The sequence below is a fragment of the Vulpes vulpes genome, chromosome 6 (genome assembly GCF_048418805.1).
Source record: "Vulpes vulpes isolate BD-2025 chromosome 6, VulVul3, whole genome shotgun sequence".
Classification (NCBI taxonomy): domain Eukaryota; kingdom Metazoa; phylum Chordata; class Mammalia; order Carnivora; family Canidae; genus Vulpes; species Vulpes vulpes.
Genome location: NC_132785.1, coordinates 126,991,922 through 127,061,888, shown reverse-complemented (window position 1 = coordinate 127,061,888; position 69,967 = coordinate 126,991,922). Strand labels below are relative to the sequence as shown.

General features: G+C 54.5%; 1 protein-coding gene across 4 annotated transcripts; it reads right to left on the bottom strand.

The window, feature by feature from the left end:
- Positions 1-45,905: 45,905 nt before the first annotated feature.
- DLK1 (delta like non-canonical Notch ligand 1) lies at positions 45,906-54,122 on the bottom strand. 4 transcript variants are annotated; one of them, XM_072762326.1, is made up of 6 exons: positions 53,882-54,119; positions 52,495-52,558; positions 51,889-52,019; positions 48,713-48,854; positions 46,621-46,900; positions 45,906-46,401 (listed from the first exon to the last, which is right to left on the bottom strand). In XM_072762326.1, the coding sequence occupies exons 1-6, from the start codon at positions 53,946-53,948 to the stop codon at positions 46,153-46,155; spliced, it is 933 nt and encodes a 310-aa protein (XP_072618427.1). In that variant the 5' UTR covers positions 53,949-54,119; the 3' UTR covers positions 45,906-46,152. The 4 variants fall into 4 exon arrangements, with proteins under 4 accessions (XP_072618427.1, XP_072618429.1, XP_072618431.1 ...); XM_072762328.1 differs by having other exon boundaries at positions 45,906-46,395; XM_072762330.1 differs by having other exon boundaries at positions 45,906-46,900; positions 53,882-54,122.
- Between the last annotated feature and the right edge of the window lie 15,845 nt (positions 54,123-69,967).

Below are 69,967 nucleotides of genomic sequence, written 5' to 3'. Positions count from 1 at the left end.
GCCTGAGATCTCCAGCAAGAATAGAGAAATCAAGTCGGTCTTAATTAAGTCGCACACAGGGACTGGGGGTCCAGAGGGGCCGTGCCACCTGCCCGCAGCCCTCATTGTGCGCAGCTAATCCCGTCCAGGTGTCTGCTGGCAGCCCCTGATCAATTAGTCACTGCGATTGAAGCTGAGTGTAATTAATTATTCAATTTTGAGCTGTTCCAGCTTAATGCGTCTGAAATGACATCATGCAGCCTGGGCGTTCTGCAGGCGGGGACAAAAGGCAAACAGGTCTGAACAAAGCCCCCATGCACCTGACCCACTCTGAATCAGCACTAATCCTCCGCCGCCCAGAGTGAGCCCGCTCACCTCCACGCTGCTGTCACAGCCCACTCTGAGCAGGTGCACAGCCCCACACACGGGGGCTGCTGACCCGGCCCCCTCTGGGATCCTCCATCTCCAGGTCACTTACTCCAGGCTTAATAAGTGTTGTGTCCTCACCCTGGCCGCCCAGCCCACCGAGGGCCCTGCTCGGCAGCTCCCTCTCCTCGGGCTGGAATCACGGCTCCTGCAGGACTTGGAGCGTCCGCAATGGTCTTTCTCCTGTCCCTGCTGCTCTGTCCTGGGCTCCCTGGGAGAAGGACAAGCCCTGTGGGGAGGCCGGAGCCAGCTTTCAATCAGAATTCTCTTCTGCAAGGGCCCAGGCCTCGGAGATTGCCGTTAGGGGCTGCAAGCAGCGGGAGGGGGCCCGTCCTGGTTGAATCTTTCAAGGGGAGGTGGTGGGACCCACCCTGATTTGCACCGCTGAGCCCAGAGGGTTTCTAGGATGTTCTCCTGCATGCTTCCCTCTGCTGTCCTGTCCCATGACAGGGGCCCAGGCCCTCAGCGGCCCACTCACAAAGCCTCCCTAACTGCACTCAGTGCAGGCATCTGCCCAAAGTGACAACGTTCATGCTGGAACAGCCCGTGGCTCCCTATCCGTTCGGTCAGGTGCAAGCCCTCCGCCGGGCTGCAAGATCCCAGGATCTCTAACCTGTGTCCCTCCTTCCTCTCCATCTCTCTTTCTCCACACGCATGCTCTGTTGCCGCCGTGCTCGTCCCTGGCCTTTCGGACTTCGAGTGGCCTTCCCAGGCCTCGGTGCTCCCACTTCTCCTTCCGCAGGAAACCCCATAACTCCTACACTCCCCCTTCCTCTTTTTTTTTTTTGGAAGCGTGTGTGTCCCCCGCTCCTGGAGGCACGCAGGCTGTCCTCGACGGGGCCTCTTATCTCAATGCATCCTAAGCGTCTGTTTACACGGCTGCTCCAGCTGGGGTGGGGAGAGGGGGGCAGCAATCTTTCTCCCTCGGCTGTGTTTGCCGGCGTCCAGCACAGCGCTTAGCACATAATGGACCCTCCAGAAATGTTTGTTGAATTCATGAAGGAAGAAATTATTAAATCGGCCAAATTGAACTCATTATCTCCCCCCTTCCTCCCTGCCCACCAGGGAGGCCTCGCACCCTGCATCTGGGATAATGGTGTCATTATCAGCCACTCAGCCCGCCCAGCTGCAATTGGGCCATTTCCCTCACGCTGCCCACAGCCAGTGTATTATCCAGGAGGCTCAGGAAAAAGACCCTCGATCCTGATCCCCACCCCCTTCCCCTGGCTCAGGCTTCATTGTCTCTTCCCCTTGCCTCTGCCCAGCCTCCACTCCGGGGGTCAAGGCCTCCAATCACCCATCCTCTGAGATGGGCCCAAAGGGGGTTTTCGGAAATGCCACACGGGGCATGAGCTTCTGTGCTGTTAAATGCAAGTCCACAGGATGCCTGGGTGGCTCGGCAGTTGAGCTTCTGCCTTTGGCTCAGGGCGAGATCCCGGGGTTCGGGATGGAGTCTCGCATCGGGCTCCCCACACGGAGCCTACTTCTCCCTCTGCCTGTGTCTCTGCCTCTCTCTGTGTGTCTCTCATGAATAAATAAATTTTAAAAATCTTAAAAAAAAAATACAAGTCCACGTTCTGGGTATGCACCCAAAGGGGCTGACTGCAGGGAGGCAAATGTGTTTGCACACCCATGTACCTGGCAGCACCATTCACAACGGCCAAAAGGTGGACGCTGCCCGGGTGTCCATCGGTAGCCGAGTGGACGCACAAAATGTGACACGTGCATACAACGCGATACTATCATCTGAAAAAGAAACGAGGGCAGCCCCCGTGGCTCAACAGTTTAGGGCCGCCTTCAGCCCAGGGCGTGATCCTGGGGTCACAGGATCAAGTCCCACGTCAGGCTCTTGCATGGAGCCTGCTTCTACCTCTGCCTGTGTCTCTGTGCCTCTCTCTCTGTGTGTGTGTGTCTCTCATGAATGAATAAATAAAATCTTTAAAAAAAAAAAGAAAGAAAAAGAAACGAAAGTGACACATGCTGGAACATGAATGAACTTTGAGGACGCCATGCTAAGTGGAAGAAGCCAGTCATGAAAGGTCAAGTCCTGCATGATCCCACTTACCCAGGGTCGCTGGAGGACTCGACCTCCTAGACACCAAAAGTAGATGGAGGTTGGGGGGCAGGAGGAGGGGGGAGGGTACAGGGGGATGTTTCAATGGGTACAGAGTTTTGGTCTGTGGAGATGAAAGTTTCTGGAGATGGATGGTGTGGTGGTGGCCACGCGACCATGTGGATGTGCCTGATGCCCCGTGTGCTTAAACACGGTTAAGATGGTACAGTTTAGGGGCACCCGGGTAGCTCAGTGATTGAGCATCTGCCCTCTGCTCAGGTCGTGATCCTGAAGTCCCAGGATTGAGTCCCACGTCGGGCTCCCTGCATGGAGCCTGCTTCTCCCTCTGCCTGTGTCTCTGCGTCTCTGTGTGTGTGTCTCTCATGAATAAATAAATAAAGTCTTAAAAAAAGAAAAAAAAAAGAAGGGAGAATGGATGGTCAGGAGAAAGGTGGGGAGGAGAGAGAAACCCATTCGAACAACCTGGCCCATCTCGGGGTCTGGCTGAGGCTGAGGCCAGAGGAGGCCTTTCCTGGGAGGGGACACTGAAACTTCTGAATCCCGAGGAAGAGCAGAGAGAAGGGGGCGAGCAGCCAGGGAGGGCCCAGCTCCCAGCAAGATGCTCCTGTGGCCTTCTACAAATTGGTCCTCTTGCTGGGAGCACCTCTGGTTAGGTAGAAACTTGCTGTGGCCCCGAGTCTCTGACTCCCTAAAAGAGGCTGGCCCAGAGGGGCCCCGGGTGGGAGGGATATAGGACTGAACCTCCACTCCCTCCGGGGGTGGGATTGAGGGGTGGACCGCTGAGGAGACGGGGGTCGTGGCTCAGAGCAAGCCTTGAGGCCCAGAGCAGGGCTCGGGCATGGGCCAGCAAGGTGGAAATTCGGAGAGAAAGGAGGCCAGGGCGCCAGCCTGAAACGGCCTCTTGGCGTCCACATCGCCGGTTCCGATCGCCTGCCCGAGGCTCCGGGCTCCTGGGGAAGAAGCACTTTGGCCATGGGGAGCCTCACCCCCCCCGCCCACGGCACAGTGGGGACGGGGCTCCGTGCCTGGGACCCCTGCGCCGGGAAGCGAGGGGGACGGTCTGTCCTCCAGGCACAGGTCCCGCCGCTCGGCGCGCCCTGTGCCCGGTGAGCCTGCTCGGGCGGCGCCCGGTGACACTGGGCTGGCACGGCTCCCCGCGCGGTCATGTCTAATTGCCGCTGCGGCCTAGCTGATTAGCACAGTAACCACCAGCCTCGGAAAGGAGGTGGACTTCAGAGCGCCAGGAATTAAGCCGAGACTTTGCAAGTTCGTGCCTTTGCCTGCCCCGGCTAGCAGCGTGGATCCCGTGGGCAGAGGCAGGCCTTAGCCAAACTTGGCTCCGAGGCTCTCATCCGTTGAATAAAGTGGGGTCATTTAAAGGCAAGTGATCCCCTCGGGCTCGGTTCCTGCTGCAGCCGTCCCGGCGGGGACCCCGGAACCCCACGTCCCGCCCGGAAGCGGCTGGCCCGTGCCGCCACCGCGCTGGGCGGGGCCGCGCCCTCGCATCAGGGGAACAGCAAGCCCGTGGCTTTCTAAGAAAGGATTTTGGCCAACGCCTGTGGCAACAGCATGACCACATGGCTTGGCCACAACCGAGTCTGTCTGTGTGGGATTCTCCAGGAATCGTTTGTCTCAGAGGATGTGGTCAGAGATGGAGGGAAGAGGCCGGAGGCCCGACTCCCGGTGTTGCAAGGCCCCGGGCTGCGGTCGGCCTGCCCGAGGGCAGGACGCGGGGACATCCACGCAAGTAGACAGAAGACAGGGCCGAGGTTTTGGTTTTGTTTTCCTTCCCTTTTTTTTTTTTTTTTAACGATGACCAGTGTCCAACAGACAGAGGTAGACAGGAGGAGCGAGCCCCCACACAGCTTACACCCAGATCGATGGCACAGCAGGGTGCCCCGCGGCAGGCCGCGTTGAAACCTGCCGCAAGGGCCAAGAGTGTCCCCCTCCCCTCACGCTGGGACCGACGCAACAAAAGTGGATGCCACCGTGGTCGGCTGTCTTCTGGATGTTTTCTCTGCACCCCGAGCCCATGCCCTTGGAAAGCCCTCTGCTCCGACAAGACCCCCCCCCCCCCACTATGTACACGCACATGCGCACAGGGCTTTCTGGAAAGTCCCTCCAAGTCTTCCGAGGTGGCCCCAGAACAGGTGGCACGAAAGACAGCAAGAGCTACTTTGGGCACCGAGAGATGGCCACATGCCACCTGACTCTGTCAGAGCCCCGGCACCCGTAATAAATGTGCTTAACTCTGAAATAGGCTTCAAAGCAAGTGCCACAGGCGGTTCCAAGGCCAGGCTCTGGGGGCTATTGGGTTTCATGATCCTCCTGCAGCCGTGGTTAGCATGGACCTTCTCACCCCTTAATTATAGTTCTGGCATCCCAAAAACACACCAACACCTCTCCCTCCCTTGGAGCCCTGGCCTCATTCCTCCCCGCTCCCAAACGCTCCGAGAGCCAGAGATAATCCCCGGGCCGTTTATGACTGTCCCCGTCCCCGTCCCCGTCCCCGTCCTCCATGATCTGACCGCACACTCATTGGCCCGAGCCTCTCGGCTGCCTTACAAGGTAATACTGCCCGCAGAGATGCTACTTTGGGAAGAGTCAAGAGCTCAGAGAATGTCAGGATCTTTTTTTATGCGCTGAGCCAAGCCATTCCAGGGGCCTCCGAGAACAGGCGGTGTTCTGTATCCGCCTGGAGCACACGCGCTCCTCCAGGGGGGCGGGAGGTGGAAAAAGTAAGCCCGTGGCCTCTTTGGCTCGAGGCGGACGGAGCAAATTAAAACATTGAAGAATTTTCCCCTTCCAACTGCAGATCTGTTTTAGGTCTGATGTCTGTCAACCAAATTAAAATAGATGAAAGCCAGCCTCAACTATGTCTCTGGGTGGAGAAGGGAGGCACAGTCTTCGCGATGGGGACTGGTGACCTCGTTCTGGGCTGCTTCCCTAAGTGATTGCATCTCCAGGGTGGAAAATAGGCACGGCGGCCAGCCCTCCCGGTCCCCCGCACACCCCTGCGCGCACCGGGGACACGGTAGGCAAGCCAGAGGGAAAATTTCGGGGTGACCCAAAGTCCTCTGGAGGCAAAGGAAAAGATTGTGTGCGTGGCAGGGGGGGACTCGAGCCCACAAGACTGGGGTGGGGTCGCACAGAGTCCTGGCACTTAACGGGATAGTGAATTTAGTGCGGGGCTGAGCGGGCTGTGGCTACCGCACGTCGCTCCCACTCAGGGCTGGGTGAATAGGGCCACCTGTCCTCCACGCAGCGGGGACAGACCCGCACTGCCTCACCCGGGCCCCACCCCCTGCTGGACCCCACTGCTGGGAGAGGAAAATGAGCGATCTGGCCCTCTCACGTCGAGAGTGGGAAGGCCCCGGAGCAAGACAGAAGGGCCCAGGCCGCCCACACCACTGGGCTGGGAGACACGTTGCTCGGCAGCCGTAAGCCGGGCAAGGGCAGGGGCCTCCCAAAACGTTATTCCCGGTCATCGATGGAGCCCCACAGGCCCCCGTGCAAAGTGGCACCACGTTTCTAATGCTGCTTCACCCTCCAGCCTTCCCTGCAGAGTCTGCAGGAAAACTGGTTTCAGGCTGGGAGAGAAGGTAGGCAGGTGCGGGGAGAAAGACCCTCCATAGGGGCACACACCATAGCCAGAACCCCGGGAAGTGCACTCAGGGGTCCCACACAAACGTTCTCGTGAAATCTTCTCACAGAGCCCACCAGAGGGTTGAGGTGTCCCTGCTTGGGCCACCAAGCTGCAGAGAGGCAGGTGCTGAGGCCTGCCTAGGGACCAGCCTGTCCTTCCCTTGGAACACCCAGGGGAGAGGTCCTATACTCCTCTTTCCCCCCAAGCCTAAGCCCCCAGGGGCTGTGGTGGGCATGGGGGGTACACTAAGCTCAAGGGGAAACCCTTGAAGAGCACTAAGGGGTCCCAGTGTTCCCCTACCTGTTGCCACCTCGCTCCCTCCCTCCATCCCTGTCCTGGGCCTGCAGAGAGGGCTTTGCGCAGAGGTCATGCCCTCTGCAACTCTTCCCGTGAGATCACTGGACAGAAATGTGGCATTTGCTGTTCCTGCACATGGCTGTAACCAGATCGGCCAAGAGCCCCTTGCCCTCCTCCTTCTGGGCCCCTCTGGCACCCTAAAATAGCCTTGACATATGTACGGCATCTTCTGGAACAGGATGGACCCGATCATTTAAACATTCCTGGCGTCTTGCGTATGCTTGGTACTTATCAATAAGGCAGGTGTGGCTCAGGGGCTCATTCCTGCGGGGGGCCCCTGGATCAGCAGACCACATGGCTGCCATGGCTGTGAGCTGATGTCAATGCCCATGTTGGCCTGAGCTTGATGAATTGCCTCCACTCATGCTGACATCGATAATTATAGGCTGGACATCAGGACTGGCCGGGGCCCAGCACCAAGGCCTTGACCCCAGCCACCTATTTTTATACATGGGGAAACTGAGCCCAGAGAGGTTGTAGGTGCTACACAGGAACGGGGGACCCAGGGGCTGCACCCCTCATCCATTGGCCCCGGGCTCAGTGGACCAGGCAGGGAAGGGGGGTCTTCTCAAGAACTCCTGCTGGGAAGGAGGCTCTGTGTCCCATTCGGCCGCATGGGGACATGCCTTCGGTTCTTGAGAATGGGTCCTGCAAAGGGGCTCAGAGCCCAGGAGTGGACCTTGCACTGAGGTCCGTCAGCATGTCCTAGAAGACCCTGGACACCCCACTCTGAGCCCCACTTTCTAGACCCAGACCTCGTCACTGCTGACATTTGGGGCTGGGTCCCTCTTTGCCGCCGAGGCTGCCCTGTGCGCTGTGAGATATTTGGCGGCAGCCTTGGCCTCTGCCCACCACACACCAGTAGCACTAGATTGTGACAATCAAAAATGCCCTGATGTCCCCTGGGGCAAAATCATCCCAGGTCAAGAACCCTGCTGCGGAGGGACCAGACTGTGCCCAGTGACCCCCCCCCCCCACCGCCGGAGCCCCTTCCTGGTGTGGGAAGGGAGTGTGCAGAGGCCCCGGACCTCCCTCCTTGCTGCCGTCACGGCACCAGCAGGCTCTGGGGGTCAAGTCATGGTCATCCTGTGCTGGGGGGCCGTCCCGGCTAAGGCTGCAGGAGGTTCTGGCCTTGCTGCAGGGCCCACTGGGTGTGGACATCCTCACAGCGGGGAGAGGGGCTGAAAGCACATAGAGAAAGGCAGAGAAACAAAGTGGTAATTTGTCCCAGGAGCCAGGAGGTGATGCCCCAGCTGCTGGGGAGCAAGGACACAGAAGGGAGCCCGAGGAGCAGGGCGGGCAGGACAGCTGCTCGCTGCTCCGTGGCTGGGCTGTCTTAGGAGGGCCACAGGGAGCCCGGCCTGGTTGGATTCCACCTTCCAAGTGGGGACGTCCTTCTCATCTGCCCTGCAAGTGGATCCCTCCTATTTTTCCTGGGCGGAGGCCCCCTTGTGTGCAACAAACAACCTTTCTTGAGCAAACAACCCTCCTTAGGGAAACGTCTCTTCATTGGGCAGCATGGCCAGCGCCCGAAGGCTGAGTCTGGCCTTGGGAGGGGGCTGTCAGGCCAGCCAGGAGCTGGGGAGGCTCTGGGCCGTGCAAGGGGGGCCTCAGCAGAGCCCGTGCAAGGTTCTAAAGACCCTCCATCCCCTGCCGACCCCATCCCCCTTCGGGGGGTGCCCTCCCTATGGATGAGCTACTCACGAGGGGCCTGGGGCCCGAGCAGGGCTGGTGGGCCCCGGGGGAATCAGGTGAAGGGAGGGCTGTGATTCGAATTCCAGACAGCACTAGGCATGGTGTCTCCGCAGCGGCTGCCACAGAGAGCGGGGAGCAGGGCCAGAGAGCCGAGGGCGGTGCTGGGTCCCGGCCCAGACCAGGCAGCCCAGCGGGCTTCAGTGCGTGCATGCTGCCATCGTGTGGAGGCCCGGCCTGGACGTCCCAGGAGCTGTGGGACACCCCCAGACCCCCACTGGGACCCTCTCCTGGCCAGGGCGCCTCTGGCCCCAGGCTGCAGGCCTAAGTGGGCCCAGATGGCCTTGGCAGAGGAGCTGGCTAATCTGCTGCATCCCAGGGGCCCCAGAGTCGGGCCAGGGGTGGGAGTGGGTGGGTGGTTTGAATGGGCAAATCTAATCCCGGGGCCTTTCAAAGAAGATTGACGGGGCGTGGGGGGTGTCAGGGGGGTGCTGGCCTAGACGCGGGACACAGACGTGGCCTGGCTTGGCAGCCTGGGGCCCTCCCTGCCCTGTTCCCTCACTCATCCTGGAAGGATGCTCTCCTCCGTGGACCGCGGGACACCCTGGCTTCTCAGCACCTCCTCTCCCGCCTCCCCTGCCCCTCCAGCGTACCCCTCTTCGGGGGACAGCGGGTTTCAGAGACAGGAGCCCTCGCGTGCCGTCTGCGGGAACCCTCTTCTCCGGGTCCCCACCATGCCCTGGACCCCTGCCCAGGGCCCCCCTCCCACGGGGGCAGCTATGACCCGGCCGCCAGGACCCGCCTCGTTAAACAGCAGAACGGCTGGAGTCGTCAGGGGCCCGTGGGAAGAGGCGCCCGCTGGGGAGTCAGTTATGACAGGGACAGTGTCAGGAGGTGTGTGGAGGGACAGGAAGGGGCACCCCCAACCCCGGGGCCGGGGTGCCGCCCAGCCCACGGGTCGGCGGGGAGGAATCACCGCATCGGCGTCCTGAGCCCCCTGCCCCAGCGCAGGCCGGGGGGTGCGGGGGGCGCCCCGGGGCGGGCGGGCTTCCGGAGGCAGGCGGGGTGTGAATCAGCGGGGGCGCCCGGGCCACCGGCCGCCCCTGACACTTCCCCACGGGCCGTGCTGGCGCCGTGATTTACGCGCTGGCAGGCGCCCTTCATCTCCCGGGACAGGCGGGCAAGAGCCTGTGGCAGCAGAGGAAGCCGGAGGTCCCGGTGCCGGGGGCCCTGCCTGCTGCCTGGGCCCCGCTGCCGCTCTGCTGGGGCCCCCAGTGGAGGCCGCCCCGCGGGGAGGGCAGGGCCACGGGCTGGCCAGTCCCTCCTGCTCCCGCAGGCCCTCGGCCAATCGTGGGGGCCTGTGTGCGTGTGTGTGTGTGTGCGTGTGCGTGTGTGTGTGTGCGTGTGTGTGCGTGTGTGTGTGTGTGTGTGTGTGTGCATGTGCGCACGAGTGGCTGCTTCCAGCGATTGCCAGTCCCGGGCGTGTGACATCCCTGCCGGCCTCTCAGCCCCTCCCGAGTCATTCATTCTCGGGTCTGAACCACCTGAGTGCCATCCTGTCTTCTGTTAGGACTCTGGTAACCTCCAAACGCACACCCTGTCTGTCCCCAAACATTTCATCCCACCTCCCCAGCGTTGGGGTCAACCTCGTGGCACCGATCCCCGCCAGCGTGGTGGCTTCGCATGGCTCCCACACCCGGACCAGCCACAGTCCCGCAGGCGAGCCCGCCGTCAGCCCACCGGCGACAGTCAGAGCACAGCAGTCCCCAGCAGAGGACCCCAAGAACGGACTCTCGGCCCTGATGGCGGGCGAGACCCTGCACCATCGGCCCCGCCTCACCTCCGGGCTTGGGTTCCGTTGCTGAGCTCTCTGCACCTTCTCCCCTGGCGCCTGCCCTCCCAGCCAGCTGCGGTAGCCCCGCCACCCTCCTATCTGCGAACCCGCCACCTCCTCAGAGACGCCTGCCCCAACCCCACGGCCACTTCGAGAGCCTCCTTCCTATTCCTTTCTTTGGGAGCTTCTGGAATGTTCTCCTCTTTCTGCTCTCAGCCCCCGTGAGCCCCTGGCCTGTCCCCTTCCCACTGTCTCTGGGAGCTGGAGGGCAAAGACACATTACGGGGTCTCGGGGTCCTCAAGGGATCTGGACCCCCGGCAGAGGGTGTGGCCAGCGAGAATCCGGGACCCCCACTCTGGGGCTGCCTGGGCATAACCTTCCAAAGGCACGGAGAGGAATGGAAATTTCCTGCCTGCTGCAGAATCTGGTGGACTTCCGGAGAAGGTTCTGGGTGAGCTCTTGAAACTAGCTGATTGAGAATTCAGTGAAATGTCTGCAATTTCTCCTGGCAAGCCCAGCCGTGGGTGATTAAAATAAAACAACCTAATAAACACCCCCAGAAGCCTTTGCACATACGTTCTTACACGGATGCTTAAGAAAATTAAGGGCTGAAGTGATTTTTTTCCCCCAGCAAGAAAGATTGGGCCACTTAATTAAGAGCTATCCTTAATCTTGGACAAACTAGGTCTAATTTCTTCAAATTATTCCACATTTCGCTAATTCCTCCCCCCCTCTCCCCCCTGCTCTTACTAGAGGGTGTCTGAGCAGGAGTGCCCTGAGCAATTTTAAAAGCCTGGATGTAAAGACGGTCTCATTTTCTTCTGACACGAACAGAGCATCTCGCACTTGTTATTTGCAACAAGGAGAGAACGTGGCGAGGGGCTGGGAGCGCGGGGAGCTTCGTTAGCCCACGACTGCGGCCGCCTTGTCAAGGGGAGGGACGCGCACCTAGCATGACGGACGGGGCCTGAGATGTGACAGGTGCGCCAGGCAGAAAGCCTTAGTGAGTCCCAGAAGAAAGGGCACTGCCGAGTGGCCCAGAAAACCAAACCAAACAAAAAAACTTGAAGAAAGAAGGGACTCTGTCCAGCGGAGTCACAGTGGGGGGACAGGCTCACGATGACACAGTGTATTAGAGGCAGCCCAGGTCCCCCCCGCTCCCCCCAGCTGCTGCCTTAGCACGTGGCACCCTCCTCCCTATGCTCACGTCTGCCCATTGGGGGACACTGCTGGACTGCCAGCTGCCCAGGCCAGTGGCTGCATCTCCGCGGCCCCCACAGCACGAACGCTTGGCACGAGCACCTGTTCTGGGCCGCCTCTGCGTGGGCTCTCAGACTCTGGACAACAGAAAACACCACTTCTGCCTTTGGGGAGCACCTGGTGCCCAGGGCACAGAAAGTGTCTTGCGTGCAGTGTCCGGTTTTCGCAGGTGACATTAATGATTCACTAGCAGTAGCAATAAAAGGTCCCATGTGAACAGTCTTGTTCAGTTGGCAACACATTTTCCGATCCATCCCATGTTTAAAAACCTCACAAAGCCTGGGTCCTCATCTGTAAAAGGAGACAACTGTCCTATGGTCCCTACCCACAGGGAGAAGGTGTCCCGTGCCTGGAGCTCTGGGTCAGCTGCAAAGTGTGTGGGGCCAGCGGCGTGGGGCCAGCGGCGGACCCTGATGTGAGATTCCCGTCAAAACTGTTTGGATTGCCAGCGATCGAAATACAAAACTCGAACTAGCTTAAGAAAGAGAATTTAGGAATTTACAGAGTTGTGAGATCTAGAGGCTTAGACGCTGTTTCTTCTCTTTCTTTCCCTCTCTCCCTCTCTCCCCACCCCTTCCTTCTCATCTCTGCTTCTCTATCGATTCCCCCCATTTTCCCCTCTTTCTACAGACGCTTCCTCTAGGAACCCTCTGCTCACTTATGCCAGGTTAACAGTGCTAGCGGAAAGGGTCTGTTTTCTCCCTGCTTCTGTTTATCAACACAAGCTCAGGACATTGTCCTGTCCTAGTCATTGTTCAGGTGGAGAACGAGCAGGAATTGGTGGTGGATGGCCCCACCGACACCTTACTGAATGCTTCCCCAAAGCAAGGATATCAGGCTGTCAGAACAACCCTCTAGGAAGCATATAGATCTATTTTTTAAGGTTTTATTTTTTAAAGATTTTTTTTAAACAATTTATTTGACAAAGGGAGAGAGAGAGCACAAAAGCATGAGCAGGGAGCCTGACCTGAGGCTCGATCCCAGGACCCTGGGGTCATGGCCTGAGCCAAAGACAGACACGTAACTGACTGAGCTACCCAGGCGCCCCTGATGTTTAATTTTGAATTGATATCTATACCCAACGTGGAGCTCAACCTGGCAACGCTGAGATCAAGAGTCGCACACTCTTCTGACTGAGCCAGCCAGGCTCTCCTGGGAAGCACGTCTTTAATTCAAAGTAGAGCATCTGGTACATGTAGGTGCTTACAAGTGTTGGCTAATAAACAAATGAATTGATATAGAACTCGATAAATGAAAAGTGTACACTGTTATTTTGATTTTTAAATTTTTAAAATTTCATTTATTTATTTGAGAGAGAGAGAGAGCATGAGCAGGGGTAAGGCAGAGGGACAGGGAGGAGCAGACTCCCCACTGAGCAGAGAGCCTGACTCAGGACTTGATCCCAGGACCCCAGGATCATGACCCCAGCTGAAGGCAGACGCCCACTCACCTGAGCCACCCGGGTGCCCCTACACTGTTATTTTTAAAAAGAATTATCCTGGGGTTCCTGGGTCACTCGGTTAGGCATCTGACTCTTGATTTTTTTTGTTGTTGTTAAAGATTTTATTTATTTATTCATGAGAGACAGAGAGGGAGAGACACAGGCAGAGGGAGAAGCAGGCTCCATGCAGGGAGCCCAACGCGGGACTCGATCCCAGGACTCCAGGATCATGCCCTGAGCCAAAGGCAGATGCTCAACCACTCAGCCACCCAGATACCCTGACTCTTGCTTTTGGCTCAGGGTGAGATCAAGCCCCTTATTGGACTCCATGCTGGGCATGGATCCTGCTTAAGAGTCTCTCTTGCCCTCTCCCTTTGCCCCCTCCTCCTCTTTCTCTCTATCTCTTTCTAAAATCAATCAATTAACTAATTAATTAAAAATAAATATTTTTTCTCCTAGATACCCCCTGAATATGGGGCTTTGAGACTTTTATCTCCCCCCACGTTAAAAACAATCACAGACTTAAGCACTGCAAACAAGTCTTTCAGAACAAGGCACATCGAGCCCACGGAGGTTGATGACCGAGATGGTGATCTTATGATTGTTTCCTCTAGGATTTCCAGGAAGTTACCCAAACGCACCTTAGGTCTCTCTCTCTGAGACTCAAACTTGAGTGTGAACCCAATTATCACACGCCTAGAGGAAGCTCTCCATTGATAGACGTGCCATGGCGCACTGGCCAGATTCACTCTCCGCCACCCCAGCACGGGGTCACTCAGCCCCCGGCTGCCCGGGATTGGTAGCACACAGCTGCCCCCTGAGTCCTCTCTGGGGGGTTGCCTTCATCCAAAAAGGCCTGCCTCACCCAAGGTCACACCTCTTTACTGGGCAGGGCCAGCTCTGATGTGATGACCAGGTGGTATGGGATAAAAAGCCTTTGCATCCTCTCCCTAACATGGGACAACTCTGGGGAGCCATCCCAGGGCCACAGACCCCTGTGGGACCTACTGAGGCCTTTGCTTCAACTCCCCAGCTTCTACCACACCCTGCTTCCTGCAGCTCCCCCCGGAAGGTTGGTCCCAAGGACTCTTCCTAATAGACTCCCTGCGCACAAGTCTTCATCTCAGAGGCTGAACGCCAGGGAAGCCAACCTGCAACAGATGGTACCAAGAGTGGTCCAAGTGTCTCTGGAATGGGATTTTGGAGCTGGCTCAGCCACCAGATGGCTGGCACTGAGGACTCTATCACTGGTGATTGGGGAGCATTGATAGCCACTGGCATGAGGTTGAGGTGCAATTAAGAGCAGCAGAAAGGAATGCCCAGGAGAATGCGGCCCATCAGGTATTTGAGGAGAACCAGGGAAAGAGTCATCCTACGGGCTCTGGAATTGGATGGCTGTTGCTGGGGGCAACAGAAGCTTTGGAGGAAGACAAGCAAAGGCTGAGGGTGGTTAATCACCAATTAAAGGCTAATTAAGATAACCAGAGGGTCTCCTTAGCACCATATGAATTAGAGACTCTCATCTCCTGCAGCTGAAGGGCAGAAAGAGCTAAGGATCTGGCTCAGGACTTAATTATAAGGATTGCGGAGTTCGGAAAGTTCGAATTCTCAACCTAGGCAGAGCTGGGGCATCAGGGTCGGGATTGGGCCTGGGACCACCTGCAGGCTCTCTCACTCACATGCTGGCACCTGGGCCGGGCCGGCAACCAGTTGGGAGCTGGAACAGCTGGTGTTCCTTCTGCATCTGTATCTGGATGTGTCTCACCATGTGGTTTCTCCCACAAAGGAGCATCCGGGTAGCTGGACTTCTTACATGATGGCTCAGGCCTCCAAAGCAAGTGTCCTAGAAGAGAGAGTGCCCGCCAGGTGGAAGCTGACACAGCCTTTTATGACTTGCCCACAGTCTATTACGTAAAGCAGTGGTAGGGCCGATGCGCCCAATGGACGGAGCTTCAGCGGTGCCCCCCGTCATCCGCTTTCTATGGAAAAAACAGTGGCTCAAGGTTAGACTACATACAGATCTTGAGCACTGGCAAGGGGGTTGATGGGCCTCTCAGGGGCCTGGAAAGGGAGGATTAGGGGACCAGCAAGAAGCAGGGCTGGGGAGGAGTCATGTGGGCAGGCTTCAGACAGAGCATCATGTGGGAAGACCTCCGGGTTGAAGGAGGACACCGTCCGGGGAGCACAGACAAGAGAGGCAGCAATGCACACGTGAGGACACAAGATGACTACACTGGCTCATGTCCGTTGGCCTCTGTTTTTGGCCACTGGGGAATGTGACCAGGGTAGCCATGGGCCCAGCAGCATGGCCACCCACTGACACACCAGCAACAAAGACCGACTCTGAGCTTATCCTGATGCGGCGCATCCTTCGAAGAGACCATCAGCCACTTAGCAGCAAATCGGCTGCGTAGACTCTGGAAAGGCAGCAATTCATCTTGATTGGAGGTGACACACCTATCCTATTAGTCAGCATTCTCCAGGAAAACAGAACCAATAGGGTATGTATATGCGCACAGAGGGGTTTATTATATGGGATGGGCTCACATGTCCATGATGCCAGCAAGCTCAAATGTTTAGTACTTGGAGGCTTAGACCTAGAAGATCTGATGGTGCAGTTCCAGCCCGAGGCCAGCAGCCTGGAGACCCTGGACGCCACGGAGCAGGTGAAACGGAAGTCGGTCTGCTGGAGAATATTCTCTGGCTCCAGGAGGCTGATTTTTTTGTGCAAGACTGGCCTTCAGCTGATTAGATGAGGCCCACCCACACTGACAATCAGTCTTCTTTACTTGAAGTTCTCCCGTTTGGTTATTTTTTAAGATTGTATTTAGTTTTTTAAGATTTTATTTATTCATGAGACACACACACAGAGAGAGAGAGAGAGAGAGAGAGAGAGAGAGAGAGGCAGAGACACAGGCAGAGGGAGAAGCAGGCTCCACGCAGGAAGCCTGACATGGGACTCGATCCTGGAACTCCAGGATCACGCCCTGGGCTGAAGGCGGTGCTAAACTGCAGAGCCACCTGGGCTGCCCTAAGATTTTATTTATTTATTCACAAGAGACACACAGAGAGGCAGAGACACAGGCAGAGGGAGAAGCAGGCTCCACGCAGGGAGCCCGACGTGGGACTCCATCCCAGGATCCAGGATCATGACCTGAGCCAAAGGCAGAGGCTCAACCAGTGAGCCACCGAAGTGTCCCAAAATTCACCAGTTTAAATGTTGATCTCGGCCAAAAACACCCTCCAAGTCGACACAGAAAATTACGACATCATGGCCTGGAAGAGGTTTGCATTTCCTGGCCACGAAGCCCCAGCCAGCCCTGGCCCTTTCACCCCACCTGAAGGTTTATGGGGCGTTTGATCCACCAACCCAAGAGCCCATGTAACATCCCGACAAAGGCGGTATGGTGGAGTGGACATGGACACAGGGTCCACTCGTCCCATCAGAGACCAGGCTCTCTTAAAGGTGCTGGGCGTGGGGGCTGGGGGAGACTGGTAGGCACAGGTGGGATGCTAGCTTGAAGGTGGTACCCTGTAAGCGAGGGGTTCCAACTTCCAGGACAAATACGCCCTAAATGCATGGCCGTGTATGGCGTTCCACCCCCACTAGGGAAACGGATGAGTCCAGGAAGCAAGCGCGGGAGTACGAATGCCCTGCTTATAATCGCTCCCTGTGGCCCCCTTTGGAGAACTGGTGACCCATTCCTGCAATTCTGGGTCCTTGATTACAGACGTCCTGGCTCTCTCAAAGGGAGAGCCCTCAGCTAGGGATGCTGGAAGAGTCCCAATGAACTTGATTATAACAGCTTCATTGCTTCATTAAAATCCCCCATTTTTAGCACACAAGTCAATGATCTTTGGTCAATTTGCCGAGTTGTGTGACCATCCCCAGAGCCCCGTAGCAGAACATTTCCACCAGGGGGGTAAGATCTCTTTCCTCCGTGGGGGCCCCTGGGGGGCTCAGTGGTCGAGATTCTGCCTTTGGCTCAGGGCGTGACCCCAGGGTCCTGGGATCGAGTCCCACGTCGGGCTCCCTGCACGGATCCTGCTCCCTCTGCCTGTGTCTCCACCTCTCTCTGTGTCTCTCGTGAATAAATACGTAAAATCTAAAAAATAAAAAAAAATGATCTTCCCTCCACGTCCATACCTCGTCTCCACTGCATCCTCCAGCCCAGGCCAACGGCAGATCTATCTTCCATCTCTATAGATCTACCTTTTCTGGACATTTCAAATGAATGAAATCACACGATACGTGGTCTTTTGTGCCTGTCCACCTTTGGCCTGACACGTTGTCGAATTCCTCCCCGCCGTGGCGCACAGCAGCAATCCGGTCCCTTTTCTGAACGAGTGGCATTCTGTTGCAGGGATGAGACCACGTTTTGTTCAGCCACTCACCAGTTAACGGGCGGTCCCACTTTTTGGCTCTTAGGAATTAAGCTGCTTGAGAAAGTTGCAACTGTGCGAGTTTTGCGTGGACTCGTGTCTTTATTTCTCTTGCCTAAATACCTAGGAGTGGAATTGCTCGGTCCTTTAGTAAATTTATGTTAAACTTTTTCAGAAAATGATGTGCCACTTTCCAAAGTAGCTGCACCATTTTGTATTTCTACCAGCCGTGTATGAGGGGGCCCATTTCTCCGCGTTCCCACTAACATTTGTTATTGTCTATCTTTTTAATTATAGCCATTCTAGTGTGTGTGAAGTGCTATCTTATTGTGCTTTTAATTTGCATTTCCCTAATGACTAATGATGTTGAGCATCTTTTCAAGTGCTTATTAGCCATTTGTTTATCTCCTCTGGTGAAATGTCTATTCAAATCTTCTGCCCATTTTTTAATTGGATGTTTGTCTTCTTGTTGAGTTCTCTCCATATTCTGGATACAAGTCCTTTTATTGGATCTATGATTTGCAAATATTTTCTCCCAGTCTATGGTTTGTCTTTTCATTTTCCTAATGATGTTTTTTCAAGTGTACACATTTTTAATTTTGATGAAATTCAATGTATCAGTTGTTTCTTTTATAGATCGCGCTTGTGATGTTGAATCTAGAAAACCTTTGCCTAACGCGAGGTTATCAAGAGTTTCTACTCCACTTCCATTTTATAGTGTTGAGATTTTATTTTATTTTTTTGAAGTTATCTCGATACCTAACATGGGGCTCGAACTCAAGACCCCGAGATCAAGAGTCGCACGCTCCCCTAACTGAGCCAGACAGGCGGCCCCAAGTGTTTATAGCTTTAGCACTTACGTTTAGGTCTATGATCCATCTTGAGTTAACTTTCATATGCGGTGTGAAGATCTAAGTGCATCTTTCTGCTTGCGGCTAATGTTCCAGCACCCTTGGTTGAAAGCTGATCCTTAAAAAAAAAAAAAAGAAAAAAAAAGAAAAAGAAAGAAAGCTGATCCTTTCCCATTGAACGAACTTTGGCACCTTTACCAAAAATCAGTTGACTATAAACTTGAGGACTAGTCGCTGGGCTCTTGGTTCTGTTCCATTGGTCCCTGTGTCTGTTCTTATGCCGGTTTAACACTGTCTCAATCATCAAAGCTTTAAAGTAAGTTTCAGAACTGGAAACTGAAAGTCCTCCCACAGAGTTCTTTTTTTCTATTTCTTTTTTTTTCCCCAAAAACTGTTTTTGCTTTTCTGTTTTTTTTGGGGGGAGGGGGGTGTTCTTTTGTCCATCTCCATATAAATTTAAAGATTGGCTTGTCAATTTCTGGTGAAAAAACCTGCTGGGATTTTTGATAAGGATGGTGTTGGTGCTATAGATCGATTTGGAGGAGAATTGTCATCTAAGCAGTATTGATCTTCTAATCCGTGAGCACGGAATGTCTCCATTTATTCAGATATTCTTTAATTTCCCTTGGCAATGTTTGGTAGTTTTCAGCATACAGGTCTTGTTCTTCTTATATGAAATTTATTCCTGAGTGTTTTTTTTTTTTTCTTTTTGAAGCTACTGAGTAGGAATTGTTTTTCTTAATTTCATTTTCAGCTTGTTCATTGCCAGTATATAGAAATGCAGTTGATTTTTGTGTGTTGATCTTGTATCCTATATCCTTGCTGAATTTTTTTTTATTAATTATAATAGAATCTTGGTGGAGTCCTTCAGGCTGTCTGCATATAAGAACATGTCATCTGGAATAAAGACTGTTTCTCTTCCTTTGCTCCTCTCTGGATGTCTTTTCTTTATTATATCTGGTTGCACTGCCCAAGCCTAGCACAAATGCTGAGTAGAAGTGGCAGGAATGAGGATCTCTGCCTTGTTGCTGATCTTAGGGAGAAAGTATCCATCCTGTCACCATTAAGTGTGATGTTAGGTATAAGATTTGGGCAGATGCCCTTTATCTGGCTGGTGGGTTCCCATCTATTTTGTTCATTTGTTTATTATGGATGCATGTTGAATTTTGTTAGTCGCTTTTCCTTTTTTTTTTTTTTAAAGACTATTTGACAGAGAAAGAGAGAGAGCAGGGCAGGGGGAGTAACAGGCAGAGGGAGAGAGAGAAGCAGGGCCCCCACTGAGCAGGCAATCCTACGTGGGGCTCGATCCCAGGACCCCGGGACTATGATCTGAGCCAAAGGCAGATGATAACTGACTGAGCTACCCAGGTGCCCCTAAATGCTTTTTCTGTAACTTACTGAGATGGTCAGGTGGATTTTGTTGCTTCTTCTATTAATTTGGTGCATTACATTAATTGATTTTTGGATGCTAATCCAGACTTGCATTCCGGGGATAAATCTCATTTGGTCACAGTGTGTAATCCTTTTTATATGTTGCTGAATTCACTTTGCCAATATTTTGCTGAGGATGTTTGCACCTATACTCACGAGGGATTTTAGTCTGTAATTTTATTTTCCTGTGTTGTCTCTGTCTGGCTTTGGTACCAAGGTAATACTGACCTCAAAAGATGTGTTGAGAAGTATTCTTCCTCCTTCATTTTCTGGAAGAGCTCATGGAATATTGATGTTATAACTTTCTTGTTTTGTTCTGTTTTTTTTTTTTTTGAAGATTTTATTTTTGAGTAATCAGATGGGGCTCAAACTCATGACTCCTAGACTAAGAATCTCACAGTCCTCCAACGGAGCCAGCCAGGCACCCCTGATATTATTTCTTTTTTAAACATTTGGTAGAGGGCAGCCTGGGTGGCTCAGCGGTTTAAGCACCTGCTTTCAGCCCAGGGTGTGATCCTGGAATCCTGGGATCGAGTCCCACGTCGGGCTCCCTGCATGGAGCCTGCTTCTCCCTCTGCCTGTGTCTCTGCCTCTCTCTCTCTCTCTCTCATGAATAAATAAATAAAATCTTTTTTAAAAATAAAAAAACAAATATTTGGTAGAGGGGCACCTGGGTGGCTCATTGCTTAATCGCCCAACTCTTGGTTTCAGATCAGGTCATGATCTCTGGGTAATGAGATCAAGTCCCCTGTCAGGCTCTGTGCCCAGCAGGGAGTCTGCTTAAGATTCACCCTCTCACTTTGCCTCTTCCCAGTCATGCTCACTTGCTCACTCTCTCTCTCTCATAAATAAATAAACAAACAAACAAATAAATTCTTTTAAAAAAAAGACATTTGGTAGAATTCACCAGTGAGGCTATCTGGCCCTGGGATTTTCTTTGTGGGAAGATTTTAAATTACTAATCAATTATTTTCTTATTATAGGCAGATTCAGATTTCCTATTTCTTCTACAGTGAACTTTGGTTCATTTGTGTTTTTTGTTTTTTGTTTTTTTTGTTTTAGGAAAACATCCACCTCCTCAGTTGCCTCACTGGTTGGCAGAGAGCTCATAAGCATTGTACACTCCGTGGGGTCAGACATTATGTTCTTCTGTCATCAGTGATTTTGGTGATCTGTGTATTTGCTGGACCAAGGGAGCCAGCAGCTTGTCTCTTTTGTTGGTCTTTTCATAGGATCAACTTTTGTTTTCATCGGTTTTCCCTATTGTTTATCCCTTTTCTACAATTTTTATGTCCATTCCAATCTTCACTCTTTCTTTCCACTCACCTTGAGTTTGGGTCACAGTTCCTGTTCCAGCTTCTTTTTTAATATTTTATTTATTTGAGAGAGAGAGGGAGACAGCATGAGCAGGGGGAGGGTCAGAGGGAGAGGGAAGAACAGACCCCCCACCCCGAACAGGGAGCCCAACACGAGGCTTGATCCCAGGACCCCGGGATCATGACCTGAGCCGACAGATGCTTCACTGACTGAGCCACCCAGGCCCACCCCCGTTCCAGCTTCTTGGAGCAGAAGATCAGATCGATGATCTGAGATCTTTTTTCTTCCCTCACATAGGCATTTAATCTCTATGTTTTCCTTTAACGGCATCCAGCAGATTTGGGTAGGTTGTGGTTTTGTTTTCATTCAGTTCAAAATTCTTTGTATTTCCCAAAGTTCCTTCTGTTGTTTTCTAATTTAATTTTGTTGTAATTGGAACACATACTTTGTGTGATTTCAGTTTTTAAAAATTCACTGCAACATGTGTTGTGGCCTAGAAGGTGGTCTTAGCAAATATGCCTTGTGCACTGGAGAAGAGCGTGTGTCCCACGGTTGCTGTGGGGAGTCTATGCCCTTTCTGTCCGCTTGTCCTCTTGACTATTTGAAGGGTCCTGAAACCTCCCAGTGCAAGTGGGCATCACCTGTTCTCTTTGCATCTGTCTTGGCTTGTACTTCGTGTATTTCGAAACTCTGTTCATTATTTTTTTTAAAGATTTTCTTTATTTATTTGATAGAGAGAGAGAGAGCAGAAGTAGGCAGACTGACAAGCAGAGGGGGAGGGAGAAGCAGACTCCTCGCTGAGCAGGGAGCCCAACCTGGGGCTCGATCCCAGGACCCCAGTATCACAACCAAAGCTGAAAGTAGATGCTTAACCAACTGAGCCACCCAGGAGCTCCTGAAACTCTGTTCAGAACTACATAAAAGATTAGGATTATTCTGTTGTCTCAAACAATTGATACTTTCATCATTATAAAATGTCCCTTCTTTGTAGTGAATTTTTTGGTCTTGGGCAGCCCAGGTGGCTCAGAGGTTTAGTGCCGCCTTCAGCCCAGGATGTGATCCTGGAATCCTGGGATCGAATCCCATATTGGGCTCCCTACATGGAGCCTGCTTCTCCCTCTGCCTGTGTCTCTGCCTGTCTCTCTTTCTGTGTCTCTCATGAATAAATAAATAAATCTTTAAAAAAATTTTTTTTTGTCTTAAAGGTCTATTTTTCTAATATTACTGTAGCCGCCCCAATTTTCTTATAGTTTTCTTGGTGTATTTTTTCTGTATTTTTACCTTTAACCTGTTTATATCTTTGTGTGTGTATTTTTGTTTTTTTATAATATTTTATTTATTTATTCATGAGGGACACACAGAGAGAGGCAGAGACACAGGCAGAGGGAGAAGCAGGCTCCCTGTGGGGAGCCTGATGCAGGACTCGATCTCAGGACCCTGAGATCACAACCTGAGCCAAAGGGGGGCGCTCAACTGCTGAGCCACCCAGGTGCCCCTGTTTGTATCTTTGAAGCTAAAGTGTCTATTGTTGGCAGCATGAAGTTGGATACTGGTTTTGTTAATGTTGTCGTTTTTAGAGTCTGACAATCTCTGCTTTTTGAGTGTTTATTTATGTGGAATGTAGTTATTGGTATGGTTCTGCCATTTTGCTGGAGTTTCTTAAGATTTTGTTTGTTTGTTTGTTGTTTGTTTGACAGAGAGAGTGCACAAGCAGCAGGAGGGGAAAAGGGAGAGGGAGAAGTAGACTTGCCACAGAGCAGGGAACCTGATGCAGGGCTCAATCCCAGAACCCTCAAATCATGACCTGAGCCAAGGATGCTCAACCAACTGAGTCACCTACGCACCCTTATTTTGCTTGTCTCCCATCTGTTTTGTTTTTCTGTTATTTCATTCTTTTGTGTTAAATAGATATCTTCTAGAGAATTATTATCATTCCTTTCTTTTATATATAACTTATATATATATATATAAAACCTTGTGCCCCATGGTTAAACATTTATATATTTATATTATTTATAAATTTATATTATATATTTATTTATTTATATATATTTATTTTTTTATTTTTTATTTTTTTAAAGATGTTATTTATTTATTTATTCATGAGAGACACACAGAGAGAGGCAGAGACAGGCAGAGGGGGAAGCAGGCTCCATGCACCAGGAGCCCGACGTGGGACTCGATCCCGGGTCTCCAGGATCACGCCCTAGGCTGCAGGCGGCGCCAAACCGCCGCGCCACCAGGGCTGCCTTATATATATTTATATGTATAATATAAATATGTATATTAACATTTTATTTTTAAGCAATCCCTACACCCAACATGGGGCTAGAACTCACGACTCCAAGATCAAGAGTCACACACTCCACCAACTGAGCCAGCCAGGCATGCCTCTTTAGACTATATTTTAAAAATCATTTACCTAGTGGTTCTTCTGGGATTACAGTGCACATCTTGACTTACAACAATCTATTTAGGATTAATACTAACTCAATTCCCATAGGATACAGAACTTTGCTCCAATAGATCTCCTTCCCTTCCCTCCACTCTGTGCTAACATTGCCCTATAAATTACATCACTATATTTTAAAGCCCAACAACACAGTTTTGTAATTATCATTTTATAACTTGTGTTTTACATCAATTAAGGGAAGAGCAAAATACATTCATGATGTCTTTTATATGTATCTGCATGATGACCTTTATAGGTGCTCCTTATTTCTTCATGCAGATTCAAGTTACTATCTTGTATCATGTCTTTTTAGCCTAAAGGACATCCTTTAATATTTTTTTCTGGGAAGTAAGCCTGCTGGTAATAAATTCTTCAGTCTTTGCTTATCTAGGAATGTCTTTATTTTCATGTGTGAAGGATAATTGTGCTGGATATAAAATTCTTCGCTGTTTTGCTCTCAGCACCCTGACTGTGTCATCCTACTGCCTTCTGGTCGCCACTGCTTTTTTTTTTTTTAAAGATTTTATTTATTTATTTGAGAGAGAGAGAGTGCGCAAGTGGTGGGAAGGTCCAGAGGGAGAGAGAGAAGCAGACTCCCCACTTGAACAGGGAGCCCCATGTGGGCCTTGATCCCAAGAACCTGGGATCATGACCTGAGCTGAAGGCAGATGCTTAACCAACTGAGCCACCCAGATGCCCCAGGCCTCCACTGCTTCTAAAGAGAATCTGACTGTGGTTTTCTTGAGATCGATGGGTTATTTTGTTCCTGCCAGTCTCAAGAATTTGTGGTGACATGTGTCATAGCCACAATTTTTTACTGTGATGTGTCTAAGTGCAGATTGTGTTGTTTATTCTACTAGAGTTTGCTGGGTTTATTGTATGCAATATACTGATGGGCCTTTAAAATCAAATTGGAGAAATTTCCAGTGATTGTATCTCAAAAAAAAAAAAATTCTGTGCCTTTCACTAAGGCTTTTATGATAACTCAGAAGTTCTGTTCATTTTACCCATTCTTTTTCCTGTCTGCTCTTTAGGCTAGATGATTTTCTGTTGCTTTATCTTCAGGTTTGCTGAGCCTTCTTCCAGTTTGCACCTGTCATTGGGCCCCTTCAATGAAGTTTTTATTCCAGTTACTACACTTTACAGCTCCAGAATTTCTGTTTGGTTTGTTTTATGCTTTACATCTCTGTCTTGGTGTTCTCTAGCTGATGAGTCAATATTACCATCATTTCTTTAATTCTTTAAAAATTATTTTCTGTAGATTTCTGAACATGGTTTTAGGCCTTTATCTGCCACGTCCAGCACCTGGGATTCCTGGATTCTCTAGCTGATGAGTCAATATTACCATCATTTCTTTAATTCTTTAAAAATGATTTTCTATAGATTTCTGAACATGGTTTTAGGCCTTTATCTCCCACGTCCAGCACCTGGGATTCCTCAGAGACAATTTCTAGAAGATTCTTTCTTTCCTTTGTGAGGTAGCATATTTCTGTTTCTTCGTGTGTCACAATTTTTGTTGGAAAGTGGACATTCTGGATAATAGAACAAATCTGGAGTCTGATTTGCCTCCTCCAGCGGCTATTGCTGCATTTATTGGCTTGTTTAGTGACTTGCCTGGATGAATTACTTAGAGTCAATCCCCTCTCCAGTGTGTAAACACTAACATCTATGCTTTTTAACATTCCTGGCTTCATTGTTGCACTCAGCTCCCTATAAGCTGACCCTGGGTAAGGATAGCTTAGCAGTCAGCAAGCAGCTGGTCAAGGTTTTGCTTAAACACCTGAGCCAGTAAGATTTCACCCCTGGTGTGGTGAGGCACACGTTCAAAGTCCAGGCTTTCCCTGCCTGCTTGTACAGGGCCCCATGGTCGACCAGGGGGATGGGTAGCTAACCAGGCCCTCTCCCATTTTCCCTGAACACATACATGCACACAGCTTTCCAGATCCCCAGGAATTTGCAAGGCCTTTATCAAAACTCTACCCTATAGCTATCCCATTCCTCAGATCTCTTTTTTAAATTTTTGGCTAGTCTGTTGCTTTCCCAAATCAGTATTACAGCCTCAGGCAGCTGTGATATTGGCCTTCCTTGATTGTTTGCTAGAGAGATGGCAATTGCTTTTGACGGCGCCCCTGGACAAGGGGTTTTTCTCTGGAGCTCCAAATTAGATCAACACTCTCCAGCAGCAGTAAGACTGCTGGTCTTCAGGCTGCCACATCAGTTTGGGCAGAAGGAGATGGGAGCAGCCTCATGTTAAAATGGCACAAATCCCATCATTGTCAACAAAGGTTTAGTCCTTTTTCTTGAATAAACGTCTTTCAATTTGTTATATGCCTTTGGTTAATTTCCAGGGTTCTGAGATGGTCGGTTTTGACAATATTGTCCAATGTTATCACTGCTTTTGTAGAGGCAAGCTTTGCAGAGGCCCTCCACTCACCACTGCCCCAATTAAACTGCCCGGTCATTTCAGGCTCCTCATGCAAAGAGACCAGTAGACAAGGAAGAGTCACCATTCTGGCAGGAGGAGATAGGGTTTCAATTAAATTATGGGAACAAGAAGAAACATGCCTGGCACCCGGGTTATTCCTGGGCACCTCTTTGTACACCTTTGCCCAATTCACTGGTAAATGAGCAGGTGCAGTAACCATGGCCTAAGCAGGGGGAGGTGAGCAAGGTGAGGGTCTGGTCTCCCAGCCCATGGTCACCTAGCCCATTACAGGTACTACACAGGGATGAGAGAAACCTCAGGTGGGTCTGAGAAGTGGGAGACAATGAGTATCCATTGTGGCCTCAAGGTCAGCTGTAGCTATAGGGCAGTAAGTTCATCACACTGATATTCCTCATGGGAGGTTTCCCTGGAAAAGTAGCTCTCAGAATCCTTGAAGAGTTACTCTCAGAAATTGTTATGTGAAGTAAGTGGAATCAAGTGGCACTGAGGCTGTACTGTATTGGATCCCATTTGGGACTGAAATGTCCATTTCCCCCACTGCTGGGCATGTTGGTAGCTGACAATTCTCAGTGGAGTCCCTGCCTCTCATTTCTACCAGTGCTTTTGGCTGAAGAAAACCTCCTTGCCCAATGTCAAAGCCCCCTTCCTGGGGCAATCCACATCCAGAGACTGATAAATACAGATGTATGAAGGCCTAGCCCCCTTCCCCCAATGCAGAACAGCTCTGAAAGGCCATCCCAGTGCTAATGTTCCACATAGGATTGCCTAAGGACTTTGCAACTGCAGGACAACTTGACCTAGCCCACTGTTCACTCCTGGTCCCTTGTCCCCTGCAGAGGTGTCGATCTAGAGGACGTTTCTCAACAAATCTCTTGTATACGAATCTCCACTTTGAGTATACTTCCAGGGGCACTCAACCTACAACAGCTGGCGTGGCACTGTCTTGACTCAATCATACGTAAGTAAGCCCAACAGTTATCATGAACCAATTCTCTCCTCTCCCTCCTCCTGGCAGTGAGGAAGGATAGGAGGGCAGCAGAAAAACCAAAAACCAAATGAAAGCCTGAATGACAAGTGTTAAAAGTGAGGCCAAATGTTCTATGACTGGATCGTTAAACCTTTTCAGACACTCTTGTCTAAAATCATGATTGCATAAGGCCATGACCTCTGAGACTTTGACAATCACCTCTGCCGATGGCGCGCTGTTTACAAGGCCTGAGCTGGAAACAACTTCAGATCACGGATTGAGTGGGATACATGCTCAGTACAAGCACTGGGCACTGCTCTTAGAGGAGCTTAGGGTGCATTCCCTAAATGAATGCAGACAGTCCCTTTTACACGTTTTGTTGTTCCGGTCTTCTCTGATGCCCGCTGAGATGGTGGGCTTGGGTCACACAGCAATCGAGAGCCAGAGCTTGGGAGCTGTACCTGCTGGGGTTCAATCAGAGAAGTTGAACTAGTTGGAGAGAGGGGGCAGAGAGAAAGAAATCTGTTGCAGGGATTTGACCTTGCACAACATTGGGGACTGGTGAGCTTCTCTGATTCTGGAGCTTGAAGAACACAAGAGAGACTGTTGGGAGGGTAAAGTGAATGTGAAGCGGGGGAGACCAAGAGCAAGCCTGAGCCTCATAAGGACAAGTAAGCCCAGGGTAGTCCTGTGACCTCCGAAGCTGGCAGCATGAGGATCTGCAGAGTCCTAGATCCTTCATCACTGAGCCAAACACATACACCTGGCCAGGAGTCAGGGACTGAAGGAATATTCACACTCCTTTTTTTTTTTTTTCTTTTAAAGATTTATTTATTTATTTGAGTGGGCAGATGGCAGAGAGAGAGAGAGAGAGAGAGAATCCAAAGCCGACTCTGGACCACCCCTGAGATCATGGCCTGAGCTGATATTAAGAGTTGGGTGCTCAACTGACTGTGCCACCCAGGAGCCTCACATCCACACTCCTTTTAAATCCTGTAGCCAAAATACTGAGGTAGAAAGTTGACCATTATTGCCACATCTTACACTAGATAATAAGGAGATGAGAAAATCGGAGGAATAAAATATTTGGCGTATGTACATATATATTCAAAACATAGTTTCAAAATTATATACATAATATGTATTATATATAAAATACATTTTGAATATACAAAATAAGGAATAAATAATTGTAATTTTACAGTCATCTTTCCTGCAGCTGTTTATGTAGGTGTCGCTGGTATTTATAATTACTTTGCTCCAGTACCCATTTCCTATTCCCTTTGTCTTTAACAAGCATCTGAACTAGTCGTGTTTCTTTGCCTTGCAGAGTATCCCAGGCATTTATTCACGAAGCGTTTGGGCTAGTCGAAGTTCTACCTAAATTGGGTTGTTAGCGCTTGCCATTGACTTTGATCACAGGACATGGGAGCCATACGAAGCACCAAGGAGACCTTCTGCATTCCAGACACACTCCTCCTTACCCCCGGTGTGTAGTTGCAACCCAATTTCTCCTTGATAGTCAACATCAATCACCCCAGCCAGTACAGTAACCCTCTTCTTTGCTTGTTGATTCAGCGCCATGGGGAGTTGGAGTGGCCAGATGGCAGTCTCAACATCCAGTTCAATAGAATCATTGTTGTGTCAATGATGGAAGTATTCTGTAGATCCATGGATGCTCATTTTGGCAGAAGCGCTGAGGGCAGGGAAGGCAAATTCGTATCTAGGGTAAATGCCTATTCCAGTAAGAACAAAAGTCTCCCCCCTTCCCTGATGGGAGTGGTCCAGTATAATCAATCTGTCTCCAGGTAGTTGGATGCCCCCCTGGGGATAGAACTGTATCAGGACCTGGTTGGTTTCCGCTGTCGACAAATTGGGCACTCAGCAGTGCCTATAGATGATTGGCCTCAGAGACTGGAAATCAATGATGCTGAGACCACACATAACCTGCATCCCTTCCGATACGGCTGCTTGGTTCACGTGCCTGGGAAAAATGACAAGAGTGTCTGAGAAGGAAAGCTGTCTGGTATCATCTACCAAACAGGTCATCTTGTCCACCTGGCTAATAAAATCTTCCTCTGCCGGGGTCACCATTTGATAATCATTCACTTGGGACACAAGTACCTTTGCACCCTGTACTGAATTAGAAGGGTCTACCCACTTATTTCTTCCTCAGACCTTCTCATCACCAACTTTTTGATGGTATTCCTTCCAGTTCTCTGACCACCCCGCCACACCATTAGCCAGAGCTCATAAATCAATATAGACCTGTACCTCTGGCCATTTCTCCTTCCAGACAAAGTGAACAACCAAAATTCTGCCCATTGGTAGGATATCCCCTTATTCCTATTCTTCAGGGCTGTCCCAGGGCCTACCATAGCTGTCCATTTTTGGATGGTACCTGTATATCATGAGAATCATCTATAAACCAGCATGGAAATATTTCTTCCTCACTTACCTTGGGAGCTCACGGGAACTCCCCCACGAGGCCGTAAATACAGATTGATGATAATAGCAAAGAACAGGGGCCATGAGTATTTGGGTCACTTCCTCAGGCAACTTAATTTTGCCTTAATGCCTTGCTTGAAACTGAGCTTCTATATACCACAACCCTTTGATGGTGGAGGACTGCTGTGCATGCCCAAATTTAAGGCTTTAGGGGTCAGATTACACCTAGCCCACGGTAAGTAGCTCAGGTCACAGGATAACTTGGTGGCCCGTGGTCAAGAGTTCAATCTCTATGAAAGCCCAGCAGCAAGTCAAAAATTGTGCCCCAATTACTTTCAAATGGAAAATAGTTAGGGGCACCTGGGTGGTTTCATCAGTGAAGCATCTGCCTTCGGCTCAGGTCATGATCCTGGGGTCCTGGGATGGAGCCCCCCACATCAGGCTTCCTGCTCAGTGGGGAGTCTGCTTCTTCCTCTCCCTCTGCTCTCTCTCTCTCAAGTAAATAAAATCTTTTTTTTTTTAATGGAAATATTTATCTGCAGAGGATGACAGGAATTGGCTTTAAAATTCTGATGGCCTGCCCTGTTATTCACCCACGAGGGTCTGCTAATAGCTCCAAATAGCATCCTTCTCTGCCGCGGACACCTTGAGCACAATTGATCTGCTGGATCATGTGGCCCAAGAGACAGAGAAGCTTGTATAGCAGCCTGGTCTTGCTGCAGAAGCTTCTCTTGCTCTGGGCCCCACTCAAACTGGCAGTTTTTCAAGTCGTTCAATAAATAAGTCAGAACAGCATGCCCAAATGAGGTATATATCACCTCCAAAATTCAAAGAGCTTCATTGGAAGTTGTGTTTCTTTCCTATAGACAGGAGGTAACAGATGAAGCAACATGTCCTTTGCCTTGGAAAGAGTATTACAACATGCCCCCATTCCTGAACTCCTAGAATTTTCACCAAGGCAGATGGCCTCTGAATTCTTATGGAACTTGCTTTCCACTCTCTGGCACACAAGTGTCTTACCAATGTATCCTGTTCACCAGGTCCAGGCAGTGGAATATCTCAATGTAATGGGCCAGCACAATGACCTGGTAAGGGAAAGACAAGCAAAGTCCCCAGGAAGATCATGACATGGCCGGAGAGCTGATACACCCCTGAGGTCAGACTTTGGTGATGTTTTACTGGCCTTGACAGCTGAAAACAAACTGGTTTGTTGGTCTTTACTAACAGGTACAGAGAAAAAAATATTCGCAAGCTAAACAACTACATACCAGATGTCAGGCAACGTGCTGATTTGCTCCACAATGAAACCGCCCCTGGAAAAGCAGCTGCAAGTGGGAGCCACCAGCTGATTAATGTTATGATGGTTTACTGTCATTCTCTAGGGCCTATTTTCTTCTCAGACCCAATTCGTAAGTTGAAAGAGGGTATTGTAGAAATCTCTGCTCCTGCATTTTTCAGGTCCTTGATATTGGCACGGATCTCTGCAATCCCTCCACCACTGCTGTATTATTTTTGGTGTACTATTTTCATAGACAGAGGCAGTTCTAATGACTTCCATTTGGCCTTTCCCACCATAACAGACCTCACTCCATGGGTCAGAGGATCAATGTGGGGATCCTGACAATTGCTGAGTGTGTCTATTCTAATTACACATCCCAGCCCTGGTGACTCAGTGGTTTAGCGCCGCCTTCAGCCCAGGGTGTGATCCTGGAGACCCAGGATCGAGTCCTGCGTCGGGCTCCCTGCATGGAGCCTGCTTCTCCCTCTGTCTGTGTCTCTGCTACTCTCTCTCTCTGTGTGTGTCTCATGAATGAATAAATAAAATCTTTAAAAAATAATAAGAAGAATTATACATCCCAGAACTTGGGAGAAATTCAGAGAGAGGGTTCAGGGATCACTGGGTCCTTTATGAGACAGACATGAATAAAATTTCACTGATTACTTGACTTCCAAAAGCCCCTACTCTGGGGGCACCTGGGTGGCTGAGTGGTTGAGCATCTGCCTTCAGCTCAGGGTGTGATCCCGGGGTCCTGGTATCGAGTCCAGCATTGGGCTTCCCTGCATAAAGCCTGCTTCTCCCTCTGCCTGTGTCTCTCATGAATAAATTTTAAAAATCTTTAAAAAACAAGCAAGCAAAAAAAAAAAAAAACCCAAAAGCCCCTACTCTGGTAGACCAGTGATCCTTTGGGTCCCCAAGAACTAGTATTTGTTTTTGTTTTTTAAAGATTTTGTTTATTTATTTGAGAGAGAGAAAGAAAGCATGAGCAGGGGGAGGGGCAAAGGAAGGGGGAGAAGCAGGCTCCCCTGCTGAGCAGGGACCCCCTGATGCAGGACTCAATCCCAGGACCCTGAGATCATGACCTGAGCCGAAGTAAGACACTTAACCAACTGAGCCACCTAGGCACCCTCTCCCCAAGAACTAGTATTAATTCAGAGGCAATACCCAGTAATCCCTGAAAATTCTGATAAGATAAAAATAAAGTGCCAAGGGTGGTGCCTTAGCATTAATAACACGAGGTGTTGTTATGCTTGGTGGCGATTACAGCAAAGGATCTTGATTCCATCCTTATCTACGACTTGGCAAAGTGACATCTTGATTCCACTCAGTAGTGGGGTCAGGAATCAGGGGTTTGGAGTATGTATAGTGAATTATTCCACAGTGGGTGAGTGGATGGTACAGGAGATAAGCAGAGAAGTGGCAAAGCATAGAACATCATTTTTTTTTTTTGGCATAGTAAATTTTATTAATTTTTTTAAATTTCAATTCCAGGGTAGTTAGCACAATGTTATATTAGTTTCAGGTATACCATATAGTGATTCAACAGTTCTTTTTTTTTTTTTTTTTTTTTGATTCAACAGTTCTATACAGGACTCAGGGCTCCTCACCATGACTGTACTCCTAAACCCTTCACCTGTTTCCCCCCTCCCCCACCCAGGATAGACCCTCATGCTCCTCAGGATTCCTATTGATGACCTGTAGGAACATGCTAACTGAGATCATCTGTCGCCCAGAAACTCCAGTGAAGCACCATCGCTAATACTAAGAGAATTGGGAATAAATTATTTTTTTTTAAATCAGAAGGCACAGTCAAGTCGTGGAAAGAAAGGCGGCCTGAACGTTTGGAGATCTGGATGCTGGGTCTCGTTCAACCACTTTCCAGCCAGATGATCTTGGGCTTGTGTTTTCACTTGTTTGAGCCTCACTTTCGTTATCTGAAGCACTAGAATATTATCTCTCTCATAGGTGGTGGAGAGAGCTGCATAAGATTATTCTTCTAAAGTACTTAGCACGTATCAAAAAGACAAGAGATAACAAGTGTTGGCGAGGATGTGGAGAAAAGGGGCTCTTGTGTACTGTCGGCGGGCATGTGATTTGGAGCAGCCTCCATAGAAGCAGCAAGGGGGTTCCTCCAAGAACTAAAAATAGGACGATTGTATGATCCAGCTGTCTCCCTGCTGGGGGGACCGGCACCCTGTCTTGTTGCGCTTTGCTCCACCGGGCTTTGCGGATGCTGTCCGGCCGCATTTGCTCCCTCCGGGTCCCAGCATCACATGTTGGTAATTCTCCCAATAGTTCAGACTTCCTCCTTATTGTCTCACCCGTTATGGTGACCTGTGACCAGCCATCCTGCCGCTACTGTTGTCTTGCTCCGAGCCACCAGCCCGTGCGGGGCCTCGTGCGCCCTGGCTGCTCCCACACCAGCCCCTCCCGCCGCCCCCTCCTCGGGTCTCCCTGGTCCCCGACGCCAACAACCTCAGCACGAGGCCAGCTAACCACCCTCCGATGGCCTCCGAGGGCTCCAGCAAAAGGAAGAGCCGCCCTCACCCTGAATTGACGCTGGGAGGGAGTCAGCCGGGGTGGGAGGCCCGGCGAGGCCGTGGAGGCCGAAAGCGCGGCCTCCTGCACCTGACACTGAGCCCAGCTTTGGGTGCAAAGGGAGGGTTCTCGAGGGAAATTAAAAGCACCCCTCTGGGGATCCCTGGGTGGCTCAGAGGTTTAGCGCCTGCCTTCGGCCCAGGGTGTGATCCTGGAGTCCCAGGATCAGGATCGAGTCCCGTCGGGCTCCCTGCATGGAGCCTGCTTCTCCCTCTGCCTGTGTCTCTGCCTCTCTCTCTCTCTCTCTCTCTCTGTGTCTCATGAATAAATAAATAAAATCTTAAAAACAAAACAAAACCCTACTGCTCAGGGCCGCCTGGGTGGCCCAGTGGTTGCGCACCTGCCGCCGGCTCAGGTCACGATCTCGGGCCCTGGGGTCGAGCCCCGCGTGGGCTCCCTTCTCAGCGGGGAGCCTGCTTCTCCCCCTCCGTCTGCCCCCCCCTTTCAAATACCTAAGTACAACCTTGAAACAACAGTCACAGCCTGACGGCTCCGGGGCGGTGCACCTGGGCGCCCCGGAGCTCCAAAGGGGATGCTCACGGGACTGTGCCACCTTCGTACCTGCCCCCCCACCCCGTCCTGCAGCCCAAGGATCACCGAGTCATTTTGACTTTCAAGTCTTATTAAGAGGAAAGCATGTCGCGAGGCCGTGGCTTCCGCACCTGGTGACTCCTCTGTGGGTCCCGGCGAGGTAAATGGAAGCTTCCTGAAGGGGATTCAGCGCGCCAGGTGCGGGTGAGATCCTCAATCCTCCGTGACTCCTGGGGCACCGCGGGGCTCAGTGGCTGAGCGTCCGCCTTCGGCTCAGAGTGTGATCCCGGGGTCCTGGGATCAAGCCCCACGTCGGGCTCCTGCAGGGAGCCTGCTTCTCCCTCTGCCTCTCTCTCTGTGTCTCTCCTTAATAAATAAATAAGATCTTAAAAAAAAAATCCTCCGTGACTCCCGGGACAGCTACACCATTCCCAGGGGTGTGGACGACATGGATTCCAGCCCTCGTGGGTGACATCGAGGGCTCAAGTCTTGAGTGGGCAGAGTCGCCGCAGCCGCAGTGGGGACAGCGAGAGAACCGGGCCCAGAGGTGGCCCCGAGGACGGGAGAGGGGACAGACTCAATGTTGCGATGAAACCTCAAGGGATGGGGGCGGCTTCTAGGGCTGAGCAAGGAGCCTGCCGTCTTGACACGGAAACTACCCCTGGTGGAGACGCTGCGAAGATGTTGGGATGACAACCAAGGACCCGACTTGGTCGGGTCGCGTGACCCGAGTTGGAAGAGCAGCCGCAGGGTTTGAGGATCGACTCCCACCTTGAAAGAAGTTCTGTGGGTAAAATGCTGTCGAGCAGCGCCGCCCGCTGCGGAGACATCGTCCCCGAAGGAAGGGCCCGTCTATGCTGCAAACTTCCTTCTCGTCTTATTTGAAGAAGTTGCCCCGAGCACCCAGCCTCCAGCACCCAGCACCCTGACCAGGCGGCAGGCAGCCCCGCGGGGACCAGACCCCCCAGCAAAGAGGTTATGACTGGCCGAGAGCTCAGATGACGGTGAGTGTTTTCAGCAATGAGATATTTAAAATTTTTTAAATGAGATATTTTTAAATTTTAAAAATGAGATATTTTTAAAATTTAAAAATGAGATATTTTTAAATTTTAAAAATAAGATATTTTAAAATTAAGGTAGGCACATGGTTTCTTTAGACATAATCCTATTACCCACGTAATAGACCACAGTACAGTGTAAACATAACTTTTTTTCCCCCCAGAAGATGTTTTTTGCCCTCACAGAAATAGTTTTTAGTGTTTAATGAACTTGGAAACAAAAAGCTCCCGTTTCAAAATAAAAACAAAATCCCAGATCATACAGATGTTTACAGTGATTACATTTATCTAAGCAACGTATATACATGTTCAGTTGTAAGATGTTAACTAAATTTCTGTGACAAATATGCTTTTTAAAAAAATACCAAGATTATTATAGGGGCCCCCTGGGTGGCTCAGTCAGTTGAGCATCTGACTCTTGATTTCAGCTCAGGTCATGATCTCAGGGTTATGAGATTGAGCCCACGTCAGGCTCCACACTCAGCATGGAGGCTGCTTAAGAGAATCTCCCTCTCCCTCACTCTCTCTCTCTGCCCCTCCTGCCTCCATTCATGCTCTCTCTAAAAAAAAAAAAAAAAAAAAAAAGAACATTATGGAGTTAACACAGAGTCCTAAGGACAATCTAGTCACGGCCATGTTTTTCTTTTTAAATTTTTTTTCTTTTTTTTTAATCATTTTTGAAAATTTCTTTTTTTGGGGGTGGCCACAAAAATACATCTATATTTTTATACTAGGGGGAGGGAGTAGAAAAGAAAGCCCCTATACTGGGTCCTACTCAGTGGCAGCTTCTTGTCCCATAGGGTTAACCCTATGGAAGACTCTGAGGAAATAAAAGTTGTCTAGGAAAATCCAGGGGTAGCTGCTTTGTATGTGGTGGTGGGTAGAGGGGCCTTCACACTTCCCTCCATCCCTCATTGTTTCTTAAATTCCACATAGGAGTGAGATTATAAGGCATTTGTCTTTCTCTGACTGACGTTTCGTTTACCATAATTTGGCTATTATAAATAATGCTGCTATATGCATAGAGGTGATGTATCCCTTTGAATTGTTTTTTTTTTTAAAGATTTTATTTGTTTATGCACGAGAGACACAGAGAGAGAGAGAGGCAGACACACAGGCAGAGGGAGAAGCAGGCTCCACGCAGAGAGCCCAACGCCGGACTTGATCCCAGATCTCCAGGGTCAGGCCCTGGGCGGCCCTAAACCGCTGAGCCACCCAGGCTGCCCTGAATTGGTGGTTTTTTTTTTTTTTTTTGTATTTCAGGGGCAAATAGCCAGTATTATGATTACTGGATCATAGGGTACCTCTATTTTTAACTTTTTGAGGAAACTCTATACTGTTTTCTTTTTTTTTTTTTTTAAGATTTTATTTATTTATTCCTGAGAGACATAGATAGAGGGAGAAGCAGACTCCCTATGGGGAGCCTGATGTGGGACTCGATCCCAGGACCCCGGGATCACACCCTGAGCCAAAGGCAGTTGCTCAAACGCTGAGCCACCCGGGCGTCCCTCCATACTGTTTTCCAGTGTCTACACCAGTTTGCATTCCCACCAACAGTGCAAGAGAGGTCCCCTCATCTCCACATCCTCACCAACACCTGTTGTGTCTTGTGTTGTTGATTTTAGCCATTCTGACAGGTGCGAGATGGTATCTCATTGTGGTTTTGATTTGCATTTCCGCAATGATGAGGGACGCTGAGCATCTCTCCGTGTGTCTGTTGCCCAGTTGGATGTCTCCTTTGGAGAAATGTCTGTTCGTGTCTGTTCTGCCCATTTTTAATTGGAGTATTTGTTTTTGGATGTTTTTGAGTTGTATCGGTTCTTTATGTATTTTGGGTACTAACCCTTTACCACATACGTCATTTGCAAATATTTCCTCCCATTCTGTAGGTTGCCTTTTAGTTTTGTTGGTTGTTTCCTTCACCATGCAGAAGCTTTTTATTTTGATGTAGTCCCAATAGTTTATTTTTGCTTTTATTTCCTTTGCTTCAGGAGACATATCTAGAAAACTATTGCTACAGTCGATGTCGAAGAGATTTTGCCTGTGCTATTTTCATGGATTTTTATGGGTTCTGGTTTCACACTTAGGTCTTTAATCCATTTTGAGTTTATTTTTGTGTATGGTGTAAGAACACAGTCCAGTTGCATTCTTTTGCACATTGCTGTCTAGTTTTCCCAACACCATTTGTTGAAGAGACTACCTTTTTCCCATTAGATATTCTTTCCTGCTTTGTTGAAGATTAATTGACCATATAATTGGGGGTTTATTTCTGGGTTTTCTGTTCTATTCCATTGAACTATGTGTCTATTTTTATGCCAGTGCCATACTGTTTGAATTACTACCACTTTGTAATATAACTTGAAGTCTAGAACTGTGATGCCATCAGTTTTGTTTTTCAAGATTGTTTGGCTATTTGAGGACTTTCGTGGTTCCCTGAAAAGTTTATTTATTTATTTTTAGATTTACTTATTTTATTTCAGAGAGAATGAGAGAGCAAGGAGAGGGGCAGAGGGAGAGGAAGAAGGAGAGAAGTAGATTCCCTGCTGAGTGCGGAGCTCCACGTGGGGCTCGATCCCACGACCCTGAGATCATGAGCTGAGCAGAAATCAAGAGTCAGACACGTAACCGGCTCTGCCACCCAGGGGCTCCTCCTACAAATTTTAGGATTTGTTTGTTCTAGTTCAGTTGGCATTTTGACAAAGATTTGCATGGTATACTTGGCCCCCTGTGGAAAAATCCAACTGATGAGTACCTGTATGGCATGACCAATGAGGCTCCAGGTCCCATAAATTTCACCATGTCTCTCATTGTGTTTGGTGAAAAGATCCGGAAGATGTCCTCAGAAATGCCTTTGCTGAAAAAGCAAGTGGCGCCATTCGGGAAGATCACCTGAGAGAGCTGCAGACAACAATGGGAGGCTGAGTTACAGACAAGGAGCTGGATGAGCTGCATAGAGAAGCTCCTATGGACAAAAAGGGAAATCTCAATTCCATTGAGTTCATGCACGTCCTTAGACACGGAGCAAAAGACAAAGATGACTGAAAAGGACTTCGGATTCCAGCCAAATATTCCTTGTGGCCACTTTGGGTATTTCTGAGACTTTCTCTCAGATCCTGTTGTGTGCCCTTAGCTTAGTGGCTTTTGCCTTTTCTTTGTATTTATTCTCAGCCATTTTGGGCACATGCATCTTATAATCAGATGGGACCTGGGGCTTTTTATGATTTTTCAGGATAGAAAATAGGGCAATTTAACTTACCAGACCCCACCACCACCACCAAATAACTGCAGCCTATACACAGTATGTTTTTTCAGAGAGTTATTCTCTCAAATTTTTTCTTTTTTTTTTAATTTTTATTTATTTATGATAGTCACACACACACACACACACACAGAGAGAGAGAGAGAGAGAGGCAGAGACATAGGCAGAGGGAGAAGCAGGCTCCATGCACCGGGAGCCCGACGTGGGATTCGATCCCGGGTCTCCAGGATCGCGCCCTGGGCCAAAGGCAGGCACCAAACCGCTGCGCCACCCAGGGATCCCTCAAATTTTTTCTTAACCATAATTAAACTTTATGATAAACAATGCAATGGGAACCCGAAAAATACATCAACTTGTTTAATGCAACATTTGCCTTATTGGGGTGGTCTGGAACCAAGTCTGAAATATCTCTGAGATATGCCTACGTATTGGAGGGAAATAAAATCAGTGTCTCAAAGAGATATATGCACTCCCATGTTTGTTATAGATTTACAATAGTAAAAACATGGAAAGAACTTAAGTGTCCGCTGATGGATGGGTGGATAAAGAAAATGAGTAAAGAAAATGTATATATAGTGATAGATGGATACACACATACGCATAAATACACTCACAATGGAATATTATTCAGCCGTAAAAAAGAAGCCGTTTGTGAATGAATCTTGAGGGCATCAGTCTAAGTGAAATGAGAGAAACACAAACACTACATGCTCTCACTTATACGTGGAATCTGAAGAAGCTGAACTCATAGAAACAGAGAGTAGATGGGTGGTACCAGGGGTGGGGGGGGAATGGAGAGACGTTGGTCAAGGGCTATGAGCGACCAGTTATTGGCCGAATAAGTCCAGGAACCTAATGTACAGCATGGTGACTGCAGATGACAATACTGGATTGTACACTTGAATGCCACCTGGAGGGCAGGTCTTAAATGTTGTCTCAACAACAACGCAACGGTCATTATGAGAAGTGAGTATTGTGTTAACTGACCTCATTGCAGTAATTATTTTGCAATATATACGCGCATCAAAAAAAAAAGTAAAAAAAAATATATATATATATACGCGCATCACATCATCATGTCGTGCACCTGAAACCTGCACAACGTCGGGAGTCAGTTATAGCTCAGTAGATCTGGGTCATGAAGCCCTCGGTGTGGCACCACCTTTGGATGTCCTGTTGGTCATTCCTGTTCTGTCATCCGAGGCCGAGGTGTCTCCACCTGGGCACGATCGCCGTGTGGGCCCAAATCATCCTTTGTGGGGGGCTCTCTCGTTTTTCATAGGCTGGCTAGCAGCACTGTTGGCCTCTGCCCATTGGTACCAGTCATCTCTGTCCAGCTGGACACTGACAATGAAAGACATCTCCCCACATTGTCACATGTCTCTGGTGAGACAAAGTTGTCCTCAGGGGAGGACTTTAGACTAGTTACTCTTCTGTCTCAGTTTCCATGTTTGTAAATAAGCAGGTGAGGCTGGAGATTAGATCCCACCAAGCTGTTGTCGTGCAGGCATCTGCCCTCCCCCCTTCAGAAAACCAGTGCTGTGCGTCTGCCCTGCACTATTTTTACTAGTATGGCTTTCTGCTTCAGTCCCTGATGGGGCACCTCACCCCTTCACTATTTCTCTTCTTGGTTATTCTTCCCACTTTTTAAGATTTTATTTATTTATTCAAGAGAAACACAGAGAGAGACAGAGACATATGCAGAGGGAGAAGCAGGCTTTAGGACCATAGTGTCTAGTGATCTAATACCAATAAATAGCATGAAACTTATAAATTAATTTGGGGGGATAATTAGCATCCTTATAACACTGCGGTCTGACATCATTATATTTTCTTGCACATATGACCGGTATAAAGGCTTTTGTATACATCGGGTCTGTGTGTTATCTTGCTACTGTCCATGTTCTCTTTAGTTCATTCTCTTGAGTTTTTATGGCAGACCATGATGCCATCTTTAATAATCATTTAATCAAAAAAAAATAATCATTTAATCACCTTTCCAATAGTCATAGCTGATGCTCTTTGGGTTTTCCTTTCTGTCACGTTGGTGAGAAGTTCTGGCACAACAGTGGTAGGAACTGTTCAACTTATGTGCTTGCTGGGGACTGAACCTGCCCCAGAGTTCATATCTTAAAGCTTTAGTCCCCAGTGTGATGGTATTTGGAATTGGGGCCTTTGGGAAGTAATTAGGTCATGAGTCTTCTCAGGATACGATCAGTGCCCTTGTAAGAAGAGACCAGAGAGGGCAAGTTCTGTCTCTCTCTCTCTCTTCTACATAAGGACACAGCAAGATGGTGGTCACCTGCAAGCCAGGAAGAAGGCCTTCAACGAGAACCAGACCACCCACAGTGGTGAGAGGGAAATGTCTGCTGTAAAAGCCCCAGGTCTATGGCATTTTGCTCTGGTTGCCGGAGCTGAGATGCTGCTCCTTTGTGGGTGAGGTAGCAGATGGCTCAGGGACGGAGCTGTGCGTAAAGCCAGGCCTCTCTGACTCTACAACCAGAGCCCATCCCTGCTGTGTATAACACACCACCTCACCTGCCCTTCATTTTTATTAATCAGTAGGATTTAAAACATTGTTTAAGATAGACATTGCTGGGACGCCTGGGTGGCTCAGCGGTTGAGCATCTGCCTTTGGCTCAGGGCATGATCCTGGGGTCCTGGGATCAAGGTCCACATCAGGCTGTTCACGGGGAGCCTGCTTCTCCCTCTGCCTGTGTCTCTGACTCTCTCTCCGTGTCTCTCATGAATAAATAAATAAAATATTTTTAAAAAGACAGACGTTCTTTGTGATATTAAGGATATATGTGCTTTTTCCTAGTTTGCTTAGATTTTTTTAAAAGGTTTTATTTATTTGTTTATTTATTTATTTATTTGAGAGAGAGTGAGCATGAGCGGGGAGGGGGGGAGAGGCAGAAGGAGAAGCAGACTCCCCACTGAGCAGGGAGCCCAATGAGGGGCTCGATCCTGGGACCCTGAGATCATGACCTGAGCCAAAGGCAGATGCTTTACCCGCTGAGCCACCCAGGTGGCCCATTTTTTTAAAAATCAGAAATATATGCTACTCAATTCCTCCTGCCATCAACTCAATTCCTTTGAATCATAAATTTTTTTTCCTTTCAAACTGTGTTTTGGGCTGAAATTTGGTCCATTCGTATGTTTGCATCTTCTTCACCATGGTCACAACACAGCAACGTTGGGGGCCAGACCAGCTTCACAGCAGAGCCCTCGGCCATCCGCACTCAGCGAGGGGGCTGCGGCTGGGTCTTCGCCTCCTCCCGCCTGTGGACTATACCGAGGGTCCCGGACGGGATATGCGGGGCGAATGCTTCTTCAGCAGTGGGAGAGAGCAGCTCAAGGGAAGCAAGCCGCAGAGCCTGACATCAGAAACACAGTAGGGTCTGTAGTTGGCTTAGGGGACATCTCCAGATCCCAGGTTGTCGCAAACGGAGTCCGACCCAAAGCCGCTGCCCCACGCCTGGGGCCCACCTTCTCTTCGTGCCCTGTCCAGCTGCGCCCACCCCACTGACCTCCAGGAAAAGTCCATCCACCTGCAGCCCACAGGCAGCACCCATCTCTTCCTGCACTTGGAGGATTTTCACGGGGATTTTCCTTGGCTGGCTCTGCACTTGGGGCTCCACGCAGGGACCTCTGGATGCATCTGGCCTGTGCTCACCCCAACTGCCCCTTGCTTGGGCTTCCCCCCTTCCTGGGTGCTCTGCACCCACCCCCCAGCACCTAGTTTCCAAGGTCAGACTCCACTTCTCAGCTCCCCCTCATTCCTGCTGCCCCAATCCATCAACCAGGGACCTTCCATCTGGCTTTCTCGGGGCCAGCTCACCTGTGATCTGCCAACGTTTCCTCCCTCACGGGCCGCTCCAGGGTTCATGGCCTATGAATATATTTATTAATTTTAAATTATATTTGCCTTCCCAGAACTTGCTCTACTGGGTCATGAATTTTTTTCCTTTTGTCGGTATTTGCCTGGTTTTGATTTGTTACTTTATTGAGGATGCTTGTCTCTCTCTTCAGGAGTGAGGACAGTGACTTTCATTCGTTCTCAGATTTCAGCACTGGGGTCCTCCTAGCTTTGAAAAAGAAGCGAAAAGTCTTCACCTTTTCTTTCTCATTGCTCTGGAGCCGCATCTCTACCTGGGCACCTCCTGTTCTGTCAAAGGGTCAAAGATTCTAGAACCCGAGAAGGGGACAGACAGCTTGCCCCACCGTGGGGCCTCCTCCCAGGCAACTGGTCTATTCCTGCTGGCCACATTTTGTTAATACATATTTTCCTGGGAAACTCATTTCTTTCTTAGAAATTTCTTTTTTTTAAATTTATTTATTTTTATTTATGATAGTCACACAGAGAGAGAGAGAGAGGCAGAGACACAGGCAGAGGGAGAAGCAGGCTCCATGCATCGGCAGCCCGATGTGGGACTCGATCCCGGGTCTTCAGGATCGCGCCCTGGACCAAAGGCAGGCGCCAAATCGCTGTGCCACCCAGGGATCCCTCTTTCTTAGAAATTTCTACGCAGGGGATGTCTGGGTGGCTCAGTGACTGAGCGTCTGCCTTTGGCTCAGGTCGTGATCCCGGGGTCCTGGGATCGAGTCCCGCATGGCTCCCTTCTGTCTCTGTCTCTGCCTCTTTTTACTGTGTCTCTCTTGGATAATAAATAAATTCTTTAAAAAAAATAGAAGCTTTTACGTTTGTTACCTCAACCTTGTTGTCTTACTTTCTTATACGTGGCACCCGCGTCTGACATTTTAATGTCTGTCTGTCGGGAGGTGTCTCAGGGACACCCGGGGCCCAGCTGGACAGTTGGGTGGGCAGTGGCAGTGACCTCACCGAGGAGAGCCCTGGAGAGGAGAGATGGGCGGTGGGAGGAGGTCAGGGAGGGGACCCTGGGCCGGCAGGGATAAGGCCCTGGGCTGCAGCCCCTGTGTCCAGGGGGAGGGTCCGGCTAAGACCCCTCTCAGGTGTGTGGGCAGGTGCATGCAGTGTCAGGTGCTCCGTGGGGTGAGCCGAGGGTTCCAGCTTGTGCCCGAGGCCAGGGCTGGAAGAGAGGCAGGTCCCTCCTGTGCATGCAGGGCCCAGGTCAGCGGTATAACTGGGCCCCATATACAGGTGGGCCGACGTGGAGAAGGCTCCAGGTGCCCCTCGCTACCAAACAAAATCTGTTCTACTCCCTCCCCTGGGCGATTCCACCTTCAGGGAGTTCTGGAAGGACCAGAACAGTGCATGGGACCCCTCACCCCTCACCCCGTCACCCTGGAGGCCCAGCTCCTGACATACCACCCACCAACAGTCCCTGTAGGAAACAGACCCAGGGAAGGGGTGGGGCCAATAGGGCCGGAAACGCTGGAGGTCCAGGCACCCCGAGTGCATCTGGAAGGGGCTGGGTGCCCCCCCCCCCGCCACGTGGGAAGGGCCCTCTGCTCGGGGCCTAGGCCCCCGGTGGGAAGGACGACAGTAGCCCGGGCGCACAACAAATCAAAGCAACACACCAATAGCCCTTGGGTTTTGTTTATTTTTCAATAAACAAAATTTTTTGCTTGTCTGGATTTAGAAAAACGGGAAAGCTAAAAAGAGCGTCAGTGACATTTTTGAAATATTTTGGTTACAGAAAGATCATTACACACCTCCTCCTCTCTCCGTTTGGGGACCGAATTGGTGATCATGCCTCAGACAGCCGTCTTTGAGCTTTTCCGTTCGGTTCGTAAACTACACACTACTCCAAACACACGCGCGGTGTGGATGGGCAGGCAGAGATCCCGACACTCTCAGCAGAATCTGGTTACCCCACAGAGGATGGAATGGACCATTTCTGCGTGACGTGAAGACCGTGTCGAGGCTGCGGACGCTGTCCTGATTTCGCGGGATGTGTGCGAGTGGGCGCGGTGGAATTTGGGTGGGGTGGCCGCAGCGCGTGCTGGTAACAGGTGGCTTGTCACGTGGGAAGGTAGGATGGCCAGGCTCTGAGGGAGGCGTCGGTTCAGGACTCCCTGCTCCCACGGCATTTTACCTGCACCGTGTGGCTTCCGGGGACACGGGTGTGCCCGCCCTCCCCCCCGACTGCCCTCATCCTGCGTGCCGCACAGCTCCCCGCACACTGCCTTGCACGCAGCAGGTGCTGGAAATGCTTCCTGATTGGGTGAATGGCGGATGAGTCAAGGTGAGCGGATGGTCAAGGAGCCACGGCCGGCGGGACGCTGTCCCTTGCCGTCGGGGGACGGGCTGCGCTGGACAGCACCGGATGGACACAGTGGAGCAGAGAATCCAATCACTGGGGCCAATCTCGGAATTTCGTGTTTGGGGAAACTGGATCAGAACAGTTAGCAGCCTCGGTCAAGGTCTCACGCGAGAGAGGCCAGGCGGGGTGCCGGACACCCGCCTGACCGTGCCAACAGTTCTTTTTTTTTTTGTCTTTTTAATTTTTTGTATCTCAAAATGAACTCGAGATGAGATGATGACTGAATGACATGGGGGAGTGGGGGGCTCTCCGAGTCCAGGGATGGGAGAGTGGGTGTGCGGGCAAGAAGGGGAGGGGCGTGGGTGCTGAGGGGTGGGAGGTTGGTGGCCCCCGAAAGGTGACAGAGTCTTGGGATTCAGGGTTAACCGCGGGGAGGCGGGTGAGGAAGGAACTTGGGGGAGCGTGGCAGGGGGGCCCTGGGGTGAGGGGGATAGGCCTCTGCCGGCAGAGGACCAGGGACAAGGTGGCAGGGTGGGAGGGGCTCGGGCACTGGGAGCAAAGGGGACAGGGGCTTGGGTGGGACACGGAGAGCTGGGGGAGATGACTCGGGATGACGAGGAACCGGGGGCAGTGGTGATGGTGGCCGAAGGTGATGAGGTCGATGGTCGTATGGTGACGGTGATGCATGTCCACGTGTGTGGAGTGATTCGAATGACCAGGAAGATGGTGATGATGATTCAGAAATAAATATTTGGAGCAAGGTAAACACGGCAGGTAATACTCAATAAAGCTAAGAGTATAGATTCCTATCCAACTAATTTAAGAAGCAAAATATTTCTCACTGGTACCCAAGGGCTGTTTAGCTGCCCAAGCCTAAAGAGCTGGAGAGCTAAACAGAACCTGTCCCATTTCTTTCTATTTTTGCAAAAAAGATAGATGCTCTTTAAAAAAAAAAAAAAAAGAGTCTAATTTATAATTCAGAAGCTGGCTAGGTCTTTCAGGATCTGAGCGTTATTAACTCAGCAACACAAATTAAATCCATAGCTGTGTAGACCAGGTCTGGGACCTCTGGCCACAGAACTAGGAGATGCCCCACAAGCGACAATTTCCACTAAACCCTGTGCAGACCTTAGTGAGGGCTGTGTTGCTGCTCAGATTTCGCCAGGGGCACTTGCGGTTCAAGGGGCATTTAAATTTCAAGGGACATCTCTAATCTACGGGGTTAGGAGGCAGGTAAAGTGCTGGGGATTTGGGTGGCTGGGGGCTGCCCAAGTGGCAACTCCAGACTGCACTAGGTGACTCAAAGGGGGCCGAGGGCTTCCAAACAGAAAGCAGGCCAGGAGGCTCCCCCACTTTGAGGAATGCAGTTAGGATCGATCTCAATACGTCAAGTGTGCATCCAGGATAGGCCCGAACCTGTGGATCCTGGGATGAGACTTTGTCTTCATCAGATCCTAATTTTGTCAGGGTCAGGAACTGTTTTGGTCCATACCCCTTCGTTCTTTCATTCAGAGTTTTGGCGCCAGAGAGAACTTTGATGGTCACTGCGTTCCTGCCCCCCCCAGCAAGAGGGGCAGAAGGTGGGCCCGGGGTGGGGACGGGGGCTCGCCAAGGATCGCACAGCGAGTTAGTGGCAGGGCGGGGAGCAGGTCCCGGCCCCCCAGCAGCCAGCCCGGGGCTCTCTCTGCCTGACACACGGCCGCTGCACTCTGCCAAAATCTCAAATCAATCGGAAAGATCTAAAGGTTGCGGTGTTGAACTGGATGTGAGTGCGCGTTGGATGTGGCGTGTGAGGACGAACGAAAGAGATTTTTGCCTTTTTCACAGTGAGCGGTCATGCGCAGCACTCGTTACGGTTTCACGAGGACCGCGGCCGAGACCCCTCGGAGAGGGATGTCGGCACCCAGTCCCGGTTCAGTTGCCTTGTTTTTTTTTGGTCTTTTTTGATTTTAGATTTAAGTTTAGAGAGTTTAGAATAACATACTAATTTCTTTTACTCGTTTAAGGATGAAATTCTTATTATTATTTATCGATCATGCATTAAGAGAGAGAGAAAGAGGATGCTTTTGGCATTTGCATTTGTCACAGAGCAACACAAAGGTAATATACGGAAGCATAGCGTTCACCAGATTCGACACAAAATAGAGCAAACTCCAGCACAAAGAGGAGAACAGACCGCATATAGTGAGCTCTGCGGGACCCCGAGAACAGAGAGGGGCCGGTGGGGACGCCGCTTAGATGTCGTCCTCGCCAGCCTCCTTGCTGAAGGTGGTCATGTCGATCTTCTCGGGGAAGATGATGTTGACGGCCAGGTCCTCCCCGCTGTTGTAGTGCAGCAGGAGGTTCTTCTTCTGGCGCAGCATGCGGTTGTAGCGCAGGTTGGACAGCCAGGCCTCGCACTTGTTGAGGAAGACGATGCCCATGGTGCCCAGCACCACCAGACTGGTCAGCACGCCCAGGATGGTGAAGCAGATGGCCTGGCCCTCGGAGAGGAGGGGGGTGTTCTTGTGGAGCTCCTTCATGGACACCTTGAGGATGCGGTGCTCGGGCTGGGGCACCGGCAGCTCGTGCACCCCGGGGGTCAGGCGGTAGGTCAGCCCGTACCCGCTGGGCAGACGGGTGACCTGCTGGGGGCTCGGGGCACGCTTCCGGCCACAGATGGGGCCTGTGAACTCGGGCTTGCACAGACACTCGTACCTCACCTGGGTGTGCTGCAGGCAGGTGCCCCCGTTGAGGCACGGGTCGCTGGCGCAGTTGCTCACGGGGCGGCTGCAGGTCTTGTCCACGAAGCCGGCGGGGCATCGGCAGCGGAAGTCGCCCCCGATGTCCGTACAGATGCCCTGGTTCTCGCACGGGTTGGGGGTGCAGCTGTTGGCCACGATCTCGCAGAAATTGCCTGAGAAGCCAGGGGGGCACAGGCAGGAGGCATGGGAGGCCCGGCCCTCATCATCCACGCAGCTGCCTCCGTGCTGGCAGGGGGAACTGCAACACAACAGGGGGACACGGTAAAGGGCCCTCGGGGGCTGGGCTAGAACAGGGGTGCCCGGGTGTGGGGGGGGAGGCCAGCCTGTCCGGTGCGTGAGCCGCTGCCGGCCAGGGGGGACGCCGGGGCGCTGCTGCGACCCCCGCCCACGAGGGGCTCCCGGGCCGGCCGAGGCGGACGCAGGCCCGCCCGTGTGGGGTGCTCGCCTCACCCCCTCGAGCTGCCAGCCTGGAGCACACCTGGCCTCCCGTGCCGAGGCCCGTCTCCTCTCCCACCTCCTAGGTCATCTCTCCGACCAGAGGCCTGACGGTTAGTCACTGGACGGGGGGGAAACAGGCTGAGAGAGGCAAAGTTAGTGATGAGCCAGGGCTGGCGCCAGCCCCCTCCCTCCGCTCCACCCCGGGCCGCGGGCAGGGCCGGGCAGGGCAGGGGTGGGGGCCTCGCTCCCCGCTGCCCGCACCACGCTGCCACCCTCATGGTGACTCGTATTGTCACCTTCGGCGGAGAGCCTGCGGACAACTGTACGGGAAGCCCTTGGGGACACTCAGAGTGAGAGCCAGCCTCGGTCTGTCTGCGCCGGCCCGGCCCGGCGGTGCCCGGCTGTTTAATAGCGGGCCATTCACCCCAGTGCGGCGTGCAGACCCGAGCTGGTTGCTCAAAGCGGAGCACAGGAGCATTTAATGTAAGTGCTTTTAAACGAGCGGACCCTTTGTCATCCGATAAATGCCAAAACCCAGGGAAGAAAGGGGCTCGAAGCACACCAATTCGGCACTGCCGCTTCAGGGGTGAGGGCCGCAGAGGAGCCGGGCTCTGAAGGCACTTCAAGGACCCCGGGCTCTATTTTGACAGACCGGTTCAAGTTGGTTGGAGAGAAAAGCAAAATATTGTAAAGGTTTCGCTCTGTATTTTCCCATCCCGCTAAGAGGCAGACGTGGGCTTCCGTTGTGCTCCCCCCGCCGCCGCCCAGCCGCTCCTCTGACCCCCTCTGAACACTGATCGTGAGATGCTGCATAAATGCCTGTCTGTGGCCTCTGCTGGCTCCAGGGTCCTCCACGGCCCCCTGGAATGTCAGGTCAAGATAAGCTTATTCCGCCTGGTAGCTTCTGTCCCCACCCCTCGCCCCCCCCCCCAGCTCCTGGCCGGGGACCGCCGCCCAAGCCCCCGGCGGACAGGATGGCTGGGGGCTCCGTGGAGCTAAACAGATGAGGGCCGGAAATGGCCTGGCTGCCAGAAAGCCAGCGGCCCCTCTTGTCTGTGCTGCCCCCTGCTCAGGCGTCCCCGAGCCTCCGCCCCACTGAGGGTAGCTGAGCGCTGGACACCCCCCGCCCCGCCGCGGACCCCGCTGGCCAAAGGCCCCTCCTCTCTCCACCTCCTCAGCCTGGCAGGTCCCCCTGAACATCCCCCAAAACCCAGCTGCAGAGCCTGTCCGTTCCCCCAAACCACCCCCTAAAGTGCAGTGCGTGGGCTTCACAAAGAGCCTCGGCCCCAGGGACCTCTGCCCCCACCAGCGCCTCCCCACCGCTGGCCTGGACAGCAGGCCCAGGGTACCCTGTACCCTCCCGCGCACACACCCAGCGAGGGAATATGCAATCACCTCCAAGGTCATCTCAGAAATGATGGAAATGACACACTCCCCCCCCCCAAATACCCTGATCTGGGACGGCCCCCCGCGGGGCTGCGGGATGGGCACTTACTTGGTCTTTTGTCAGGCAACGGGTCCAACTGGGCTAGGCTGAAAGGGTCTTTAGGGGTGTGAAGCAGGAATCAAAGCAGCATTCATCAGATCACACAGAGTCAGAAAGAATATTTACCCATTGATCACGCAGGGCCCGTCCTTCTTCTGACAGTCCTTGCCCGAGAACCCAGGGGCGCAGGAGCACTCGTAGTGGCTGGCATCGAGGTTCACGCAGGTGCCATTGTTGGCGCAGGGGGCCGAGGCGCAGGCCCGGATGTCTGCGATGGGGAGGAAAGAGCAGACTTTGTCACCCCCTCCGGCACACAGGCTGGAAGGAGAACTTTCTGGATGGGGCGCAGGGACAGAGCCCTCCAGCTGGTGGAGTGGGGGTGGGAGGGGCCCCAAGTGAGCTGCCTCGATGTCTCTGTTCGCGGCCACTGCCAATGGTCACCAAGCACAGTCCTGAGGAAGAGCGTGTTGTGACCCCCGCAAACCTCTGCAGTGGGGAAGCAGCTCACAGAGCTGAAGGGGCTCCCCTGTGTTAGGTCACTGATCCTCAGCCCAGGACAGCTGTCCCCTTTTCCTGGCATCAGGTCACCAGCATGACCGTCACTGCAGACCCCTTCCTGCCCCCAAACCGGTGTGTGCGGGGCCAAGGTTCCCCAGTGCCTGCCTCTCCCCTGCCCAAAATGGTCATGTCCAGCTTCTCCTGTTTGGGGGGGGGGGTCCCTGCCATTCAGGGCAATCGTGCAGCCCAGCTGTTAGAAACACCAGCTGCCCTTCATACTTCGCCATCATAGAGGGGAGGGGGAGAAACGGAGACATGGGAAGACTCCTGTCGGGGAATCAAGAAACGTGATTTAGCCCCAGCACGGCCTCCACCTCCTGGTGGTCGCTCTTTCTGCGCTCAGGATCTGAACCGAGGGGCTCGTGGTAAAAAGGCTGTGTCTTTTGAAGGCAGCGAAATTAGAAGTATCTGAGCGCTCTCCTGTCCGTGTGGGTTTCCATGAGCACTGCTACATTTCCGCCGCCTTTTTTACACCTCCCATCATGCACACTTCATTATGCGGGGCTCCGAGAGCCAGGGACAGCTGAACAAAGGGGCCTGGGTCAGGGGCTCTCTGCCAGTGGAGACCCCAGCCCCCCCAGACAGGGCCAGGAGGGACCTGTCCTCTGCTGGGCTCCAGCCGGCCTCAGAGTTCAGCTCCTCCCAGTCTCTGCCTCACTTTCCCCACTTACAAAAGGAGGGGCTCTCCCTGGCAGGTCTTTGTTGTGGGGGGGGGACCTACTCACTTCAGCTTCCTACATTTGAGCTGCCCTGGAGCACCTGCCAAATACAAAGCCAGGGCCAACCAGAGACGCAGCAAGTTAAGGCAGGGTGGGTGGGGGGGTCCCCGGTGCAGAGGCCACACGTGTATAGATTTTTTGTGCAGGATTTTTTTATTTCCCCTCTTTTAAAGGGACCCTCACCCTCGTGGAGGGAAGAGGGCAATCAACCAATAAGGAAAAGCCCGAACGCCACGCTGCGGCCTATCCAGAGCCCACGAGGCACTCCCTGGGAGCCCGGCTTGGTATAAGGAAACATAAAGAGGATTTATCATTACGGGAAGGTGCCGGCTCAGCCAGCAGGTGAAGCCTCGGCAGTGGGCTCCCCATCCTGTGCTCCCAGCAACCCCATCCCTGGGGGTTGAATCTTAAATTTCAGCTGAAGAGCTAGCAAGCCCCCCATCCCCTCCCCGCAGCGTCCAGCCCCACCAGCAGAGGATGAGCCCACTCTCCCAACTCCTTCCAGCCCAAAAGTAGCACAGACTAAGCCAGGGCGAGGAGAAAGCTGCCGGGGGTCTCCGCTAGGGCAGCAGCTGTGGCCCCGACAGCCTCAGACGCCAGGAGAAAGGGAGAGAGCTGCTAATTACCCGGAGAGCTGTTTCCTCCCGACCCCACGTCCCAGGCTGAGAGGCTTTGTCAACCCAGGGAGCAGGGGACATTTTATCTGGAAACTTCCATGGGCGGGGGGGGGGGGGGGGGGCAATCCTGAACCAGACACCAAAGAGAATGGGCTCCAGGCTAAGAGCCCTGACCCCAAGAGGAAGCTTTTCTGGGATCCTGTGGGTCCCAAAGCAGCTCAGAGGGTGCCGGGCTGAGGGGCAGCAGAGCTGCCGGCTAAAGCATGAGTCAGCTGCGGGTAAAATCCTGTATGATCGGGGTTGGGGGTGGGGGGGCTTTAAGGACCCGAGGCAATGTGATGGGGGGGCTCGATTAGGAGAGCCCACTGCCTCGGGGATACGGGCTGGGGGTGTGGTCCCAACATGTGCTTGTATTTTCCTTAAGGGAGGGGATTTGGAGCAGCCACAAATGACAGCTCCCCCCAGTTCTGGGGCTAGGAGAAGGGATTTTAGCCGCCCTCTCTGGACAACTCCTCATGGGTCCCTACGCATGGCCTTTAGACTTCCCCGAGCCTCGATTTCCCTATCGGTACCCCGGTCCCTGCCAGTGCTGAGGACCGAGGGACGAAGGCCCTGTGGCAGCTGCCTACGTCGCTGGGAGTTTTGTCGAGGACTTTACTTTGCCCCCGGCTTCAGGGCAGGTTCTGCCAAATGAGAACGGACTCGGATGGACATTTTGCAGCCTAAAACTGCAGTGACAGCCAACTCTCAATTGCTCATGGTAATGGAGGACAAAGATTGCATAAATTAATGAAATCAACAGATAACACCAATCTGCACTTTGACCACTTCTCAGTCCTCGTGGACCCCCCGCCTCCCCCTACACCTGACCGAGGCCAGCCCCATCCTACCGGCTCTGACACAGCTCGGGCTCCCCCCAGCCCCGTCCTGCACCCCCAGGCTCAGCACTCACCCCCCCCTTGTTTGTTTGTTTGTTTGCGTGTTTTTGCAGCCTCCTTACCAGCCTCCTGTGTGGATTTTTCAGAGGCTTAGCTCTGTGACCCCCACCCCCATCCTTACCCCCTCTGAGTTTTAGAGACCCGGACAGGTTAGCCAGGTCTCTACTCTCTCTCGGCTTTGTGTGGCGTGTGCTTTTTTCGTGACTCTTTATTCAACAGGCAGCTCCCTGCCAGCCCCCACAAAGTGCCTTCTCTGGGTGCGGGCGACGCGGAGGGGAGCAAAATTAAGGCCCTACCTGTGAGGAGGCTCTGGGCAGCAGCGGGGAAGTATATAAACAGATCATTACCATACAGAGCCCAGGGTGCGTGGGAATAAGGCGGGAGGGGGAGGGGAGGCAGCCACAGGCTGGGAGGAGGTGGCTGGGCGCCCAGGGCAGGGATGGGTGGGGTGGGCGGGGGCACATGCCAACCTATGTCGCACAGGTTGCCGTCCCAGCCGTCGTCACAAATGCACTGCCAGGGTTCCACGCAGAGTCCGTTAACACAGCCGGGAAAGGTCACGCACTGGTCACACAGGGGACCCTGCCAGCCAGGCTGGCACCTGCAGGGGGTGGGGGGAGAAAGATGGGGACATGTGAGGAGGGGCAGGAGTGGACAGGGTGCTGAGGCTGCCTTCTACGGAGCCAAGATCCCTCGGGGGCGTTTGCACAGTACCAGGCCAGTGGGTCCCAGGAAGCAAATACCAGTCACCTGAACAGAAAAGCGTCAACAGAGGACCAGACAGAGGGGTCCCTGAGAGCCTGGGAGAGCACTGCATCTTGCCGCAGTGGCCTGCAGTGGTCTCCCCCTGCAAGGGGCTCTCCAGACACCCCCACTTCTGAGACGGCAGACAGGAGCCGCCACTGTCCCCTGCCCTCTTCTCCCCCTCGCTACCCCCCCTACCAGTTCCTGCGGGGGCGAGGAAGCTGTTTGCTGCAGCCCAGCAGCCAAGCACCCCCCCTTCCTGCCTGACGCCATGACTCCCCAGGATTTTGCCCTGGCCCCCTAGAGCTGCCTCTGGGGAAGCACCCCATTACCTGCAAACATTGTCATCCTCGCAGAATCCATTTTGGGGGTGGCAGGCCGGGAAGCATTCAGCTCCTGAGGCACAAGAAAGGCTGTTACACCATTCACCCCACAAGGCCCCGGAGGCCAAGGCAAAGCCCGTCTTCTCCCAAGCAGCCCCCGGCCTCCCTGGAGGGAGCCAAGGACCCCCCGAGGTCCGACCAGCCTGGCACACAGTAGGCACTTCACGTCAGCCCGCTCAGGGGGGACAAAAAATCTCTGCCACGGTCCCGGCTATGGAGTGACCACAGTACACTGCCTAGTTCCTAGGAGCAGGTCAGACGCCTAATTCCACCCCCCACACACAGGCTCCCCCAAATTACGAAACCTCAAACGCTAATAGCGGGGAGAGGGGAGACAGTGAATGGAAGGGTTCTGACCCCTGGGCACGCAGCCAAACCCTCACTTTTGCAAAGTGAGCTAAAACGGGGAGCAGATTCTGAGATACCCAGCTTCGGAAAAGGCCAGACGAGTTCACCTGGCAGCCCCACAGGTAAGCATCAGGGTCTCTCTCTCTCTCTCTTTTTTTTTTTTTTTTTTAAGGTTAATCCCAGTTAAACCAGGCACGCAGGTCAAATTCCCCCATTTCCCCTACCCCAGACTCTTCATATTCAAAAGACGCAAGGTTTTCTTTTTGCAAAACAGATTTTGCCATTCTGACACCATCGGACACTTGGAGGGTGCCTACTGTGTGCATCCACTTCCCCCAGCTCCCCAGCTTCCCAGACGGGCCCCCCCCCCCAGGCACTGGTGCAGTGGGGGCGGGGGGCACTGCGGGAAGGGGCAACCCTCTCCGTCAGAGACAGATGGCCGCTGCAGACAGAAGTGTCGCAGCCCCTCACCTAGAGGAACGCCACAGGCGCGCGCGGGAGGGGCTCGCGCTGGGGCTCCTCGCGCGCGGAATTCGGGGCTGCGACGGCAAAGCCACCCCCCGCGGCCCCCACAGACCTGGTCCTGCACGCGCACGCCGCGACACCCCAAAGTTGCAGCCCTGAGCATTTCCACACAGGGCTCCCGAGCATCACCTCCTTCTCCATACCTCCTGCCTCCGCGCACCGGCACCCCTGCGAGCGCCACTTCTGCGGGCTGGGAAGGGGCTGGGGCGGGGGCGCGGGGGGCGCGGTCCGCGCACCGCCGCCGCCCCCGGGACCCCCGGGACCCCCGGGACCCCCGGGGCCGCGCCGGGCATGCGAGGGCGGCGGGGAGGGCGAGGCGGCCCCGCGCGGGGCTTAGGGTTAGGCGGGACGGGCCGGAGTTGGGGCGCGCGGGACGGGGCGCGCGGGGCATCGCGCGGCCGCGGAGGGGGGCGCCGCGGGCCTCGCAGGGGGGCGCGAGCCGGGCCGCCGGCGGGGGGCTCACCATGGACACTGCGGCCGAAGGCCAGCAGGAGCAAGAGGACGGGCAGGAGGGCTGCGGTCGCGGTCATCGCGGGGCGGCCGGGGTCGCGGTCCCGGGAGCGGCGCGGGCGCGGGTCCGGCTCCGGGCGCCGCGCTGGGCTTCTGGTTGCGGACGCGGAAGGGGGCGCGGGCGCGCGGCGAGGGGAAAGCCAGGGCTGCACCGGGCTGCGCGCTGCGCTCTCCGCCGCCGCCGCCGAGCTGCCTCCGCCGCCGCGCGCGCCGCCCTTTTCGTACCGCCGCCCCCCCGCGGCCCCCGCCCCCCGCCCCCGCCTCCGCGCGCACGGGGCCGGCGCCGGCCAGTCCCGGTGACCCCCGCCCCTCGCGGGGCCGCCCCCCGCCGCTGCGGCGCCCCGGAGAGCGGCTCGCGCGCACGGGGCGCTCTTGGCTAGACGGGCGCAGGTACCCCGCGCGCGGTGGGCGCACGCTCTGGGCGCGGGACGGCCCGCGGGCGCGCACGCCCGGGCCCGCTTGGGGCAAGCGTTGGGGGCCGGGCCGGGGCCGGGCCGCAGCCCCCAGGCGGGCGCCAGCACGCGCTCGGAATACAGAAGCACGCAGAGCAGCACCAGAGCACTTAGCGCCAAGGTCCCGAGCACGCAGGCCATGGCCCGGGGGGCCCGGGGGGCCCTGGAGGCCCGGGAGGCCCAGACGCGCACTCGGGGGACGCGGCCCGCGCGATCCGCATCCGCGCTCGGGAGCGCACCGAAGAGGAGCCCTAGAGCCCCCTACCCTGGCCGCAAAGACGCAGGAGAATGCAGACACACACGCACACACACACACGCACACACACACACACGCGCGCGCGCCCTACACCACCAGCGCACTCAGCCCGAAGCCGCAGGTTACACGCTCAGTCACAGGCACGCAGGGCGGCCGGCGGACACACGGTTATGAAACCCCGGGCATCCTTCCGCGGGTGCCCACCCGTCCACGCAGAGGCACGTGCAGAGCCACGTGCACACCTGAACATGCGAATTCACTTGTAAACACACAGACACCCACTCAGACACCCGGCAGACCTGGTCAGGGCCTTGGTGACGCAGACGCAGAAACCACAGACTCTCACACACATGTGCAGGGCCCACACACGTGAGGGTCACAAGCACGCACACCCAGGCCCCCCAGACTCACGAATCACAGGCGCCTGGTTACACACTCATCAGAACACGAAGGTACCGTCACCCAGCACACGCGCAAACCCGGTCACGTTCATCTTTGCCCGCAGGGACACATGTGGGCAAGCTCACAAGTCCGCTCACACTCACACAGCTGCACACCAAGCGCTCGGCACATATTCCAGACCCACTGGGAGGCCTCCAGAGGAGTCACGGGGGCGTGGGGGTGGGGATGCTGACCTTGCCAGAGATCCACCCCTCCCTCCCTCCCAAGAGCTCCTGGGCAGAGCCCCCAGCCTGGGTTTAGGGACTCTCCTGGGCAGATCCACTAGACCCTGTCTTGATCAGGGCGCCGGAGGCAGGGATAGGGAAAGGTGGGTGGGGGTCCAGGGTGGTAGAAGGGGACGAAAGGTGTTTAACTTCCTGGGGAAGGGCCCCAGGAGGTCATGACCTGTAGATGTATGTTTCATTTGCACCGACTACTTTGCATATAGATCCCAAGTACAGGAAGTGGGTGCCCACCCACGTCATAGCCTTCCCTCTGCCACAGTGAGATGGGTGAGTGGTCTCTGCCACTCTGGTCATGGGGCCGCTGGGTCTAGGCCTTCAGACCACCTCCCAGGGCCCTGGCAGGTTTGAAGACATACTCTCCATCCTCAGGATGGATATGGGAAGTGAGGCCACGGGGAGTCCCCAGGCCCAGGATCCCTAAGGCCCTAAGTCTGTGTTCCCAAAGGAAGTCAGCTGTGGGAGGGCACAGGCCCTGGGTGGAGACCCTGGGGCTGCCCTGGGCCAACTCCACAGAGGCTGGAAGCCCCCACCCTCTTCCCCTAGTGGAAAGTGCTTGTTCCTTGGTGTTCTATGCAGGAGGCCCAGAAACGGAGTGGGGGGGGGGATGCCATTGGGAATGGCTTAAGCAACAGGCAGGAGGGAGCAGTCACCCACCCGGTGCCCCTTCCTTTCCATTACTCCAGTCTCTTCCGGGGACTCTTCTCAAATGAAGAAACTGGAGGTCAGAGTTAGAAGGGCTTTTGCCCAAGACCCAGGGGTTTCCAACGAGAGGGTGACGGGCTGGTCGGGCCTGGAGGTTCAACTGTCCACCGCATGGAGACAGATCGCCCCAGCTTCCCTGACCCCCCCCCCACTTTCTTCCCTCCAAGGACCCTGACCTCAGCCTCCAAAATTATCCTACACAGCGGGCAGATTGGGAAGGGCTGGGTTCCCAGCCAGACTCCAAGGAGGGGCGGGGGATCTCTGGGCTGAGCGGCCCAGGGTGAGGGCCTCCTCCCAGACCAAGTCACGAGGTGCCTTGTGGACTGTGTGGCGCACCAGCCGGTCCGCTGCTGCCATCAAGTGCACCCTCATCTAGACCCCTCCCTCCCATCTCTCCGTCCCTTCCCACAGCTGCCCTCCCCAGTTCTGGAAAGGGAGGGAGGCCTGAGGAGGGCAGTCTCACCCGAGGGCATCCGTGTCCAAATGTCAGGGGCTTAGGCTGAAAGGGCAATGCCTTGGCTGGCTGGCACCTGCTCGCTAATCCCTGCTCCATCCCCTGCCTGCTGAGGGCCCTGGGCCAGTCACTTCCCCCTCAGAGCCCCACTTAGTTTCCTCGTCTATAAACAGGGATGCCCCACCTGTCCCCAAAGGGAGCTCTGGCTTTTCCTAAGTAGAAAACCACTGCACTTACAAGGCCTGGGCCCTTCCTGCCCTTCCTCCAGCGGCCGCCTGGCACTGGGTCTCCACCCCAGCAGGCTAGGGAGAACTGGGGGTGGGGGCTGTTCCTATCTGGCCCTCTTTAGAGCCCCCCGCAGGGCCGCTGCTGGGGGGAGGCTTTCTTGCGTTTCAAGACCTATAAGCCTGGGGCTCTCTGTTGGTTTCTATGGGTCTCAGGGAAGTGTTTGTAAATTCAGGAGACTGGAGATTTCTTTTCAGCAGGCAGACAGTGAGAAAGGGTAGCTTAGGAGCAGTGGGGAGACGGGAGGTTGGTGATTGTCACAAGCTTCAACCCTGCACAGAAAGCCTGAAAATGCCAACCGGGTCCCTTGGGGAGACAAGTCAGCACCGCCTGCTGTGCGCAAGCAGACCCTGAGGGCTGGAGGAGTCAGGGCGACCCCCTCCTTTAGCTGTGCACCCCTCCCCTTCCTCACCTCCCCCCCCCCCCCCCCCCCCCCCGGCCCCCTCCTTCCCTCCAAAGAACAGAGGGATCGCAGAGGAGGCAAGCAGCCCCCGCCCTCAGGAAACGCCTGGCCAGCTGCTCAGCATTGCAGGGCTTGGCCGGTGGTCTACACAGGTATCAGGGACAAAGCCTGCCCCCCATGGGGCTGGATTGCAACTCGGGGTCTGGCCTCCAGGTCGGGCGCCTTCCCTCTGCCAAGCTGAAGGGCTCTGCTTGCAGCCCCAGGCCCCTGAGTCCTCCGTTCCTTCTGCCTGGAGGCTTCCCTCCACCCGGCAGCAAGGGAGCTGGTGAGGGGTGAAAGTTTTCCGAGGGAACCAAAGAAATGTTATCTCCAGGCCCTTCTCTCCCCCTCATTCCCTCTCCTCCCCCCTCCAAACACTGACATTGCCCCCAGCCTGCACCAGACCACTTGATTAAAGGCAGAATTGCTGATCAAGGAAGCCCAGCAGGGTCCAGCTGGAGGGGCCTCGGAGACCAGCAAGTCCTGGGTGTGCAGAGCGAGGGGGCCAGGCAGCTGGGGGCGGGGGGCCTTCACCCCACCCCATCTTCACATCCGCCTTGCATCCCCCTAAGATTGAGAATCTCCAAAACCCGAGGCTTTGTCTCTGCACACACGGGGTCATGGCTTTCGGAGGTCTCTGCATCTCCACTGGTCCAGTCCTGGTGGGACATTTTACAGTCGGGGAAACCGAGGCCTGGCAGACTCCCAGATGCCTTTGTTCCCTCTTCCCCCTCCCTCTCCCAAACACCACGCCTTCCACATCGTCCCTCCGAAAGAGGACACAGCTTCCCGGGCCCTGTCCGAGATGCAGCTCTTTCCGAAGAGACAGCTCTTAGAACAAGGCAGGACGGGCATCCAAAGCCTCAGCTCTCCGGGTTGCAGCCCTAGACCTGCCATCTGGACACAGGGGGGCGGGGATCTCCCCACTACCAGGCCACAGCCCCGGAGGTGGTGGGGGGCGGTAAGCGGGGCCCGCCTCTTCTGCCTCTTGCTCTCTGCCCCCTTGGAATCAGATTCTGGCTTCGCCCCCCCCAGCAGAGGCCGTCTGATCAGGGCCTCCTCGAAGCTGAGCTGGGTCAGGACTGGGAGGCCCGTTTCAGAGATGAGGACGAGGAGGCCTGAAGACAAGGGGGGCTGGGGGTGGACGCAGGTGTGCAGCTAATGAGGAGCAGAGCTGGGATCTGAACCTGCCCCTACTGGGAATCCCAGCGCCGGCTCCCTGCTCAGCCAAGGGCGGTGGCAAGAGTGAGCAGGGCCTGGCGGGGGGTGTGGGCAGACAGTGGGGGGACCCCAAGGGCACCAGCAGGGCCCTGCCCTCCCCTCCATGGGTGGGGGCTCAGCCCAGCCGTCTGGGGGGCTGCGGGGGCTTGACGCCAACACCAAAGAGATGCCCAGCAGCCACGATTCCCATTCTCTCCCCCAAGCTGAAGTTCATCTTTGAAGAGAGAAATTCTCTTTTCTCCTGCGAGGGGAGGGGGTCCCGGGGGCGGAGGGTGGAGGGAAGGGAGAGGCGCACCCCGGTGCATTTAGGCTCGAGAACACGAAGGCTTGGTTTCAAGTTCAATCAGAGAGAAGCCTCTTCAGGCTGAAGTGGCGGGGCGCTGAGCCAGCGGGCGGGGAGGGGAAGGCGGCGGCCTCGTGGCGGGCCCGAGAGGCGCGTGACGGCCGGGCCGGGCCGGGCTGCGGGCCTCGGGGCGCGCGAGGGAGCGGGGGGCGCACGTGGCCTCGCCGCCCCATCGATGGCAGCGTCAGAAATAGATTTTCTCGCTTCCTTTCTCACCATCGCCATCGACGCGGATGCCACGTTCACAAGTCTAATTGTCCACGTCATCAATCAAATTCTCCCCTTAAAGGGCGCCACTGAGTCATGCTGTGCGCGTGGGGAGCTCTTGGGGTCTCCAGAAGGGTTAGGAACAGCTCCCCGCCCCACCCCTGCACCTCGTGGGGAAACTCCCCCTCCTCCCTTCACCTGGGAGGGAGGGGATCACAACCAGAGGAGAAAAAGGAGTCTTTTCATCACTTCGCCTGTCGATGCAGGCTTGGGCAGAAAGTACATTAATTCTTCATTCATCAGAAATTCCCAGAAGTTAATTTTCCATAGAGCAGAGGCTCCCCTCTTTAAATGTAGTCTTTCATCCACCGAGCATCGGCTGAGTGCCTACTGTGTGTGGGGGCTCTGATGGGGGGGTGGTCGGGGGTTCAGTGATGGAGTCAAGGTGGCCCCTCACCTCCAAAGGTTAGGGGCTTGGGGACACTTCATGCTTAGAGACCTCCGAGATGTAGCCCTGACAAGGGAGGGAGGTGAGCTAAGGGGGAGCACCCCCCACCCTTGGGAAGGGAGATTGAGCGCTTCCTGGATGGTGGGGGTCCTGGGACTGAGTGTCCCCCCCCCGCCCCCCCCCCCCCCCGACATGTTGGAGCTCACCTGGGTGTGCCACTACGGAGGGCCTCTGTATGCACACACACGCACAGAGATGGAGTTGGGCTGGAGAAGGCGGCTTACAGAACTTTCGGCATTTCGGATATAAAGCCCTTAATGGGGCACGTGGGTGGCTCAGTGGCTGAGCATCTGCCTTCGGCTCAGGGCATGATCCTGGGGTCCTGGGATCAAGTCCCACATCGGGCTCCCCGCAAGGAGCCTGCTTCTCCCTCTGCCTGTGTCTCTGCCTTTCTTTGTCTCTCTCATGAATAAATAAATCCAAAAAAGAAAAAAAAGAAAAAAGCCCTCTTAACTGTTCTTAAATATTCTCTACAGCCTCCCTTACCTTGGCAAACATCCTGGGGAACAAGAGTCTCCCTTTTCTCATACCAGGGTCGACCCATGAACACGTCTTGCCCAGGCTTGCACTGAGGCTTGGGAACCAGGCCAGGCTGCTCCCACCCATCGCTGCAGTGCCTGCCTACCCACTTTCACTGGAGGGCCCAGCTCACCGTGCCCTTCAGAGGCACCCCCAACGTGCCCCTGATCAAGTGGAGATAGGCCTGAGCCGCTGGAAGGAGGACCCCAAGCTTACAGGGTTTTAGGGGGACCGTGGCAGGATCCCGGCCTCTCCATCTCCGTTGTCTGGGCCTGTGAACAAGGAGCTGTTTATCATGGTGCGGCCCGGCATACCTGTCAAGTTTAGGGATGTGAAAACACATAGCTCTCGAGGAATTTAAGATGTTCTCGTACTATATTTATTCTCTTATTTGTAAGAAGGCATTAGCATTTTCATTCAATTATATTCAACGATGTTTTCACTGTGCTACTACGTCCTAAACATTAGGGATCTCTCGGAAAGGAAGGCACCATCTCATGCCCAGGTGGGGCCCTGGGACCGGCAGGTGGGAGGTCAGAGGGCCACGTGCTTGCTGTGCTCTCCCCTCCTCCCCCAAGGCTCCCCTCCCACCCTGTCTTCCCAGCTCCCACCCTCCAAAGCCCTCAGCCCACCTGCCGTGGGTCCTGGCCCAGGACTGGAAACCAGCGAGCCTCTGGCCTCGCCCCAGCCTCTCCCAGCGTCACCGTCCGCCTGGGACACAACTTCCCACCTGGTGTTAATGGATTTTGCACGTGTGTCTGACCTCGGCAGGGCCAGGGGCACCTTCCTCGACCCTATGCCCCTCCGCCGGGGGCCTGCGGCGCTGCCCACGAGGTGTTTGTGGATTAAGTGAATTAATGAATAAATGAATAAGGTACAAAATGTTCTCTGAGGGTTACCGTGGGCCAGAGACACGGAGACATCCTGTGTCCTAGCAACTGGCCGAGGTCGTGTGGCTTTCTGTAGCCAGTGCCCCCTGGCCACCTCTGATCTCTGGGTTCCAGGGGTTGCTGACTCCCCAAAACGGGGTTTCTTGAAGGGAGGGGCTCCTAAGGTTGCAGGAGTAGCCCCAAGGTGTCCTCTCCCAACTGAGGCCTCTCAGTTCTTCTTCTATGAGGAATGTGGAATGTGGGGAGCAGCACCCCCACTGTTCCCCCGCCCCCCTGCCCACCTCCCCCAGAGCCTGGCTCCTCTGCGTGCACTCCAAGAGCCTGTTCCTATGGTGACGCTCCGCGCCTCCAGAGGCCCTACCTAGCTGTTTGCAGCCACGCTTCAGCTAGGGATGGGGGGCAGGGGACATCCAGCCCTCGCTGACCCCAGCTCCCCCCACCCAACTCACATGGGGTTGCTTGGGGCCCAAACTCAAGTTCGGTCTTTCGAGATAAGTCTTTAATTTGATCCCTGCCCCAGAAACGTTGGTTCCTCCTCCTTCTTCATCTGTAAGGGACACTATTAGTCACAGAACTTGATGCCAGTGTCCAGAGGGGCTGACCGACTCTCCCTAGGTCACGCAGCAAGGCGCTGGCGAAGCAGGACGAGACTGCTGAAGCCTGGTGCCCTGCCAGCATGACTATAACAGCCGGCGATGGACAGTGTGTGAGGAACCCCCAGGTCTGACCCGAGAGCCCACAGACTCAGAACAGAGAAGAAATCACGTCACTAGAACAGGATTCCCACTGGGACTGAGGGCGCGATCCTCCATGTACTGCTGCAGCCGCAGTGGGATTTGGGAGACAGGACTGCTTCCGGGGGCTGGACACTTCTCACCCCCCACCCACCTCCCCGTCCCAGGCCTCGCCCTCCTCAGCCACAGACACGATGGAGTCCAGCCCTCTCAGCCTTTGTTACTCCAAATCCGGGACCGGGGGGTGGGGGCAGCCTCACTGCCCCAGAACGTCTGCCCCGAAGCCTCTTGGAAATCCTCATCTCTGTCTGCGGTCCTCTGGCCTCCTCGAGGGCTGCCAGGGCCCAGAGGGGCCCGAGACCTGGACTCTCCTCCCTCGCTCGGCCTTGGCCCCATCCATGGGCACACAGGCCCCAAGTCCTAGCGGTCGTACCCCTCCAAGGGCTCTCCTGTCACTCCTGAACCCCCATCCTAGCCCCCACCATCCGGGTCCAAGCCGCCAGACTGTCACTGGAGGCCGCATCTGGGCCTTCCGACTCCCTGGAGTCCACAGGGCAGGAGTCAGACAGAGGTTTTCTGCAAGCACCGTCCCGTGCACGCTCCTATTCTAACTCTTCCCAGAAGGAAGGTAGAGGAAAGGAGAAAAGGAGGGGTGGGGGAGGAAGGAAAGAAGGGAAGGAGGGAGGGAAGGGAGGGAGGGAGGGAAAGAAGTCTTGCCTTTTCAAAACCCGTTTCAGCTCCCCTGGGGGCTGCGCGCTCAGAATTAGGCACACGGCAGGTTCTCGTGAAGTGTTCGTGGAGCTGAATTGCACCATCTTATCGGGGAATCGATGAGGATGCATTTGGCAGGAGTGGGGGCGCCTTGGAGATCCGAAATGGTCTTTTAAAGCCTGGGGAGCCCCTCTTCCTGGCAAAGATTTCCTCCAGCCTGTAGATGAGTTTCTTTTCAACACCTTTCCCCTGCCTCTCTCCGATGGGCCAATTATTTCTGATTGTATTTTACTTCCTTCTGCCTTTTCCTCCACGAGCAGCGGGCACCAGCCTCCGCCGTCTGCGGCCAGCAACGGGGCCCCATCGATCCGTGCACGCTGTGCGGGGGCCCCCGCCAGCACATGCTCCCCCGGCCTCTCCTCCCTGCTAACCCGACAAGGTGGGGGATGATCTCGGGTGGGTTTCCTCTGTACTTCGTCTGCACCAGGCAGGGCAGCAGGAGGGGGAAGGGGCACGGGGCCCGAGCGGGGAGGCTGGGGGACAGCCTCAGGCTCCCTGGGCCACTGTCCATTCCCTCTGGGGTGGTGGCCCCGGCCTGGGAGCGGGGCTCTGCACAGCCCCAGCCCTTAGTAGGAGCTCCGGATCCGGTCCTGCCACACCCCTCAAACGGGATCGCTGATGAGGCCGCAGGACGCAGGCACCGCGCCTGCTGGAAAGGCCATCCGGGTTCCCGCAGACCCGCCTGCCTCCTGGCCCAGCACCTCCGATCTGTCCATCGCCGGGGACCCGTGCCCAGTCTCTTCCCTGCTTGACAGCTCGTGTTAACAAGGAGACCACGAACCGAACTGCACGGATGGGGAGGCCCGCAGGATTCAGGCGGGGTCCCAGCAGGAAACAGATGGCGCACACAAGGTGGTTAATTCGGGGAGGGTTTAATAAAGGGCTATTTACAGAGATGTGGGCAGAGTGTGAGGAAGCAGCAGGCAGTCACCCTGGGGGCCCTGGGGGCAAGGGGGCGCCATCACCTGCACTGGAACCCGGGATCGCTGGCGGAGGAGGTGCTGGTTGAGGACCCCCCGAAGTCCAGGGCGACCCCGTCTGTCCTCTCGACGTGCTGGGAGCAGCGGGCACAGAGCCAGCTGCTGTAGATGCTCGGGTAGGCATCCGGGCCGCAGAGCAGGGACCACAGAAGAGCCCACACAACCTAGAGCATCACTGAACCCAACTGCCTCCATCTCGGGCAGGGAACCCGAGGCTGAGAAGCCTCCTGGGGGCAGAGCTCTGAAGCCGGGTCTCCTGGCCGGGGCTCTTGTGACCCTGACCCTCACTAACCTGGGAGCAGTGCCCAGCAGAAGGACCTTCCCGGGCCATGATTGCGGGGAGCACCCCTAGCCACCCATGAGCTGAGCCCCACACTCGGCCAGGCTCCACGTTGGCGCAATCCCTGCTGTGGACCCGCTGGTGGATGTCAGGATTTGGGTAGGACCCTGGGTGATCCCCTCCCATGCCTCAGTTTCCCCACTTGACTTTCCTGGGCTGTGACTTCCCGCCTATGCACATACCCCCTCCACTGCTGGGTCAGGATCTGCGGCCCCCGGGGCCTGAGTGGGTGCAGGAGCCACGGACCCGGTGGGAGAGGGGTGAGAGGACGGGGACAGGGGGCGTGGGCTCAGTTTGAGATGCAAGGACGTGGCCGGAACTCCGTGGGGAGCTGGGGCGGTGGAGAGTGGTAGGCCCGCAGAGAAGGGGGACCAGGAGATTCGGTGGGAGGGAAACCCCGCCTCGCAGCACAGCATTTAAGGGATGAGCAAGGGGAGGGGTTTACAAAGGACACAAGCTGCCAGAAGGCAGGTGGGGCCCAGAGACCAAGAGCTTCCTGTCACCTGCTTACCCATCACCCCTTCCGACTCCAAATGTCCAGCTCCTTCCACCGCCCGGCCCCTGCCCTGACACCCAGAAACACCCTCAAGCCCCCCATCTTTACAAAACCCGAGAGGCACCTAGACACCAAGGGAGCAAAACGCGAGGAAGGAACTGACCATCGGTCACCAGCGCCGTGGGGACCCCGTGAAGTAAGTCGCTGCGGCGGGTCAAGTGGGACGCCTCTGGGGCAGCAGGGAAGGCCGCAGAGGCTCTGGGCGCGCAGGCGGGAGCATCGGAGGCGAGACACCGAGGCTGGAAATTTTGCATTCTGCAAAGCGGGGTGTGTGTGTGTGTGTGTGTGCGCGCGCGTCTGCAGTTAGGGATGGGAGACACTGGAGGGTGTTTACAGGCGGAGAGGCTGCAGATGCCGGGCGAGGGCATAATTGATTAATTGAATAAGGAGAACACGGTCTCTCTCCTCTGTGGGTTCCTGGCCTGGTGGGGTGACGAGGATTCGAACCGACACCTCCACTAATGGGAGACATGCTATAACTGAATTACCGCATCCAGCGGCCGTCTGGGGCACGGTAGGGGCTCTGTGATCCCCCTTCTCCTGTCCATACACCTGGCCGTGGGCAAAGAGAAAGCCCCCTTGCGGCCCGGGCCCTGGAAAACCCTTGACGACTGTCCCTATAGGCAGAGCACGTGCGTTAATTGTGCTTTTTACTTTCAAAGTGCTTTTATATTGATTTTACTTACTCCTCAGGACCCAGTATTTGTCACGCTCTGCTTTAGACACCAGTGAGCCGCTGCACGCAGGGGGAGGGAGGGGGAAGGCTCTGGAGGCCACGGCGCACCTCTGATTCTCCTCTGTGCCCTGGCCATGTAGTAAGAGCCCAGAGAGCGTTTGTTGAGTGAATACATGATGGACGGACTGATGGACGGACAGGTGATTTAGCGGATACGTGGGTGGTGCATGGACGCATGAATGGATGCGTGGATGGATGGATGGCACCATCTGTTTGACAGGAAAGCTCTCTCTCCCATCATGAGGGTAAACTGAGGCCTGGTGCCCAGGACTGTGTGTGGCATGGTGCCAATATTCGGAGACATTGGTGCTTGTCCCCTGACAATGACGACAGTTCAGTTTCAGCCAGGAGCCAGCCATCTAGGGTCCCCAGAAAGGGTAAGCATCCTCCTTCCCCTTCACTCCCTCTGACAAAGGCAGTGGAGCTGGGTGTGGGCTCTGTGACCCCTGTCCACGGACCTGTCCCTTCTGGAACCCCCTGGGAGGTCCCAGGCAAGAAAGAGCCCATTCCTGGGGTGGGGGGGCGGCGCTCAGGGTTTCATGGGGTGCCTCCTCGATATTGTCACTGCCCTCAGGCCTATGGCATGCAGGCCAACGCTTCATCCTGGCCTCTAGCATCCGTCATGAGCAGGACACACCTGAGCTCCCCTGCTTTCTGACCTCTGGGCCCTGGCTCACACTGGGCTTCATTCAAAACGCCCATCCCGTGCCCATGCCTCACGCCCACCCCATGCTGAGTGCCGCCTCCTCCAGGAGCACTTCCATGAATACCCGCCGGGCTCCTTGCCCCGGTACTCACCCTGAGGGCTTCTGCAGAAGCTGGTGGCTGCTTGACCGCGTATGTCCGACACCACCCGAACTCCCCACGGACGGAAAGCTCCTGGAGGTGTGGTGGGGGAAGGCCTGCCCCTCGTCCCTGCCCACACCTGTTTGGCACCCAGGGTCACGAGGTCTGGCCTTGCACTCGTACTCGGCAGGGCTGGAGTGGGGCTGGGGCGGCGGCAGGTGGCTGTCCTCTCTCCCTCCCGCTGGACGACGCACAGGACGTGGGCGGGGATTCCCTTAAGAGGAGCTGCTCCTGCTTCCACACTGTCGGGGTGCCTGTCTCTGCGGCTCCCTCGGCCTGCACGTCCCTGTCTCTGGTATTTTTAACCTGGCCCAGCTTTTAATAAATCCTCCGTGTGTGGGGAGCAGTAAACAATGATGTGAGAACTTGACTAATTAAAACAAGGTCCTGGGGCTGCAGAGAGAAGCTTCTATGGCAGGTTCCATCCCAAGGAGGGCCCTTTCCTCCCGGGACACAGCCCTGCACATGCAGGACAGTATTGCATTGAGCCCCAGGACTGGTCAGAAAGTCCGCGATACCTGGAGGGCTGCCGTAGGAGGTCCATTCCACCAACACCGCCCTGTAGCCTCACCCCGTCTCAGACCCTGCCACCTCCTCCAGGCAGCCCCCCTCACAGATGTGCTGTTCAGAGCTCTTTTCTGGGCACTCTGCTGTCTGCCAGGCACCCAGCTGCTGACGTCCTCATGCCCTCACGGTGTCTTCTCTTTCCTGGTCCCATGAGACCCCTCGGTTCACTCCTCTCTCCGACTCCCTTGCTGGAGGATGCACCGTAGACATTCATCAACAGCCCTGGAGGGAGCCAGCAAGTTCTCTCTCTGCCCTGCAGTCCTCTTTCCTCTCTGGACATGGCCCGTCTCGGTGGCCCCCATGCAGACCCTGGTGGACCTGTCCATGCTGCTCTGCTCCCCACAGAACATAGGAAGGAGTCCTCCCTCCTCCCCCTCTAATGGCTTCAAGCCTCAGCCCAAACCCCCAGACTGCAAACAGTCTACCCTGGGCCTCCTGGTCACAGAGCCCCTCGCCCTTTCCTGCTCCTCGTCCTGCCAGGGAGATGGACGCTCCGGGACAAGAGGTTCTCTGGTTGCTGGAGGTGCTCCCTGGAGACAAAAGTCCTCCTCCCCTCTGAGGGGAGTTTGTGATGGAGAAGCCCCTGGAAGCTCTAGTTTGTCCATAAAGGCAAAAGTAGGTGCTCAATAAATGTTAGGGACTCACCCACAGAAGAGGTGAGGCAGCCCATTCTCAGGCAGCGCTGGTTTTGCAAGAAAACAGAGGAGGCGATCATCCTCCATACGTGACTTCAGGGACGGCCCTAATTCTGAAAATACCTACACCCCCCGCCCCGCCCCCCGCATGGGACTGAGGTCCACACCTAGCTTCACCTCCACAGTTAGCAGAAGCAAAGCTGGCACCCAGTCCCACCCTCCACTGCCCAGCTCGTGCCCCCCCGGACCTCAGTGTCTGCATCTGTAAAATGGGGCCAAGGACCCCTGCTCTGAGGGGCCCTCTCGGGCTCTGGCGTGGCTGTGGGGCCGCGTTTGGAGGCAAGTCTGGAAGCCGGGACTTGGTTATCAGCGCTCCTACTAATTGTTGTTATTACAATAATTAGGAATGTGCCCCCTGACCTGTGGGGTAACCGAGCCTCTCCCAGAGGTGGGGGAACCTCCCCGCTAGTGCCCCCCGCTCCGAGCCGGGCCACCTGCTCTGGGAGGGGCAGGCGATGACTGGCCAGTGGGCCGGCCTGCGGGCACCCCGGAGCCCCCGATTGTCACGGAGCTTCCTGGGCTCTGCACGCCACTTAGTTCTGCCCGTGATAGGAACAGTGTCTTGAACAAAGCGCTTGGCCGCCTTCCCGGCTTCCACATCTGCCTGCCTCCTCCCAGCAACCCCCTCCCCCTTGTCAAGACAGAAGCTGGCAGGGAGGGGTTTGCAAACATGAATCGTGGCATTTATTCATATGTTCCCTGGCCCCGACTTTGTAAAAACATCTGCGGTGACTCTTCCTCGAGAGAAGGGAGGCTGCTGGTTTCTTTCTCCGAGCAGGGCCGGGAAGGCAGCGCAACCGGGCGCTGGAAAGCGAACCGTGTAATCAAGAAGGCACATTTCTCGGGGTGTGTAGTTACCAACTAATTAGCAAGTCTGAGGACCATGACTGCAGAACAAGTGAGGAGAGGGCCCAGCAAGGCGGCCCAGATGCTGCCGTGTTCCTTCACGTGGGAGGGGGCCACGGGCGGGGGACAGGCCACCAGGGGCCCGCGGCTGGTGGGGAGCAGGCCCGTGCGGATCCGCCCGTTCTGAGCCAGAGCAGAGCTGGCCCGTCACTGTACCCGTGGCCGAGGCCTGTTCCCACCCCCACCCCACCCACCCTCCTGTGCCTAAGACCATCAAGACCTCTGTGCCCACTTCCCTCCTGCATCCGGGTTCGGGCACCTTTGCCACGCCTCCATCCCTCCCTGTCGGGCCCGGGGCAACCCAGGCTGGCGGCAGGACTCCCAGCCCCTTCCCAGGTCCCTCCCAGCGCCAGGCAGCTTTCCTGTCCCTGACGCCCTCGCCATGCGGACCACTGCCTGCTTTCTGCTTCCCATGCACCCATGAGGTCCCACCTTTGGGCCTCAGTGTGTGCTATTCCCTCCCCCTGAGGACCCTTCCTCAAGCCTGTCGCTTGTCAGAGCACAAGCCCATGTTGCAAGGGTCAGACTGAGCAAGATGAAGCACGAAGGCCAGGCTGTCCCTCTATCCACAGACCTCCAGGCCCCGCTGGCCCAGTACGTTCACTGGCAAAGTCTGGACCTTCTCCCAGGGGCCTCGGGAGGCCCAACCCCAACCGGGACTCCTCGTGCAGATTCCAGCCAGGCGAGTCTGCCCTCAGCGCAGCCCAGGAGGCGAGCTGGCTGCTGCTGGAGGAAGCCGGCGTTCGCTGGAGGGAGGGTAGACAGACCCAAGACGGCGGGGCCAGGGCCAGCTGCCGACACCCTCTGACCCTCACAGTCCTGACGGGCAAGGTGGAAATGACAGCAGGACCAGCCTCGAAGTCCACTTCTCCCAGAGCCCCCAGAGGTAGTCAGCAGTGCCCGGACGAGGAGGAAGGGGGGGCACACCTGACCCAGAGCCCCCCACCCCACGACCTGGCCCTGGGCTGGACGGGAAGCCCTGTCCACTGGCCGCAGCGCGAGAGAGCCAGGGCGGCCCAGGCAGGGCCCAAGAGCCTTTCTTTGGAAGGCTTCCCAATGGAGGTGACCTTGGGGATGGGCCTTGAAGGTTACAAATGAGTTTGCCAAATGCAGGGGAGGGGGAGGCCTTCTGAGCAGCGAGACAAGCTCGAGCCAGGGAAGGCCCGGGCGCCAACGTGCCTGGCTATTTTGGGAGCCTTGTCAGAGACCCGGTGGAGCAAGGGGAGCAGCTGTCCGCGGGGCTGAAGGTCAGAGGGGCTGCCCGGCCAGGGTCCTGAATGCCAGGCCGCCGGGCAGTGGCGGGGGGCAGCCGCAGAGAGGCTCCGAGACCGGGCAGGACAAGGTCAGAGCCCGAAAACGTCCCAGCAACCCCGGTGGGAGTGGGGACAGCGGGAGCAGCCAGGAGGCCTCCCCTGGGCCCTGAGGGGAGGCGAGGAGAGCAGAGCGGGTACTGGGCCCGAGGTCTGGAGGAGGAGCCGCAGGCAGCAGCGCGGAGGAGAAGCCCAGGTCGTTTCTGCCCCTCGCCTCGCTCCCCTGCAGCCGTTCACACCCCCAGCCCTGCATTCCCTCTAAGAAAGGGGGGAACAACACGGCCCGGCCCCCCGGGGAAGGTCCGCATCTGGCTAAGGTTCAAGCGTGGCTGCAGGAATCCAGGAGGAGGTAAAGGCCTGGAAGTTTCCAGAAGGCTTGACTCTCTCCTCCCTCCACCTCTAGCTGGCCCCGGCCCCAGCCCCTGCGTCCCCCCCTCCCGCCACCACCCCACCACCGCGCTGGGTGGGCCCGCGGCGCCCCCTGCCGGTGCAGACGTGAAGCAGGAGGGGCGGGCGCCAGGTGGGCGCGGGGGCTGGGAGCCGGGTCACCCCCCTACCCTCCTGCCCCCCACTCAGCACTGCTCCCAGGGGGACCCCCGAGCCGGTGTTTCATGGAAGGATGGTACGTGTGGC

What these genes read in the sequence shown, in the direction of transcription:
- DLK1 (XM_072762330.1), bottom strand. Translation starts at nt 53,948, where the DNA reads ATGACCGCGACCGCAGCCCTCCTGCCCGTCCTCTTGCTCCTGCTGGCC. An exon ending in CTTCGGCCGCAGTGTCCATG is followed by an intron (nt 52,559 to 53,881) that starts GTGAGCCCCCCG and finishes CTTGTGCCTCAG; the next exon opens with GAGCTGAATGCTTCCCGGCC. An exon ending in GGGCCCTGCGTGATCAATGG is followed by an intron (nt 46,901 to 48,712) that starts GTAAATATTCTT and finishes GTTGTGTTGCAG; the next exon opens with TTCCCCCTGCCAGCACGGAG.